At 41.2% G+C, this 72,089-nt stretch overlaps 1 non-coding gene and 1 pseudogene across 1 annotated transcript; one reads left to right on the forward strand and one right to left on the reverse strand.

Moving 5' to 3' along the window:
• The first annotated feature begins 1,356 nt into the window (after positions 1–1,356).
• LOC114118786 (U6 spliceosomal RNA) lies at positions 1,357–1,463 on the forward strand. The gene has a single exon (XR_003591949.1). It is a non-coding gene; the product is annotated as a U6 spliceosomal RNA (small nuclear RNA).
• Positions 1,464–13,417: 11,954 nt separating this feature from the next.
• Positions 13,418–41,736, reverse strand: LOC101109598 (F-box only protein 16-like; annotated as a pseudogene).
• Positions 41,737–72,089: the final 30,353 nt, after the last annotated feature.

A 72,089-nucleotide genomic window follows, 5' to 3' on the forward strand; every position in this document is an offset into this window, starting at 1 on the left:
TGACTGCAGCCATGAAATTAAAAGACGCTTACTCCTTGGAAGAAAAGTTGTGACCAACCTAGATAGCATACTGAAAAGCAGAGACATTACTTTGCCAACTAAGGTCTGTCTAGTCAAGGCTGTGGTTTTTCCAGTGGTCATGTATGGATGTGAGAGTTGGACTGTGAAGAAAGCTGAGCACTGAAGAATTGATGCTTTTGAACTGTGGTGTTAGAGAAGACTTCTGAGAGTCCCTTGGACTGCAAGGAGATTCAACCAGTCCATTTTGAAGGAGATCAGCCCTGGGTGTTCTTTGGAAGGAATGATGCTAAAGCTGAAACTCCAGTACTTTGGCCACCTCATGTGAGGAGTTGACTCATTGGAAAAGACCCTAATTCTGGGAGGGATTATGGGCAGGAGGAAAAGGGGATGACAGAGAATGAGATGGCTGGATGGCATCACCGACTGGATGGATGTGAGCTTGAGTGAACTCCAGGAGTTGGTGGTGGACAGGGAGGCCTGGCGTGCTGCAATTCATGGGGTCGCAAAGAGTTGGACACGACTGAGCGACTGAACTGAACTGAACTGAACTAAAAGGCGATGGCACCCCACTCCAGTACTCTTGCCTGGAAAAATCTCATGGATGGAGCAGCCTGATGGGCTGCAGTCCATGTTTTCGCGAAGAGTTGGGCACGACTGAAAGACTTCACTTTCACTTTTCACTTTCATGCATTGGAGAAGGAAATGGCAACCCTCTCCAGTGTTCTTGCCTGGAGAATCCCAGGGACAGGGGAACCTCGTGGGCTGCCGTCTATGGGGTCGCACAGATTCGGACGCGACTGAAGCGACTTAGCAGCAGCAACAGCATAGCCAAAAAATAATTTAAAATATCAAAAAAAAGAACAGTGGGGCAAATAAAGGTCAAGAAAGAGAAGGATGGAGCCTCCTCCTGTCCACCTTGCTGACCCCTTGTCAGCAACTCAGCAGCCACTCAGCATCAACACTCTCTCAGCATCCCTGCTGTCTCCATGGTGATTTAATGTGATTCTGATGGATGTGACTAGTTCATGAATGCTTCCTGGAGCTGGTCACTGTTGTTGCTAACTCCATTTCCCAGATAAGAAAACAGTGCTTCTGAGATTGTTAACAACTTGTCCCAAATCACTCAGTTGCTTAAACTGTGGGATCAGGCCATTGAACCTAGGCTGCTTCAGGCCCAAGAGTGTGCTCTTGGTGAGCAAAGTAAAAAATTAGATGGTGTTTAATGGAGGAGAACGTGAACGTGTATTGAGTACTTAATATCTGGCATGTGATCCTCACAACAGTCCTGCAAGGGAGGTATCATTCCCATTTCATAGATGAAGAAATTGAGGCTCAGTGCTCACTTTGGCAGCACATATACTTAAATTGGAATGATACAAAGAAGATTAGCATGGCCCCTGCTCAAGGATGACATGCAAATTGGTGAAGCATTTCATGTTTTTATGGCAGAAACCATCACAACATTGTAAAGCGATTTGCCTCCAATTAAAACATAAAGTTAAAAAAGTATGAATAAAACAGGGAAATTTCTTTAAAAATTGAGGCTCAGAGAGGTTAAGTAACTTATCTAAAGTTGCACTGCAAAGGCCCGGTCTGGGGAACTTCACCTCCTCTGTGTCTATGCTGAGAGTTTTGTACTTTCTCTCTGAAATAAATCCTGTTTGCTTGCTACCATGAAAAAGAAAAAGGCCAGGTCTCTCAGACTACAAAGCCCATATTCCATTTTTTAAAATATATATATTGTTGTTTTGCTCCTAAATTTTATTTATTTATTTATTTGGCTTCTTCAGGTCTTCACTGTGGCATGTGGAATCTAGTTTCCTGACCACGGATCAAACCCAGGCCCCCTACATTGGGACTAGTGTCTAAGCCACTGGACCACCAGGGAAGTCCCCCATATTCTTTCCTATTCTTTCTTCCAGATGGAATTCTCAGGAATTGCATGGATTGAACTAAGTAATTTAAAATCTCTCTTTTAGATATTTTTAGTTCTGCATATCCGAACCAAACACCTAGTATATTTGTCAGAATTTGAAAGAAGTCTATTAAAGACTGCTTGCAAGAAAACCATTGTATAAACTATGTTTTATAAGTTCTTCTGTTTTAATTAATTAGGTTTTCTAAAGTTCACAGGAAAAAAAAAAAGGAGACAGAAACCAGTTTTTAATGATTTAGAATTAGGATTCATGAATACCCTGGATTCTTTCTTGGTACTGGGGGAAAGCAGAGAGTAAATGTGGTGGGAAACTATGAGGGACCAGAGATTCAGACTTTAGCCTGGAAGAGATATTAAAGAGGTATTTCAGGGACTTCCCTGGTGGTCCAGCAGCTAAGACTCTGTGCTTCCAATGCAGTGAGTGTGGGTTCGATCCCTAGTCAGGGAACTAGATCCCACATGCCACAAGGAAGATTGAAGATCTTATGTGCTGCAACTAAGATCCAGTGCAGTGAAATAAATACTTAATAAATAAAATAAATATTTAAAAGAAACCTCAATTATTTAAAAAAAAAAAAAAGATGCAATTCTAATTTATTTTAGAAATAGCTTGAGTGACTGCTAGTCAACAGTAGAGCTAAGGCCAGAATCTGGGGTTTCCCAATTCTTAAACCATTGTTTTTCTTAGACATGAACCATGAATCACTTTAGAGAATACTCCTTTCTCCTCCTCTCTTAATCCAGATAGGGGGGAAAAAGTGAGAAAGCTTAAAGACTATTAAAAAACAATCAGGACATTAAGAATCAAGTTATCCTGGAAAGAGGTCAAGATGGTAACCACAGAGGCTGGAGTTAAGGGGAGGAGCACCAGGCAAGATAGGTCTTATCTAAGCAATTAGAGTAAGCAGGCAAGCTTTTGTTACTTGTATTTAGCTGAACGCTGTGAACAGAAAGCTTTTTGAAATCTTTGGCTAAATCAAAACCTGGAAAGTGAGGACTTCTAACCTTCAAGAAAAAAAAGCTGAGCATGAGACAAAAAGGTTTTTGTTCTTATACTTAATTTGGTAGGGAAAAGGAAAGAAAAAACAAGATGTCAGTTCAGCTGGGTCCCAATTCCAGCCCTGGGAAGCCCAAAGCCCACCCCTCTTGGTTTTATTTTTAAGGATAGCATTTTTTCCCTCCCTTGGCCAAGTTCAGTGTGTAGAATCTTAGTTCCTTTACCAAGGATCAAACCTTCACCCCCTGGAAGCGTGAAGTCTTAACCACTGGACTGCCAGGGAAGCCCCACCCTCCCCACCTTGGTTTTTGTAAATAGTCCTGAAGGGCTTTCTTGGTTTCTAGACTACTGAGATCTTGCTTCCATGTGTAAATTGAGTACAATTTCCTCAAGAGATGGAAGGCAGGCTTTACATCCCAGTCATAGGGAACGAATTTGATTGGGAATGGCTGGGTTACCATCTAACACTGACATGTCATTTTCCCCTGCCTGGGCTCAGCTTCCCTCCATCCGGCTGGCTTCTCTTTCATAGTCTTATTTCTTTCCCTTCTGCCCTCTGCCCCCCCTCCCCTCTCCTTGCAGGAGCAGAAACAAGAAACTCTTCCTCTAATCTCCAGCCGGGCAGGTTTTCCCTCCCCTGGAGTCCAGGTGCCTGTAGCCTTTGCTCCTCAGTGGCTTTCCCCCAAGGAGACAGCTCCCTCCTTCCTCTTCCCAAAAAGGAATCATGGGGCCAGCTGTTAAGATTTTTTTTAATTATTTTTTTCACGTCTTTACTCAAGATGGGAAAATCTCTGAAGTTTAAGGTGGCACCTGGCTGTCCTGTAGTGCTTGTATTTTTTCAAGGCTTTGTTCTGTCTAGAATTTTATTATAACTAATGATGGGACTTCCTTAATGGTCCAGTGGTTAAGATTCTGAGCTTCCAATGCAGGGGGTCACAGGTTCAATTCCTGGTAAGGGAATTGAGATCCCACATGCCACATGGTGTGGCCAAAAAGCAAAACAAACAAACAACTGCCACAACAAAACCTAATGGGAATGAACATACCTTGATGTTTACATAATTTTAATAAATCATCTTCAAAATGATAAAGCATTAGTAATCAAATAGAGATTCACTCAGTCATGTCCAACTCTTTGGAACCCCACAGACTGTAGCCCATGAGGCTCCTCTGTCCATAGGATTTTCCCAGGCAAGAATATTGGAATGGGTTGTCATTTCCTGTCCCAGGAGAATCTTCCCGACCCAGGGATCAAACCCGTGTCTCCAGTATTGGCAGGTGGATTCTTTACCACTGAGCCACATGGGAAGGCTAGCTTCTATCAATGGTTCACACCAAAAGGTGGTTCAATGAAGCAGCTGTGATGAGGCAGTGCTAGTATTCAAAGGGGAATGAGGTACCCTTGAAACTCAAACCTAATAATAGTAGAAAACATCACCCATTCACAGCAATATACACAGATTTGAAACTGTTTCTTTGAGAATGTTTCTGTTTGGAGGGATAATTCTATTATTTGAAGCCTCTAAGTAATGACAGGCAAACAGAGAAGATACCTCAGTGACCTGATAGCCATGCCCTGGAGCGAGAGCTGAGAGAGGGGTCCCCAGCCTCCGGGATCTAATACCTGATGATCTGAGGTGGGGCTGATGTAATAATAATAGAAATAAAGTACACAATACATGTCATGCACTTGAATCATCCTGAAACCATCCCGCCTTCTCCAATTCATGGGGAAAATTCTCTTTCATAAAACTGGTCCCTGGTGCCAAAAAGTTTGGGGATATTCAAAGGAATGTTCTTTGTCCTTCACACCTGCACTGTTTTTCTTCTAAGTGCCCCATCTCACAAAGCTTGAACCTCTCCTAGCGTGACACGCCTCTTCCCACTTTGAGGGGCAGGGTGCATGCCAGCGCTCAGGCCTCAGGTCCTCCCTGGGTGCTGGTGATCTGTCCTTCTCATCCTGGCTTTGTAAGGCGCTCCCCTAAGCTTTTCCTGCTCCCCTGTTTCTCTAGTTCCTCCTGAATCCTCCTAGATAAACCTGTCTAAATGATGCAAGAACTTTCTCTCTAATGAATCTGTGATTTTCTCCACTTTAATCACACTTGGGATGTGTCGACCACACTCTCTCCACAGCTGCACTCGTCGTTTCTGTTTCGTTTTCAGCTTTCTATTTTACACTGGAGTACAGCTGATTGACAATGTTTTGATGGCTTCAGGTGGACAACAAAGGGACTCAGACATACGTATTCATGTGTCCATTCTCCCCCAAACCCCTCTCTCACCCAGGCTGCCGCATAACATTCAGCAGAGTTCCCTGTGCTGTCCAGTAGGTCCTTCAGTATCCATTTTATTGTCAGATTTTATTTACTCCTTACTTTCTTTATATCCCCTAAATGAATTTCCTCAAAACCCAGTTCCTCTTGTCTCAGGCCCCATAGCTAGTATTTCATTTTCACAATCACTTTGCCTCATGTAGGGGTGTGGTGGGGTGGGAGGGGGGGGGCAAACTGGCACAGGGGAGGGAGGGGGCCTTAGCCACCTGCAGCCTGCGGCCTGAACAGCCACAAGGCTCCCCCAGGGGCAGAGTGGTACAGGCTCTGCCTGCCAAGGCAGGCGATGCAGTAGACTCAAGTTCGATCCCTGGGTCTGAAAGATCTCCTGGAGTAGGAAATGGCAACCCACTGCAGTATTCTTGCCTGGAAAATTCCATGGAAAGGAGGAGCCTGGCAGGCTACAGTCCGTGGGGTTGCAAAGAGTCAGACAAGACTGAGCATGCACGCACATCACAGACACCAATGTGGAGTCAAAGGTCCCAGCTCACTTTCGGAGGGTTTAATTATGCCTTAATGCTCCTTATTATAATTAAGCAGAAATAGTGATTCTAATTAGCATATTTGCAGAAACCACACAAGTATGCTTCCCTGGTGGCTTAGATGGTAAAGAACCCACCTGCAATGCAGGAGAACCACGTTCAATCCCTGGGTTGGAAGATCCCCTGGAGGAGGAAATGGCAACCCACTCCAGTATTCTTGCCTGGAGGATTCCATGGACAGAGAGGCCTGGCTGGCTACAGTCCACAGGGTCGCAAAGAGTCAGACATGACTGAGCAAACAATACACACAAGTAGATCCATATAATCGCACATTCACCTACTCGTAGCTTAATGGTGTTCCATCCTTGTTTACTTTGCTCTGGTTTCCCTTTCAACTTGAATGAGCACAACTTTTGAAGTCTTTAATTTATGACTGTTTTAACTTAAGCAAGCCCTGCTAGAGGGTGACAGATACTGAATGTCAAAAACCCAGAGAGAGGGTTTCTGTTTAGCCTTTGATTTTTGTTTTGTTTTTTAAGTCAGAGAAATGTCCGATTGTGCTCATAGTTTGTTGGAGAAGGCAATGGCAACCCACTCCAGTGTCCTTGCCTGGAGAATCCTAGGGACGGGGGAGCCTGGTGGGCTGCCGTCTATGGGGTTGCACAGAGTCGGACACGACTGAAGCAACTTAGCAGCAGCAGAAGGAGAAAATTATTTCTGCTCTCAAAACGCTATAATAATAACAAAAGTAAAACAAAGAACATGGACTTCCTGGTGGTCTAGTGATTAAGAGTCTGCCTGCCAATGCAGGGGACACTGGTTGAATCCCTGGTCCAGGAAGATTCCACATGCCCGTGTGCCATAGCCACTGAGCCCTCTGGACTCTGTGCTCTGCAAGAAGAGAAGCCATCGTAATAAGACTCCTGAGCACGGAAGGTGAAGAACAGCCCCTGTTCACTGCAACTAGAGAATGCCCAAGGGCAGTAACGAAGACCCTCTGCAACCAAAAATGAATAAATAAATAAATCCTTTAAAAACATCATTATCATCATCACCATGATGGCACTGATAGTGGTGGCAGTGATCACAGCAGCCACCAGCCCAGAGGCACCTGCATGTGCCAGGCTCTGTCTCAGGAAGTATTCCTGCGTTATTATTTTTTGAGGGGGGTTATACAGTGAGGCATGTGGGATCTTAGTTCCCCCTACCAGGGATCGAACCTGCACCCCTTACATTGGAAGCACAGAGTCTTATCCATTGGACCATCAGGAAAGTCCCGTTCTTACATTACTTTATTTAACCTTCATAATAACTTTAAAAGGTAATCGTAACTGCTTCCATTTTACAGAAGAGAAAACTGAAGGTAGGATAAACTGATAAATTTTTCCACTGCTACTATGAAGACATAAGCAGTAAGACCCAGGGTCAGAGTTTGAATCCAGGACTCTCCAGCTTCAGGCCACACAGTGAACTTCTCTGTCCTGTGTCGCCACCTCTCCTGCCATATCATCATACAGTTATTCCACAACTGCAGTTAGTGTGTTCATAAAAATATACGTTCTTAAAAACAGTACCCTGTTCTACCTATCTAAAACACAGAGACAATTTCCATTATGTAGGGGTAAACTACAGATTTTATCAATTATCAAAACTTCAGCCATTTCTAAAGAATTGGGAGATTCTTTTTTTTTTTTTTTTTTGAAAGTCTATTTTCTAATTGCCCAAAATGAAAGTCTGGTTTCTTGTATATAAAATTCATACGGGTTTTTATGTGGTTGTAGCCTAAGGGAAGCAGAGAAGGCAATGGCACCCCACTCCAGGACTCTTTTTTTTTTTTTAAGTTTCAATAAAGATTTTATTTTCCTTTTTAAAATTTTTCAAAATTACAAAAGTATGACAGCACACTTATATGAGGCTTTCAAAATAGTTACAGACAATTCCACTATATATTACAATTTCTTAAGTAGACAAATTAAGATTTTTGGTTGGAATTTCAATATTAAACTCTCAAAAATTAATAGAATGGACAGGAAAGTAGGATATACTAGACCTGAAAAGAATTGTGAACCAATTCAACATAATTAAGACTTATACAATTTTCACACAAGAGCAGGATACAAATTTTATTCAAGTTCCCATAAACTATAACCAGGAGACACTGGAACATGACGTAAAACAAGGTGCAAAAGTTTCATGGCCTAAATGAAGAATATTGAAATCATACAGGGCCTGCTCTCTTATTACTGTGAAACTATGTGAGAACTCAATACCAAAAGGCATTTGAAAATAACCCACAGTTTCAAGTGCAATAAATTAATAAATACATGTTTTTGTCAGCAGGTCCTTGCCTGTCCTGCTCCTGGCAATTCAGGGGTTGGGAACATGGGTCCCCGAAGAGTTCCTGTAGGGCAGCAATTGGATGCAGAACATTTCCTGCCATTAGAATAATTTAACCATCTTAAGAAATTTTTCTGGATTTCTCTCTATACTGCAGACTAAAATAAGAAATACAAAACTATCCCTGGGGAAAACGTGCCATTTTACAATGACATCCTGTATAAATTTTCCTCTTTCCACATGGCTCAGTTCCAGAGACACAAGGTCAAAACCTACAGTGTGAGACTGCAGGACTAAGGTATGTGATGGGAACTTCCATCAGTATCTTTCTTTTTTAATTCTGAAATTGACAAAGTTTACTAACCATTGCTTTATTTATTTATTTTTTTAATTTACAATACTGTATTGGTTTTGCCATATATTGACATGAATCAACCACGGGTGTACATGCGTTCCCAAACATGAACCCCCACCTACCTCCCTCCCCATAACGTCTCTCTGGGTCATCACCATGCACCAGCCCCAAGCATGCTGTATCCTGCGTCGGACATAGACTGGCGATTCGACTCTTACATGATAGTATACATGTTACAATGCCATTCTCCCAAATCATCCCACCCTCTCCCTCTCCCTCTGAGTCCAAAAGTCCGTTATACACATCTGTGTCTTTTTTCCTGTCTTGTATACAGGGTCGTCATTGCCATCTTTCTAAATTCCATATATATGTCTTAGTATACTGTATTGGTGTTTTTCTTTCTGGCTTACTGCACTCTGTATAATCAGCTCCAGTTTCATCCATCTCATTAGAACTGATTCAAATGTATTCTTTTTAACAGCTGAGTAATACTCCATTGTGTATATGTACCACAGCTTTCTTATCCATTCATCTGCTGATGGACATCTAGGTTGTCTCCATGTCCTGGCTATTATAAACAGTGCTGTGATGAACATTGGGGTACATGTGTCTCTTTCAATTCTGGTTTCCTCAGTGTGTATGCCCAGCAGGGGGATTGCTGGGTCATAAGGTAGTTCTATTTGCAATTTTTTAAGGACTCTCCACACTGTTCTCCAAAGTGGCTGTACTAGTTTGCATTCCCACCAACAGTGTAGGAGGGTTCCCTTTTCTCCACACCCTCTCCAGCATTTATTGCTTGCAGATTTTTGGATCGCAGACATTCTGACTGGTGTGAAGTGGTACCTCATTGTGGTTTTGATTTGCATTTCTCTAATAATGAGTGATGTTGAGCATCTTTTCATGTGTTTGTTAGCCATCCATATGTCTTCTTTGGAGAATGTCTATTTAGTTCTTTGGCCCATTTTTTGATTGGGTCGTTTATTTTTCTGGAATTGAGCTGCATAAGTTGCTTGTATATTTTTGAGATTAGTTGTTTGTCAGTTGCTTCATTTGCTATGATTTTCTCCCATTCAGAAGGCTGTCTTTTCACTTTGCTTATAGTTTCCTTTGTTGTGCAGAAGCTTTTAATTTTAATTAGATCCCATTTGTTTATTTTTGCTTTTATTTCCAGTATTCTGGGAGGTGGATCATAGAGGATCCTGCTGTGATTTATGTCGGAGAGTGTTTTGCCTATATTCTCCTCTAGGAGTTTTATAGTTTCTGGTCTTACATTTAGATCTTTAATCCATTTTGAGTTTATTTTTGTGTGCAGTGTTAGAAAGTGATCTAGTTTCATTCTTTTACAAGTGGTTGACCAGTTTTCCCAGCACCACTTGTTAAAGAGATTGTCTTTACTCCATTGTATATTCTTGCCTCCTTTGTCAAAGATAAGGTGTCCATATGTGTGTGGATGTATCTCTGGGCTTTCTATTTTGTTCCATTGATCTATATGTCTGTCTTTGTGCCAGTACCATACTGTCTTGATGACTGTGGCTTTGTAGTAGAGCCTGAAGTCAGGCAAGTTGATTCCTCCAGTTCCATTCTTCTTTCTCAAGATTGCTTTGGCTATTCGAGGTTTTTTGTATTTCCATACAAATCTTGAAATTATTTGTTCTAGTTCTGTGAAAATATGGCTGGTAGCTTAATAGGGATTGCGTTGAATCTGTAAATTGCTTTGGGTAGTATACTCATTTTCACTATATTGATTCTTCCAATCCATGACCATGGTATATTTCTCCATCTATTATTGTCCTCTTTGATTTCTTTCACCAGTGTTTTATAGTTTTCTATGTATAGGTCTTTAGTTTCTTTAGGTAGATATATTCCTAAGTATTTTATTCTTTTCATTGCAATGGTGACTGGAATTGTTTCCTTAATTTCTTTTTCTACTTTCTCATTATTCCCACTCCAGAACTCTTGCCTGGAAAATCCCATGGACAGAGGAGCCTGGTAGGCTGCAGTCCATGGGGTCGTGAAGAGTCGGACACAACTGAGCGACTTCCCTTTCACTTTTCACTTTCATGCATTGGAGAAGGAAATGGCAACCCACTCCAGTGTTCTTGCCTGGAGAATCCCAGGGATGGGGGAGCCTGGTGGGCTGCCATCTATGGGGTCACACAGAGTCGGACATGACTGAAGTGACTTAGCAGCAGCTGCAGCCTAAGGGAAGAGGTACTGCTATGTTGAGAAGCCATTAAAAGCTTAATTTTTGTTCTTTAAGAGATTAGGGAAGTTTTGCTCAGTAAATTGGTTTGCTTAAATTGTTTGTGAAAATTTAAAAATTCCCCAAGTTCCTCCAAGCAGAATCAGTTAGTTTCTTATCCTTGTTTCAACTGCTCTTTGTTTGTACATATTTCTCTTACAGGATAGTACTTCGTATTCAGTGTGGTAACTATCTGTTTGTCTGTGTCCTGGGCCGTAGACTAGGCTCCCAGAAAGTGAAGTTAAGACCACTGTACCCTTTGCACCTAGCACATAACAGTATTTAATACATATTTACTGATTTAGTGAGTGATTGTAAGGAGTAGAGTAAGAACACATTTTACTTTTATATGATTGATGGCTCATTACTAGATTAGTATTCAGTGTTTTGTGTGAATCTTGGAGGGAAGCATGGCAACCCACTCCAGTACTCTTGCCTGGAGAATCCCCATGGACAGAGGAGCCTGGTGAGCTACAGGCCATGGTGTTGTAAAGAGTTGGACACGACTGAGCAACTAAGCACAGCATAGTGTGGATCTCACTTAAAATGGACATTCAAGGAATCTCCTGGGGGTCCAGCGGTTAGGACTCCACACTTCCACTGCCGAGAGCAGGAGTTCAGTCTCTGGTCAGGGAGCTAAGAGCCCAAGTCACACGGGGTGGCCAAAAAAAATAAAGTAAATGAAATAAGATGGACATTCATTTCATTTTTCTGAGTTTATATCGAATGAAATCTATTTTTGCTGGAAGAGGTCTTGTTTAACACTACTGGTAATAAAGAATACATGATAATAAAAAAGCAATTTCAGGGGAGAAAATTTAGGCATGAATGCTAGTAACTATATACATAAATAAACATCATTAATTCTGAAAAGTACAAAATATTTGACCATTAACAGAATAGATAATAATGAGAACTGATGACTTTTCTGTTAAGTAAACAAAAACTTTGTTCCTTTTACCCAAAGCCGTTTGAGACTTTTTAAAATGGCAAATGTTGAAAAAATATTAAATGCTTTTGTTTGCATATATTGAAATAACCAGACATCTTTCCTCTTTTATTCTATGAATTAGATGGACTGATTTTTTAATATTATGCCAACCTTACTCTCCTTGGATACATCCCACTTGGTCATCATGTATTATTCTTTTTTTATATCTTACTGGGTTTAATTTGCCAGTTTTTTTCTTTAATAGAAAAACTGAAATTTACTATAACAAACTGCTCCCTAAAGAAATGAAATACTAAGCAACAATGTGGCAATTTTCTTGTATCAGAACTATTCATCATCTCAAAATATGTGTGCGTTAGTTGCTCAGTCATGTCTGACTCTTTATGATCCTAGGGACTGTAGCCCACCAGGCTCCTCCAACCATGGGGATTCTCCCGGCAAGAATGCTGGAGTGGGTGGCCATTCTCTTCTCCAGGGGATCCTCCCAACCCCGGGATCAAACCCACATCTCCTGCATTGCAGGTGGATGCCTTACCGTCTGAGCCACCAGGGAAGTGCATAAATAGTTTCTGGAAAAAGAGTTATTGTTGAAGACCAACTATTAAAATCAGTATTACATACAATACTCAAAACCTTTTTTTCATTCTGCAACCTGGTTAATCACTTTTCTCTCCTCTGCCCCAGAACAGCCCACGCTTCAGCTATTGAAGCCTTTCCCTGGCTAGGAGTGACTTTGAATGAGAGTTAAGAAAAGCCTTGTGATAAAAGGAGTCATAGCTATTGTAATTTTTAAAATAACTCTTCCACCACTGCACTTTGCATTTTTCTTTTAAAAAGAAATTCTCCTGAAGAACAGCCATCATTGAAACCAGAAAGACTGCTTTTATCATTGTAATTATACCAATATTAATTATGCAGTTTATTACTATATTAAATGTAGAGGGTTTCTACATCATGTAAACACAATAAAATGAAATGTAAATGAATATGTTAAGAGCCAACTATTCATATTTCAAAAGGATTCTTCAATTCAAAAAGGACTCACTGCAGCTTTTCTATAAAAATAAAAATCCCCGTGGTTTTAAAAATAATTTAAAATTTTTAATTTACACATAATTTTCAGGAACTCTTCTATTATACAAAACAATGCACAACTCTGCATGTATATAGATCATGCCATAAAGAAAAAGCTCATAAAAATTTCCCATAAGTTATCTAATTAACTGTGACTATAAAAATGAACATAAACATTGGTTACAATGCATAGAAAACCACTAGAAAAATTTATGCTCATACTATTTACTGTTTATAATTCTATGTAAGGACTTTACATTGTTAGTTTCTAAAGTGAAAGGAACTTTAATATGCCCATTATGCCCTTTCCTAATTACTAATTTTTTGCAAACTTTTCTTTATTAATGATAGAAACATAAACTTCAGTTTGCCTGGTAGAATCACAGAAAATTTGAATTAGTTAAGTAAAATTTGATGACCCATAGGTAATAAATACTGCACATTACCCACAGAATCCCAGTGTCAGAATTGTGCACTGTAGGTGTCAGAGACACAGAAATCCAGGAATCTGGAGAGAATGAGGAGCTCCAAGTCATAACCTGGGTGGAACTGTGGTTTGTGAGTGTCAGATGACTTTCAACTAACATAGATATCTTGAAAAGAGCTGTTAAGTTCTTAGAACAAGAGAATTTTGAAGTCATGGTATATTTCTTTTGAACCAATGGCCTTCTCCAACTTAGTTCTAGAATTCCTAAGTAGCTGATGTTAGAAATTCTTCTCTTCCCAAATTTACCTTGGGCTTGCTAACATGGAGTTCTTTCACCATTTGAATATAATGCTTCTTCCATACACCCTGCTCATAGGGAGTTGGGGAGATATTGATGTACCAGTTAAACCGTAAACATTTTAGCATCCAGAGCTGATCCAGTTCAGTTAAATTCTTCCAATGCCAGCTCACCTGGAAAAACAATGTTAAAAAAACTATTCAGTTTACATGTCCACTTTCTCTAGGTTTTGAGCTGTCACCCTGGTACTGAAAGAACTTCTTTTTTTTTTTTTTTCCCCCCCTGGAGTGGGTTGCCACGCCCTTCTCCAAGGCATCTTCCTGACCCAGGGATTGAACACACTTCTCTGCACTGCAGGCGGGTTCTTTACCACTGAGCCACTGGGGAAGTGGATTCATGGATTCATTCATGAATGAATCAGAGCAAACATAATTTTAACTAGATAAACCATGCCTGGAATTCACAAGTAGTTTCTTTTTGGTCCTTTTCCTCCAAATCACAACCAAGTTATTCTTACCTGAAGTGCTTCCTAACCAGGCAGGAAGATTTTTTTTTATTTTAATTGGAGGATAATTACAACATTATGACGGTTTTTCCATACATTGGCCATAGGTATACATGTGTCCCCTCCAACCTGAACACCACTTCCACCTCCGTCCTCATCCCATCCCTCCAGGTTCTCACAAAGCACTGGCTTTGGGTACCCCTTTTTCTTTTCTTTCTTTTTTTTTTAATGTTAATTCAGCCAGAATCCAAGTCAACTAATATTTATTGAGCACCTATTAACCATCCTCATCACAACCTGAAGTATAATTAATATACTCCCCTTGTAAATGGGGAAACCAAGCTTTAGATAAGACTTTGGAACTTCCTAAAGATCTCTGGCTATGCCAACGCCTTTAACTGTGTGGATCACAATCAACTGTGGAAAATTCTGAAAGAGATGGGAACACCAGACCACCTGACCTGCCTCTTCAGAAATCTGTATGCAGGTCAGGAAGAAACAGTTAGAACTGGACATGGAACAACAGACTGGTTCCAAATCGGAAAAGGAGTATACCAAGGCTGTATATTGTCACCCTGCTTATTTAGCTTCTATGCAGAGTACATCATGAGAAATGCTGGGCTGGAGAAAGCACAAACTGGAATCAAGAGTGCTGGGAGAAATATCAATAACTTCAGATATGCAGACGACACCACCCTTATGGCAGAAAGTAAAGAACTAAAGAGCCTCTTGATGAAAAAGGAGAGTGAAAAAGTTGGCTTAAAGCTCAAAATTCAGAAAACGAAGATCATGGCATCTGGTCCCGTCACTTCATGGCAAAATAGATAGAGAAACAGTGGAAACAGTGGCTGACTTTATTTTTCTGGGCTCCAAAATCACTGCAGATGATGATTGCAGCCATGAAATTAAAAGATGCTTACTCCTTCAAATGAAAGTTATGACCAACTTAGACAGCATATTAAAAAGCAGAGATGTTACTTTGCCAACAAAGGTCCATCTAGTTAAGGCTATGGTTTTTCCAGTAGTCATGTATGGATGTGAGAGTTGGACTATAAAGAAAGCTGAGTGCCAAAGAATTGATGCTTTTGAACTGTGGTGTTGGAGAAGACTCTTAAAAAGTCCCTTGCATGGCAAGGAGATCCAGCCAGTCCATCCTAAAGGAGATCAGTCCTGGGTGTTTATTGGAGGGACTGAAGTTGAAGCAGAAACTCCAGTACTTTGGCCACCTGATGTGAAGAGCCGACCCATTTGAAAAGACCCTGATGTTAGGAAAGATTGAAGGCAGGAGGAGAAGGGGACAACAGAGGATGAGATGGTTGGATGGCATCACCAACTCAATGGACGCGAGTTTGGGTAAACTCCGGGAGTTGGTGATGGACAGGGAGGCCTGCTATGCTGTGATTCATGGGGTCACAAAGAGTCAGACACAACTGAGTGACTGAACTGAACTGAACTGAAGGATCTCTGGGAGCCTGTGTATGAAAGTTGTATGAAGGCTACAGAAACTCCAGTTGGCACATTGCTTATGTTTTCCATGATATGCTTCTGTTTTCCCTCCATTCTTATGATTTAACTAAATATATAAAGGGAACACAGTGACTAATACTATATTGGTGTGTCCTAAATAGCCTTTAAGATTCAACAGAGCATTAAGTATTTGTCCTGGGGACTTCCCTGGTGGTCTAGTGGCTAAGATTCTATGCTTTGAGTGCAGGGGGCCAGGGTTTGATCCCCGGCTAGGGAACTGGATTCCACGTGCTGCAGCTGACACCTGGTGCAGCCCGAATGACACATTTTTTAAGAAGTATTCTGTACTCTCCATTTTCACGGCAATATGGCCAATCCTACATATCCAGCAAATGGTGGAGGTGACCCTATTATGTGCAGTAGTTTTCAAAATAATTTATTCCAGGTTTTAAATAAGTCTTAGTAGAAACTAGAGTCAAGTCCATATATACAGTTGAGACTAGGCATTCCATGTCTCTCATCAAGAATTGCAGATATGATAGCTAATCTTCACATTCATTTCAGCCTGGGAAAATTGGCCTCTTTTCCAAGGTTAACTCAATAATAAATAATGTTTGAGGGCCCCCAAAAGGAGCAGAACACTCTGTAATGGAACTCGCTACCCATCCATTTGTTTATCTGTCTGTCTCTCTTCCTCCTTCCTTCCATCCATTGTGTATGGAGTTTCTATTACATCCAGGATTATTTTATGGGCTGAAGATAAGACATGTAGGGGAGAGGGCAGCAGAAGGGGGCACAATTAGGAGAAACAGTAGGTTCAGGATCTAGATGGAGGAAAAGGCTTAGAGGATCTGATACAACACTGCAGGCAGAAACAGTGATCACAACCACTTTGTGCAACCCAGAATGAAACTGCACTGCCCTGAATCCTCATATGGTTAATTAATTCAATCAAGCTGTGGAGTTTGGGAGGGAGGGGATGGGGAGAAAGTTTTTCTTAATTCTCACCCTTTTCATCTTTTGACTTAGATCGGGTTTAGACCTGGGTAGTTAAGTTGGGGTTTCCCCTCCTGCACTGGGGATACATAAAATTTTGCTTTGTTTTTTTATTTTTGCTGCTTTTTGTTTAAAACTAAACAGGAATGAGGAAAGTTGAGGGTGGGTAAGCTCTTTCAAAACTGTAAGACAACCCTCAACACAATTTTAAACAGCGCAAAGCTCATCTTGGTGCAGAGACTTTATTGTTTACTTTAAATCTAGCTAAAGAACAATTGCCTCACAGTCAGTTCTAGGAAATAAAATACGATGCTGAAATCTACCAAGATTGACATATGGCACACATAGATGATCAGTTCAGTTCAGCTCAGTCGCTCAGTCATGTCTGACACTTGGCGACCCCATGAATCGCAGCACGCCAGGCCTCCCTGTCCATCACCAACTCCTGGAGTTCACTCAGACTCACGTCCATTGAGTAGGTGATGCCATCCAGCCATCTCATCCTTGGTCTTCCCCTTCTTCTCCTGCCCCCAATCCCTCCCAGCATCAGAGTCTTTTCCAATGAGTCAACTCTTCGCATGAGGTGGCCAAAGTACTGGAGTTTCAGCTTAGCATCATTCCTTCCAAAGAAATCCCAGGGTTGATCTCCTCCAGAATGGACTGGTTGGATCTCTTTGCAGTCCAAGGGACTCTCAAGAGTCTCCTCCAACACCACACTTCAAAAGCATCAATTCTTCAGTGCTCAGCCTTCTTCACAGTCCAACTCTCACATCCATACATGACTACTGGAAAAACCACAGCCTTGACTAGAGGGACCTTAGTCGGCAAAGTAATGTCTCTGCTTTTGAATATGCTATCTAGGTCGGTTATAACTTTCCTTCCAAGGAGGAAGCATATTTTAATTTCATGGCTGCAATCACCATCTACAGTGATTTTGGAGCCCCCAAAAATAAGGTCTGACACTGTTTCCACTGTTTCTCCATCTATTTCCCATGGAGTGATGGGGCCAGATGCCATGATCTTCATTTTCTAAATGTTGAGCTTTAAGCCCACTTTTTCACTCTCCTCTTTTACTTTCAGCAAGAGGCTTTTAGTTCCTCTTCACTTTCTGCCATAAGGGTGGTGTCATCTGCATATCTGAGGTAATTGATATTTCTCCCGACAATCTTGATTCCAGCTTGTGCTTCTTCCAGCCCAGCGTTTCTCATGATGTACTCTGCATAGAAGTTAAATAAGCAGGGTGACAATATACAGCCTTGACGTACTCCTTTTCCTATTTGGAACCAGTCTGTTGTTCCATGTCCAGTTCTAACTGTTGCTTCCTGGCCTGCATACAGATTTCTGAAGAGGCAGGTCAGGTGGTCTGGTATTCCCATCTCTTTCAGAATTTTCCACAGTTGATTGTGATCCACACAGTCAAAGGCTTTGGCATAGTCAATAAAGCAGAAATAGATGTATTTCTGGAACTCTCTTGCTTTTTCCATGATCCAGCAGATGTTGGCGATTTGATCTCTGGTTCCTCTGCCTTTTCTAAAACCAGCTTGAACATCAAGAAATTCACGGTTCATGTATTGCTGAAGCCTGGCTTGGAGAATTTTGAGCATTACTTTACTAGCATGTGAGATGAGTGCAATTGTGTGGTAGTTTGAGCATTCTTTGGCATTGCCTTTCTTTGGGATTGGAATGAAAACTAACCTTTTCCAGCCCTGTGGCCACTGCTGAGTTTAGCACTTTCACAGCATCATCTTCCAGGATTTGAAATAGCTTTACTGGAATTCCATCACCTCCACTAGCTTTGTTCGTAGTGATGCTTTCTAAGGCCCACTTGACTTCACATTCCAAGATGTCTGGCTCTAGATGAGTGATCACACCATCGTGATTATCCGGGTCATGAAGATCCTTTTTGTACAGTTCTTCTGTGTATTCTTGCCTTCTCTTCTTAATATCTTCTGCTTCTGTTAAGTCCATACCATTTCTGTCCCTTATTAAGCCTATCTTTGCATTAAATGTTCCCTTGATATTTAAGATTATCTATTTCGTATCACATCTCCCTGGAATGGTAACATTCTCATTGTGAAAAACAGGGAAAATTCTGAGCAACCTGAAGAAAAACAATACCCAGAACCTGTCAATCAGAGATGACCAAACATTATCAACAAGCTGGTAGAGTTATTTTCCTTTCTGTTTTTCAGGTATATAGGAAAGTAAAATTGGGGAACTGCATGCAATTTAAAATCATGCTTTCTTCATTTTACACACAATAAGCATCTCTGTTCTTCCAAAACATGTTTTCTAATGACTGCCTAATAATTCATTATATGGCGGAATGATACTCTATTACTGGGCATTTAAAACGCTATGGTTTTTAAAAAAACAAATTGTTTTCAATTTTAGAATAATATGTGTACATCAATACTAAATTCAAAGATACCAAGGGGCACACTGTACAAAAAGTAAAAAAAAAAAAAAAAAGCCTCTCATCCTTGTCATCTAGCCACTCATTTCCCTCCCTGAATGTAACCATTATTCCTGGCTTCTTGTGTGCCATTCCAGAACAGCAACAAATATGGATACATTCTTTTATTCTTCCAAAGTGGTAGGATAATTCTGCACTTTTGTTGTTTTATTGATGATATACTGAGGAGATAGTTGCAACCAGTCTGCTATTAGCAGACATTTCCATTGTTTCCAACATTTTGCTACTACAAACAATGATGCAATATTCTTATATAGACATAAATTTTGCATGTGTTAAAGTGTACCCATCAGACAAATTCCAAGAAGTGAAACTACTGGCCAAAGGTAATCTTATTTTTTTTAATTAAAATTTTTTTTAAGTTTTTAGCCATGTCTCATGGCTTGTAGGATCTCAGTTCCCCGACCAGGGATCAAACTCACACCCTTGGTAGTGAAAGCCACTGGATCACCAGGGAATGTCCAGGAATCTTTATTTAAAAATTGAGTACTACCAAATTGCTCTCCTTGGTGTTTGCATCAATTTATCTATGAAGGCACAACATATGAAGGTGCTTGTTTCCCCACACCCCTAACAATATAAAATGTTATCATTAAAAAAGAAACTCAATCCATCTGAGTCACAAACGATGGCATGAAAATGAGGCTAAGCATTTTATCTGTTTTAGAAACATCTGTTTTTCTTTCTGTGAACTATTTGTTCACTTCCTTTGCTCATTTTTATGCTAGGCTTTGCTTTTTTTTTCTTCTTAATGTAGATTTATAGTCATTCTTTTAAAAATAAGAAAATTACCCCTTTGCTGGCAATATGTTTTCCCCCATTTATTTTAATTTTGGGGGCCACACTGCAGCAGTTTGTGGGTTCGTGGTCTCCCAGCCAGGGGCTGAACCTGAGCCCTCATCAGTGAAAGCACTGAGTCCTAACCACTCCCAGGGAGGTCCCTCCTGTTTACTGTCTGTATTTATTTACAGTTCTCTTCTCTATGGAGAAAATTTTAACTTTTATAATCACAACTTAAAATCTTGCTTTCTTTATTTATAAAGCATATACAATATATATTCAAAATATATAAAATAAATAAAGCAAGATTTTAAGTTATACATTTTCTTTTGAGGCTCTGAATATTATACATTACTCATAAAGTCTTCCTTCCCTAGATTTCCTTTAATTACATTTTTTTTCCCTTTAGTCATGCCTGGTGGCTTACAGGATCTTAGTTCCCCAAACAGGGATTGAACTTCTGCCCTCAGCAGTGAAAGAGCAGAGACTTAACCACTGGACCAGGGATTTCCCTCCTTTGAGTAGGGAATGGTTTCCCATAATTTCATATCAATCTTTTATCCTTCTAGAATTTTTTTCCAGATACTGCCCGATTGTCCCAACACCAATTATTAAATATATCATCTATCTTACTGCATTCATTTTCTTAATTTTAAAAACTAAAGTTACCATGTGAATGCACAATAACAGGTAATTTCTGGTGTTTCTAGACTGAGAAGAAATCAACAAAATGACTATCAGTTTTATATCTTAAAATATATACTTGAATACACCATGAAATTATTTGTAAGGAAATAATGGTCAGATGCTTTTCCTACCTGTGAGCACATTTGCTCACTCTGAACTCCTTTAGTCTCACATGCTTCTGTTCATTTATCACATTAGCACCTTATTTCATGCTTTTCTATTTATGAATGGTCTGCACTCTACACTTTAAGTTTTACTCTGGTCCTCTGCTGTGCAATATAAGACTATTCTGATGATGAACCATTATATACACGTGTATATATTTCCCCTCACTGGCTTGTACTATTTTACGGACACTTAGAGATGGCTTCCTTTTTCTCCCCTTTGAGCACTAAGTGCACAGCCAGACACAAAGAGATGGGGCCAATCCAAACTGTGCAAACGAAACGTGGTGAGCGTCTTGGCAGTGCTCGGGTTTGTATGTGTGCTTTCTTTTTTCCCTCAAGTTTCAGTGTTTTCTAGGCTGTCTTTACAAAACACCAAACCCTGCTTCTTTATCTGTGCCTGTGCACAGCAACAAAGGCTTCGAGGGTCCAGGAAAGAAAAGGTGAATAAAGATAACACCTTTGGGAGCTTGGTAGTAAAATCCAGAGCTTCTGCTGGAATTTTCTCCTGAAGCTTTCAACAGCAGAACTTTTGCTGTGACAGGGAGCAGCGTTCTAACAGGACTGTCAGGAGTCTTCTCCTCTGGTGTCCAGCCATTTGTCAAACTGGAAAAAAAATTTTTTTAAAAAAAAAAAAGCTCCAGGTTTAGTCTGACACCAGTGACGCATTATGAAAGAGATAAAGAACTGCATAGAAAGTGAGTTTAGTAGCTTATTCCTAACGAGTTGCATGCATTTCCTTCCCTAACAAGTACACCCCATGTTTTGCCACCTACCTGTTCTTCCTCACATTTGTGTGTGTGAGCCCAAGCAAGGCCGGTGTGCACATAGACGTGCACTTGACCTCAAAACTTGGAGTTACAGAAAAATTTGGGAGCTGGTCATAGTCATAAACTGAGAATATATACAGACTTGTAAAATGCAGATATTTAACTTCTGATGGGGCTATATCCCAATTAATCCATCATAAGTTGAAAATATCATAAATTAAAAATGCACATAATACACTTAACCTACCAAACATCCTAGCTTAGCCCAGTCTACCTTAACATGCTCAGAACGCTTACATGGACCCTGATGCTTGTTGCTGTTGTTTAGTCGCTCAGTCATGTCCAGCTGTTTTGCGACCCCATAGACTATAGCTCACCAGGCTCCTGTGTCCATGGGATTCTCCAGGCAAGAATACTGGAGTGGGTTGCCGTGCCCTCCTCCGTGAGATCTTCCTGACCCAGGGATCAAACCCGAGTCTCCTGCATTGACAGGGGTATTCTTTATCACTGAGCCACCAGGGAAGCCCTCACATGAACCTACAGTTGGGCAAAATCATCTACCACAAAGCCTATTGTATAATAAAGCGTTGACTAGTTCATGTAATTTATTGACTACTACACCTGGAGAAGGGAATGGCAACCCACTCCAGCATTCTTGCCTGGAGAGTTCCATGGCCAGAGGAGCCTGGTGGGCTACAGTCCATGGGGTTGCACAGAGTTGGACACGACTGATGCAACTTAGCATGTACACAAGCACAGTGAATGTGAAACCAGAATAGCTGTCTGGGTACTAATGGTTTTAAGTGTATTTGGCCTGTACTCTTGTGACCAAGTGGCTGACTGGGAGCTGTGGCTTACTGGCTACCCAGCACCATAAATGAGTATCCTACTGCACACGGCTAGCCACCCCTCCCAAAAAAACCCAAATACAAAATTTTAAATATGGTGTCCACTGAATGTCTATCACTTTTGCATCACTGTAAAGCCAAAAAGTTGCTAAGCCAAAGCATCTCAAGCCACGGACTGTCTGTACAACCTTAAGAGAAGACACCTGGGCAGTCAGTCTCCCCCCACAGTTTCTACATCAGCTCATTAGTGATTAAAACTCCAGGACCAGAAACAAACCTTTGCGTTTACAATTAGAGATAAGGCAATACAAGCAAATATCTCTGAGAAGGGGGAGTATATAGGGTTAAAGTCTTGTGTGTTTGTGTGTTCTCAATCACTCACTCTTGTCTGACTCTTTGGTGAGCCCACTAGGCTCCTCTGTCCATGGAATTTTCCAGGCAAGAATACCAGGATGAGGAGCCATTTCTTATTGCAAGGGGTCTTCCCGATCCAGGGATCGAATTTGTGTCTTTTGGGTCTGTGGCATTGGCAGGTGGATTCTTTACCACTAGCATCACCTGGGAAGCCCCAGTTAAAGTCCTGCTGCTGCTAAGTCACTTCAGTTGTGTCCGACTCTGTGCGACCCCATAGACGGCAGCCCACCAGGCCCCCCCGTCCCTGGGATTCTCCAGGCAAGAACACTGGAGTGGGTTGCCATTTCCGTCTCCAATGCATGAAAGGGAAAAGTGAAAGGGAAGTCACTCGGTTGTGTCCGACTCTTCACGACCCCATGGACTGCAGCCCACCAGGCTCCTGCATCCATGGGATTTTCCAGGCAAGAGTACTGGAGTGGGGTGCCATTGCCTTCTCTGAGTTAAAGTCCTACTAATATGTAAATGATTGATATGATTGGAAAGGAAAAGTTGATAGGAAGACCTGGGGAAAAAAAAAAAAAAAGAGTGCCAGAGACAGGAAGTACATGCCAAAGCAATCTGGGGCATACCAAACAAACGTTTGGGTTACTTCACAATTTTCCCCAGTGATGACCCCAAACCAGTCCCAAGATTAGTGACTGATCAAAGATGAGAGCGTGAGAGCTGGGCAAAATCAAAAGAAAGGTTCTTATGGGAACAGCTAGCAGCGGAAGGAGCTGTTATCAGAGTCTAAATCTCTGTTTTTCTTCTTTAGTCCATTAGAGAAGAGAAAACAGAAAAGTCTGGGGCTACTTGTATTTTATCGGAGAAGGCAATGGCACCCCACTCCAGTACTCTTGCCTGGAAAATCCCATGGATGGAGGAGCCTGGTGGGCTTCAGTCCATGGGGTCGTGAAGAGTCGGACAGGACTGAGCGACTTCCCTTTCACTTTTCCCTTTCATGCATTGGAGAAGGAAATGGCAACCCACTCCAGTATTCTTGCCTAGAGAATCCCAGGGATGGGAGAGCCTGGTGGGCTGCCGTCTATGGGGTCGCACAGAGTCAGACACGACTGAAGCAACTTAGCAGCAGCAGCAGTTATTATAAAGTAATCAGAATTTTATAATACTTTAGTTTTAATCATAAAATACATTGACCACCTTAAAAGGCATGAAAGTGAAAGTGAAAGTGAAGTCGTGTCCAACTCTTTGCAACCCCATGGACTGTAGCCTATGAGGCTCGTCCATCCATGGGATTTTCCAGGCAAGAGAGCTGGAGTGGTTTGCCATTTCCTTCTCCAGGGATCGTCCCAACCCAGGAATCGAACCCGGGTCTCCCCCATTGCAGGCAGATGCTTTTACTGTCTGAGCCACCAGGAAAGCCCTGGAAAAAAAAAAAAGGCATATAAAGTAAAAATGTATTTTTGACAAGCCTTATGACAAGTCAACTTCTTTGTAATCAACTTCTTTGTAATCTATTTTTTTTAATTAGTTGGTGTACTTCTTGATTAAAACCAGTTACTGTGGGACTTCCTTGGAAGTCCAGTGGTTAAGAACCCGCCAGTGCAGTGGACATGGGTTCCATCCCTGGTCTGGGATGATTCCACGTGCTGCAAGGCAAGTAAGCCTGAGGGCTACAACTGCTGAGCCCACACGCCACAGCGACTGGAGCCCAAGCACCCTGGAGCCTGTGCGCTGAACAAGAGAAGCCACTGCAGCAGGAAGACCACGCACTGCAAGAAGAGAGGAGTGGCCCCACGCTCACGGCAACCAGAGAAAGCCCGCACACAGCAGCGAAGACCAGCTCAGCCATGGACAAACCAATAAAAGAATCTGCCTTCCAACGCAAGGGGCTAGGGTTGACACCTGCTCGGGGAACTAAGATCCCACATGCCACACCTAGAGAAAGCCTGTGTGCTGCGACAAAGACCCAGTGCAGCCAAACCAAAGAATTTTAAATAAAACAAAAACTATTCAGTGTTACCAGTGCTCATCAATCTCACTTTGGACACTATTATTCAAGGGGGAGGGGGGACTCTCAAATGAAAAAAAAAAATCAGAAACCTTAACTTACAAATAACTGAATAAAATGTATTCATGTATGAATGTTCCCAGATTTCCTCTCAGCCTGTTTCTGCACAGTCCATATTTCTAACTAACATAATATGAGACTTCTTTCCTTTGGGGATGGGTTATTAGAATCATAGAGAAGCTAAACCAGAGTGGCGAGGGCCAGGGGGGGGGACCAGCCCATGATGCTGCGGTGACCTCTAAAACAAGGGGCCAGTGGGGGGCACATGGAGACAGGAGCGCTGCAGGGGTTTGGCATGTAGGCAGTTTGTGGTGGTTCAGACTGGAACTGCCTTTCCAGCAGTTATAGAGTGTGAGAGAACTGGGGGATGAAGAAAGGGGATCTGGTAAGTAGTGTTATGAGTTCTGAATTGCATCCCCTGTGATTTTTCTTTGAGAGACAACATGAAAATTGGTATTCATCTTTAAAATTACTTTGGGCAGTGCTACGTGCTACTTATAGAAACTGAGCTACGTGGGGACCCAGGATGACTAGGGAAGAAATTTTTATGGGATATAATTATCACTACAGTAAACCAGAAATAACCCCAAATGCCTCATAATAGTGAATCACCTCAGCAACATGATAAGAGAAAATATGGCATTAAGGATGCATGGGGGCTTTGGGAGTGAGGCCATTCAGAGTCTCACTAAGAATCTCTTAATTTCTTCCTTTATACATTGATTGAATAATTATGTCTAAGTTTAGAGTTACTGGAAAGATTAAATAAATGAAAATATGTATAAAATTCCTAAAAGAGTGTATGACTCATTGTACTCATGGTAGCTAATATTATAAACAGTGGTCCCCAAACTTTTTGGCACCAGGGACCAGTTTCATAGGAGAGAATTTTTCCAGGGACTGGGGTACAGGCAGGGAGGGATGGCTTCGGGATGATTCAAGTGCATTGCATTTTGCTGTAGTTCAGTCGCTCAGTCATGTCCGACTCTGCAAGTCCACGGGCTGCAGCACACCAGACTTCCCTGTCCTTCACCATCTCCTGGAGCTGGCTCACACTCACCGCCACTGGGTCAGTGATGTTCTCCTACCCTCTGGCCCTCTGTCGTCCCCTTCTCCTCCTGCCTTTAATCTTTCCCAGCATCAGTCTTTTCTAATGAGTCAGCTCTTCACATCTGGTGGCCCAAGTATGGAGTTTCAGCTTCAGCATCAGTCCTTCCAATGAATATTCAGGACTGACTTCCTTTAGGATGGACTGGTTTGATCTCCTTGCAGTTCAAGGGACTCTCAAGAGTCTGCTCCAACACCACAGTTCAAAAGCATCAATTCTTCATCACTCAGCCTTCTTTATGGTTCAACTCTCGCATCCATACATGACTACTAGAAAACCTACAGCATTACATTTATTGCGCACTTTATTTCTAATGTGATGCCCCTGCTGATCTGATGAGAGAAACCAATGGGCCTGTGGCCCAGAGGTTGGGGACCCCTGTTATAAAATATCATAGTGATGTTAAAAATAAGCATGAGGGGTAAATCGTTAGATATACAATAATTAAATTACAAAGCATACAGTTACCATGTTTGTACATTAACAAGGACAGGAAGCACATTTGCAAGGATTGAGGTCAGCTCAATTATTGTCATGGAGAACATGATAGAAGGAGAGAACAGGCACAGATTGAAGAACAGTGATTCAGAATGACTATAAAAGAACGTTAGTACTGAAAAAATTTATAAAGTACTGAAGAAATTTATAAAAGAACACATTCAATCCTTTTCCTCTAGAGATTAAAGATAATTACATTGGTTTCTCATTTATTTCCCTAATTATAGCAGTCAAAGATAATTTATATTTGGCTTTGATAGGTGTTCTTTGCCTTGGGGGTTTCTCCTTTCTAACTGTGTTTATTTAGTCTAATAGAAAATGAATTTGCATCCCTTGAACTTCTACCAGGTGAAGGTGGGTAGATGACTGAGAAGAATGTTTAACAGCTGGGGAAAATCCCCTTGGAATTTAAAAGGTGCTGGGAATAATCCAAAAAGTAGATAATCCATGGAAGAATTAACTGTACATGAATTTGGTAATCGCCCAGTATCTTTCTCTTTTCAATTTCTTTTTAAATTGAAGCATTGTTATTTTACAGTGTTTTTGATATCTAGCATAGTGATTTGTATATGTATACACACACACACACACACACAAACACACACACACATATATTCTGTTTTAGATTCTTTTCCACTGTGGGTTATAATAAGATATTAGATATAGTTCCTTGTGCTATACAGTAGGTTCCTGGGTTTTTTTTTAAATCTATTACATATATATATATGTGTGTGTATATATATATATATATATAAAATAGTATATATGTATCTGTCCCACATCTCTTGCTTCAGCTCTTCAAGAAAAAAGAGCCATACCATCACAGCCAGGGATCTAATGTGTGAGGCGGGGAGCAGCTAGGACTGTTTTCTTATCCTAGTCCCATGTATGATACCTCATTTTACAGTTAGTTCCTTTTTAATATTAATATCATATAATTAGTATACGACATTGTGCTACATTAATTTATGCTATACTATCTTATATGACCATCACTGGCGACTCAGTGGAAAAGAATATGCCTGCCAAGCAGGACACAGGGGGTCAATCCCTGGGTCAGGAAGATCCCTTGAAGAAGGAAATGGCAACTGGCTCCAGTATTCTTGCTTGGGAAATCACATGGACAGGGGAGCCTGGTGGGTTTACAGTCCACAGGGTTGCAAAAGACTCTGACACGACTTAGTGACTAAACAGCAACAATACTATCTTATATCATATCATAATTATATTTTATAGTTACTTTTAATGCCTTTCAGGATTTCTTGACAATAGGATTGTGAAAATCCCATTTTCAGTAGGATTTTCAATAGGATTGTGAAAATCCCTAGTTGTCCCAAGGATTCTTGCTGCACTTTCAAGATGTGAGGACCATTGCTAGGGCATCAGCGCCACTCACCTCACACCAAATGGCAAGGAAAGGAAAGTTCTCAGGCAGTGAGGTCAAGATGAAGGAAGAGGCTGTTTTTGTTTTTGTTTTGCTTTTTGGCTATATTATCCTGGGCTTCACTGGTGGCTCAGCTGGTAAAGAATCTGTCTGCAATGCAAGAGACCTGGGTTTGATCCCTGGATTGGGAAGATCCCCTGGGGAAGGAAATGGCAACCCACTCCAATATTCTTGCTTGGAAAATCCCATGGACAGAGGAACTTGGCGGGCTACAGTTCATGGGGTCAAAAAGAGTCAGACACGACTGAGCATGCACACATGGCTAAATATAAAATACTTTTTGGATTGTCTATCATTGAATAGGTTTCACATTACATCTTGCCCCTTGCTATCCAGATTGTTTTTAAAAGTGACTTTACTTCTAATATGAGATTGAGCTTTAAAGCCAATACTTGACTCCTACAATGAAAATCCCAAGTAATGCTAAGTTTAAAAATCAGTATCCTTGGGCTTCCCTGGTGGCTCAGTGGTAAAGAATCTACCTGCCAATACAGGTAACATGGGTTTGATCCCTGAATTGGGAAGATCCTACATGCAGCGGAGCAACTAAGCCCATGTGCCACAACTACTGAGCCTGTGTTGATCCCATGCACCACAACTTAAATGAGAAGGCTCTAGAGCCCAGTCTCTGCAACAAGAGAAGCCATGGCCATGAGAAGCTTGCACACCACAACTAGAGAAAAGCCTGTGCAGCGAGGAAGACTCAGCACAGCCATGAATAAAGGAAAATTTTTTTAAAATCTGTATGCTTACTTCTCTCCTTTCTTTTTTTTATTGAAAATGCATTCCTTATGCTATCAATCTGTTATGTTGTTCATAAAACACACAGACAAATAAAGCCTAAAACCTAAAATGGAGAGAGAAAACTGAATAAAAATAAACTGGAAATATCCCCTTCAAACTTAATTCCTGTGGCTTTCATGGAGGTATAAAGATTACCATATGATCTACTGAATTTATGGAATAAGTTTGTTGTTGGGCAAAAGAGAAAAACCAGAGAGTATCATTTATTCATTTAGAAAATATTTATTAAATGCCTGATAGCATCAAGCAATGCACAACACAGAGAATGGTAAAACCATGCCTGACCCTATAGTTTGGCTGACTGGAGTAGAGAGATAATTAGTGATCTTTGCAAATATCAGTGACCTTTGAAATATATGCTTCTATTAGTTATGATAAAAGAAAAGAATTAACAAGATCTTTTTAAAAGTTTGAAGACCTTGAATTTTATCCAGGGTGATATTAAAAATGTTTAACAACTGGCAATGCTACCAACCAATCAAAATAGGCAGAGGCTGGTCAGCCATACCAATGAATTCTGCCTGAATATTAGCCCTGGTTATATTAACTTAGGGATTTCCATTCATAGTAAGTAGAATGAAAATGCAAATGTAGTCATTTTAAATATGTCCCTTTTCATTTTATCTATTTGCTTTTTTTATAAGTCTCTTTTTTAAGTTGTTGGTAACAAAGTTAGTTTAAAAACAAATACAATATGAGAAAAACTTAGCTAGATTTTAAATTTCAGGTATTTCTCATTTTGCCATTTTTAGTGAATTTATTTTATAAAATTTTACTATTATTTTGAATAGATATTACCTTCACATGATTAAAAACATTCACATGATTAAAAATTGAAAAGACACAAAAGGCTCTCCAGGTAAGAGTCTCTTCCACCCTTTAGACAGTTTTCCTGTCTGAAGGGAATCAATATTGCCCCTTTTCTTATAAAAGTAAAAGTAAAGTGAAGTCGATCAGTCATGTCCAACTCTTTGCGACCCCACGACTGTAACCTGCCAGGCTCCTCTGTCCATGGGGTTTTCCAGGCAAGAATACTGGAATGGGTTGCCATTTCTTTCTCCAGGGGATATGTAAAGTCTTCCAGAAACATTGTGTACATGACTTATTTTTCCTTCTTTAGGTTAGTAAATATCTTTAGACTGGAGCTTGTAGACCAGCACAGAAAAGAAGTGGTGACTAAATCAGACAAACAAGAACAGCAAGATACAGAGCTTTATGATGGATTGAATGTTTATGTCACCCCTAATTCCTAAATTGAAACCCTAACCCTGTGGTAATGACCCAGGGAGGTGGGTGGGGCCTTTGAGAGGATTAGGTCATGAGGAAGAGCATTCATATATGGGATTGCAAGCATCCATGCTCAGTCACTCAGTTGTGTCCGACTCTTTGCAACCCCATGGATTGTAGGGATTTTCCAGGCAAGGATACTGGAGTGGGTTGCCACTTCCTACTGCAGGGATCTTCCCTGACCCAGAGAGCAAACCAGCGTTTCCTGATAGGCAGGCAGATTCTTCACCACTGAGCCACCAGGGAAGCCCTCCTGAATGAGTTTAGTGTCCTTTATTAAAGAGACTACAGAATGACCTGTTAGCCCTTTTGTCAAGTGAAGACACACGGAGAGTCTCTGAGCCAGAAAGCAGGTTCCCACCAGACACTGAGTCTGCTAGCACCTTGATCTTGGACTTTCCAGCCTCTAAAACTATGAGAATAAATTTTCTGCTGTTTATAAGCCCCGGCCCCGACCAGTGTTTCGTTATAGCACCTGGGATGGACTAAGACATACGGGAAAATGAATCTCAGTAACTCACAGGGTAGGATATTCTGTCTCCGGCCATACTCTGGGGCAAAGATGCTCCCTTAAAAGGGAAGAAGGCTTTGACTGTATGCTTTAAAGATGGACAATTTCAAGTTCATTATATACATCTAGAGTTAAAGAAATCAAAGCATATTTTTTAAAGGGATCCTGATTTGTTTTTTTTAATTAAGGTACAATTCATACACCACACCACCCAGCATTTTCGTATATTCACAAGGCTATAAAGCCAGCACTGCTGTCTAATTTCAGAATGTTTTCATTACCTCCCAAAATAAATTCCATACCCATTACAGTCAGTCACTCCTCATCTGCTCCCTGGCCCCTAGAAACCAGTCATCTATTTTCTGTCTGTATGGATCTGTCTATTTTGAATATTTCATATCAGTTCAGTTCAGTCGCTCAGTCGTGTCCGACTCTTTGCGACCCCATGAATCGCAGCACGCCAGGCCTCCCTGTCCATCACCACCTCCCGGAGTTCACTCAGACTCGCGTCCATCGAGTCAGTGATGCCATCCAGCCATCTCATGGAATCATATACTAGATGGCCTCGGTGTCTGGTTTCGTTTACTTAGCATGCTGTGTTCAAAGTTTATCTATGTGCCAGTACCATACTGTCTTGATGACTGTGGCTTTGTAGTAGAGCCTGAAGTCAGGCAAGTTGATTCCTCCAGTTCCATTCTTCTTTCTCAAGATTGCTTTGGCTATTCGAGGTTTTTTGTATTTCCATACAAATCTTGAAATTATTTGTTCTAGTTCTGTGAAAAATGTGCCTGGTAGCTTGATAGGGATTGCATTGAATTTGTAAATTGCTTTGGGTAGTATACTCATTTAGTCATCAAGACAGTATGGTACTGGCACAAAGACAGACATATAGATCAATGGAACAAAATAGAAAGCCCAGAGATAAATCCACACACATATGAACACCTTATCTTTGACAAAGGAGGCAAGAATATACAATGGAGTAAAGACAATCTCTTTAACAAGTGGTGCTGGGAAAACTGGTCAACCACTTGTAAAAGAATGAAACTAGATCACTTTCTAACACCGCACACAAAAATAAACTCAAAATGGATTAAAGATCTAAATGTAAGATCAGAAACTATAAAAATCCTAGAGGAGAACATAGGCAAAACACTCTCAGACATAAATCACAGCAGGATCCTCTATGATCCACCTCCCAGAATACTGGAAATAAAAGCAAAAATAAACAAATGGGATCTAATTAAAATTAAAAGCTTCTGCACAACAAAGGAAACTATAAGCAAGGTGAAAAGACAGCCTTCTGAATGGGAGAAAATAATAGCAAATGAAGCAACTGACAAACAACTAATCTCAAAAATATGCAAGCAACTTATGCAGCTCAACTCCAGAAAAATAAACGACCCAATCAAAAAATGGGCCAAAGAACTAAATAGACATTTCTCCAAAGAAGACATATGGATGGCTAACAAACACATGAAAAGATGCTCAACATCACTCATTATTAGAGAAATGCAAATCAAAACCACAATGAGGTACCACTTCACACCAGTCAGAATGGCTGCGATCCAAAAATCTGCAAGCAATAAATGCTGGAGAGGGTGTGGAGAAAAGGGAACCCTCCTACACTGTTGGTGGGAATGCAAACTAGTACAGCCACTATGGAGAACGGTGTGGAGATTCCTTAAAAATTGCAAATAGAACTACCTTATGACCCAGCAATCCCACTTCTGGGCATACACACCGAGGAAACCAGAATTGAAAGAGACACATGTACCCCAATGTTCATCGCAGCACTGTTTATAATAGCCAGGACATGGAAACAACCTAGATGTCCATCAGCAGATGAATGGATAAGAAAGCTGTGGTACATATACACAATGGAGTATTACTCAGCCGTTAAAAAGAATTCATTTGAATCAGTTCTGATGAGATGGATGAAACTGGAGCCGATTATACAGAGTGAAGTAAGCCAGAAAGAAAAACACCAATACAGTATACTAACACATATATATGGAATTTAGGAAGATGGCAATGACGACCCTGTATGCAAGACAGGGAAAGAGACACAGATGTGTATAACGGACTTTTGGACTCAGAGGGAGAGGGAGAGGGTGGGATGATTTGGGAGAATGCCATTCTAACATGTATACTATCATGTGAATTGAATCGCCAGTCTATGTCTGACGCAGGATGCAGCATGCTTGGGGCTGGTGCATGGGGATGACCCGGAAAGTTGTTATGGGGAGGGAGGTGGGAGGGGGGTTCATGTTTGGGAATGCATGTAAGAATTAAAGATTTTAAAATTTAAAAAATAAAAAACTAAAATTAAAAAAAAAAAGAAAAAGAAAAAAAAAACAAAAAAAAAAAAACAAAGTTTATCTATGTTGTAGCATATATCAGCACTTCATTCTTTTTTCTTGCCCGTGCTTTTTAAAATTTAACCATTTTTAAGTGTACAATCCAGTGACACGATGCACTCACATTGTTGTGCAACATGCCCACCATGCATCTGCAGAACTGTTTTTAAAACTCAAGCTGAAACTCTACCCACTAAATAACGTCCCTATTTCTTCGTAACCTCTATTTTACTTTCTTTCTCTGTGAATTTGCCTATTCTAAGAACTTCATAAAAGTGGAATCAAACCATATTGGTCCTTTTGTGTGTGGTTTCTTTCACATAGCACAATGTCTTCAAAGTTCATTCATGTGAGTAGCTTGAAACAGAACTGCCTTTCATTTTAAGCCTGAATACTATTCCATTGTTTGGCTAGACCCCATTTTGTTTACCCATTTCTCACCAAATGGACGTTTGGGTGTTTACATTTTTGACAATTATGAATAATGCCACTGTGAACATTAGTGTACACATTTTTGTATGACCACGTTTCCAGTTCTCTTGGGTGGAAGAGACTCTCAATGAGACTGCAGAAGAATTTGATGAGTAATACACATCAGCCAGAGATGGATAGAGTAAGTCCCCTCATACAAACATTTGAGTTTCGAACTTTCAAAGATGCGAATGTGTGTTCGCATGTCCAATCACATTAGTTCATGTGTCTGGCATGCACGGTCACGTGTGTCCATCCTCTACAGGTGGCTGTGCTTTTGTGTACTTTACAGTACAGTAGAGCAGTTTTTTCATTTCAAGCCCAGGATGTCTGGAAGCAAGCTTACAAACAGCGGGGTGTAGCCAGTTGTGTTAGTTGGGTACCGAGGCTGACTGTGTTGGATTTATGATCAAATTGGACCTATGGATTCGCTTTTGGAACAGAACTCATTCATAAAGAGTGGACTTACTGTACTTTGATCATGGACAACGGTCATTGAGACTGTTTCCTTTGAGAAAGTGTGAAAGTAATTTAAATATGGATATATAGATTTATATACATTCCTTTGTTACTGTTCTTTTTCATTATGATTTATTCCAGGATACTAGATATAGTTCCCTGTACTATACAGTAGGACCTTGTTGCTTAGCCATTCTAAATGTAACAGCTTGCATCTACCAACCCCAAACTCCCGGTCTGTCCTGATCCCTCCTCTCCTCCCGCTTGGCAACCACAAGTCTGATCTCTACGTCTGTGAGTCTGTTTCTGTTTTGAGGGTAGGTTCACTGGTGCCACAGTTTAGATTCCACATATAAGTGATATTCATATGGTGTTTGTCTTTCTCTTTCTGACTTAGAATCAAGTATACTTTAAATAGTTACCCATTTTCAAGCAGAGCTCTTCTTTCTTCAAATACCTATCAGTTCAGTTCAGTTCAGTTCAGTCTCTCAGTCGTGTCCGACTCTTTGTGACCCCATGAATCGCAGCATGCCAGGCCTCCCTGTTCATTACCATCTCCCGGAGTTCACTCAGACTCACGTCCATCGAGTCCGTGATACCATCCAGCCATCTCATCCTCGGTCGTCCCCTTCTCCTCCTGCCCCCAATCCCTCCCAGCATCAGAGTCTTTTCCAATGAGTCAATTCTTCGCATGAGGTGGCCAAAGTACTGGAGCTTCAGCTTCAGCATCATTCCCTCCAAAGAAATCCCAGGGCTGATCTCTTTCTGAATGGACTGGTTGGATCTCCTTGCAGTCCAAGGGACTCTCAAGAGTCTTCTCCAACACCGCAGTTCAAAAGCATCAATTCTTCGGCACTCAGCCTTCCTCACAGTCCAACTCTCACATCCATACATGACCACAGGAAAAACCATAGCCTTAACTAGACGGACCTTAGTCGGCAAAGTAATGTCCCTGCTTTTGAATATGCTACCTATAATTTTAAAAAAAAGATTGAATGATTTCATATTTTGTGGTTCAAAATACCCATTAAAAAGACATCATTAGGACTTCCCCAATGGGCCAGTGGTTAAGTATCTGCCTGCCAATGCAGGGGACATTGGCTCAATCCTTGGTTCCAAACGATTCCACATGCCTAGGTGCAACTAAGCACAAGTGCTACAAGTACTGAAGCCTGCCTGCCCTGGAGCCCCTGCTCCCCAACAAGAGAAGCCACCGTAATGAGAAGCCTGCTCACTGCAGCCGGAGAGTGGCCCCTGCTTGCCAAAACCAAAGCCAGCCTGTGCACAGCAATGAAAACCGAGCACAGTCAAAAATAAAATAAATAAATTTTTAAAAAGACATCATTAAAGAATCAATCACTAAATATTGCCAGTCTTTTCCGTTTTATCAACTGAGTAAAAGAGACAGATTTTGTACCTGAAAGGGTAGCTTTATTTATAACTTGGGCAAACTTTCCTTTTTCTCAGTTTCTCCATGTGAGACCATTCATCTTAGAGAATAAATAATTTTTAAAGGCAAGAAATAAGAAAAGAATGGAACTATAAAGTGAAATCATTTTTGGAATATGAAAGGCGATGACAAAACTGACAAAGGAAAAATAGGAAAATGGACAACCTCCCTCCAAATATTTCAGCATTACTAGTATTAGAACTTGTGAAATTTATGAGTGAGTAGCTCTGTTTTTTTATTTCATGAGTTCACATACCAGTGGGTGTACATTACATATATGTTTGCATATGTGCGCCTCTGGGCTTATAGTTCAGTGTTTATCTGTATAGGTTTGTTGTTATATACCACTGAGGACAGAAACTATATCTTATTCACCTTGACTTCTCCACTGCAGAGTGCTGTATGTGGCATATTACAGGTGCTCAAGCTTGCTGGAAGGAACAAATATGCTTGTGACAAATGAATATCCTTTGGATGTATCGCTACCATGTGAGTGTATTTACATATTAGTGGAGAGGTGTTTTCCTGAGCTTCAGTCATTTGTGTATCTATCTGAATGGGTGAGGAAGGGACCACTTGAGTGAGAGGGTTTGGCAGAGGAGGGCAAGCTGGAGCCAGGAAGCAAGAGACAGCAGGTAACAGGTGTGACTGTCTCTCTGGCGCCCACCCTGCGCTCTATCGGCTTTCAAAACCGGGCTCCATGTTTTCCCGTCCTCCTGGCACTTTCTAAATTCTCTCGCACTGTCAGAACATTCCTATTTAGAAACTAGCTCAGGGCTATTTCTTCCTTTTTGTGGAGGAGGATGAGGAGCTGGTTTCATGCTTCCAACAGATCTGTTTTCCTTCCTTTTTTTAGACTCTCAAGTTCTGCTATCAAAGAGCAGGCAAAATGGAGACTGAAATAATTGATTCAACAACAACCTCAAGGCCTGTAATATGCCATCTTTGCTACTAACCAGGGAATATCATATATCACAAGTAGACACTTTTTATACTTTAGAGAAGAAGAAAAAGAATACTATTTTCTCCTCCCTCCTAATTAACTGCCCCCTGGGCCACTAAGACCCTCAAATAACAGTGACAGATAATCTCAGAATTTTTAGATGACAATAGAAGGGGATTTCCCTGGTGGTCCAGTGGTTAAGACTCTGTGTTTCCACTGCAGAAAGCAAGGGTTCAATCCCTGGTTGGGCAATTAAGGTCCCACAAGCCAATGGAGTGGTCAAAACAAGCAAACAAAGAAAAAGAAAACAGAAGAGAGCCTATAAAATAAAATTTAAAACCTATAGAATTTTTCAGAAAACTGAAAAATTAGGATTCAGGGCTTTCATGGTGGTCCAGGGGTTAAGAATCTGCCTGCCAATGCAGGACATACAGGTTCCATTCCTGGTCGGAGAAGATTCCACATGCCTCAGGACAGCTAAGCCAGTGATCCACAACTATTGATCCCGCACGGCCTAGAGTCCATGTACTGCAGCTAGAGAGTAGCCCCCACTCGCTGCAACCAAAGAAAGCCCTCATGCACCAGCGAAGACTCAGTGCAGCCAAGGAAAAATAAAGAATAACAAAACAAAGAGAAAAATCAGGATTCACACATTTCCTGAACCCTTCTCTTGTGTCTAACAAAGTCCTATCAAGCATCTAATTCCCCTCCTAAGTCTCGGGCACCAGCAATTCTCTGGCTCCCACTGGTCTCACTCTTCCCAATTCCTCCTCCACTTGCAGCCCATGCTCCACCTGGCCTTTCTGGGAGTTGCTATTGCCCACCAGGTGATTCTGTTCATTTTCTCTTCCCAGGTAGATTACAGCTACTTCCCCTTATATGATCCACAGGTTCCAGGGGAAGCTCTCAACAAAACACCTGCTGACTGAACAACAACAAGAGATTCAGGTGTCATAGGATTTTAGGGCTAAAAGGAATCTTAGGATCTTTTTGTTCACTTTTTCTGTTTTAGAGAGGATAAGCAGAGGCCCAAAGGGTTACCTTTATAGATTTTAAAGAAAAATCACTGGTTCCAGACTATGTTTAACTGAATAATATAATTGGTTCCTCACTAAAAAGCCATGTGGTACAAGCATGCTTAGTCATGTCCAAGTCTTGGAGACCCCCTGGACTGTAGCCTGCCAGGCTCCTCTATCCATAGGATTTCTCAGGCAAGAATACTGGACTGGGTTGCCATTTCCTACTCTACAGGAATCTTCCTGGCCCAGGGATCAAACCCACGTCTCTTGCATGTCCTGCATTGACAGGCAGATTTTTCATCACTACACCTTGGAAACCCTGCTAGAACCATGGTCTTTCTATTCTGACCCCCAACCTTGATCTTCCCTATTCTGACCTCAAGCCCTACATTCTCGATGAATTGCTGCCCATGGTTTGACCTGACAGTGGGAAAAAAAACAATTAAGTCCCAGGATGACAAACTCCTTTGAAAAGGAGGTTGGGAGGACCATCGTGATGTCCAATGACAACAGAAGGCATCAGAAAGAAAAGGGCACTGACCTGAAGGGCTGTGGAGAGTCAGTGAGAAAGTGGCAGGGGGACTTCCCTGGTGGTCTAGTGGCTGAGACTCCACACTCCCTATGTACGGGGCCCGAGTTCCATCTCTGGTCAGGGAACTGGATTCCACACGCTGCAGCTAAAAAGATCCCACACGCCGCATCTAGAGACCCTGCATGCTGTAACGAAGACCCAGTGCAGCCAAATAGATAAAGAAAATAAATATTTAAATAAATAAATGATAAATAAAGTCAGTCATTGATAATAAAATAAAATGAAGAAGGTAGGAGATAGGGTCTTTAGAGGGCCAATGACCAAGTCTAAGCAGAGTCCAAGCAAATCCAGTTCTTCACCAAAAGGCGATTAGAGTCAGGTAGGAACTGATAGGCATGAGGGGCAGAAAGAGAAACACTAGATAAACTCAGATCTGGTTCTGACTCTACCCTTGACAAGAAGTATAATTTGGAACAAATTATTTAACTGTCAGGCCCTTAGGCAGACTCAGAATCTTATAGTCTCTGGTTGGGAGCAAGTCTTCATTCCAAGGATTTGCAATCAGATTTTTGATCTTAAAAAGCTGGAAGAGGATAAATTGGGAGTTTGGGATTAACATATACACACTGTTATATATAAAGTAAATAACCAACAAGGACCTACTTATAGTACATACGCTACTCAGTATTGTGTAATCACCCATAAGGGAAAGACTCTGAAAAGGAATAGACATGTATAACTGAACCCCTCTGCTGTACACTTGAAACTAACACAACATTGTAAATCGGCCATACTTCAGTTAAACTTAAAAAAGAGCCGGAAACGGTATCACTTCAAGTGGAAAACATCAGAGAGAATCGTCTTTCCTTGCAGAATGCTGCCGTTTGTTTACATCACAGTTTACTCAGAGCCTGCTGTTAAGTCAAAATCCCATGGTCGTTATTTTAGTCTGTTGACACTGTGGTTGCATATTTCACCAGGTGACATCATTACCATGGAGGAGTAAGACATTTTGGGGCTCCTAAATGATGACCGATGGATGGTGGTTAGGTGCTTTTTCTCAGAACACCCCTTTAACTACATGTGTACTGAACTACATGTGTGAACCATAGTTAAAAAAAAAGAAAAGAAAAGAAATGTTGATCACTTTCAATTAAAACACTAGATGGGGAAAAAACCCTACACTAGACAGCAAAGAAATACATACTTACAAAACATTCCTCCTCTCAACATTTTCACAAGGCCTGAATTATCTTGTAATCTGAGGATGCTATAATTTTGGTATCTACATTTGAATTCAATCTCTGCTTAAAGCCTCTTGTGAAGTTAAACTCCTATGAGGTTTATTTTAGACTGAAACAGTTTCATATTTTTCATTTTACTACAGAATAGAAAAAAGGCAAAATTTAAAAAAAAAAAAAAAAACAAAAAACAGGGACTTCCCTAGTGGTACAGTGTTTAAGACTCTGCGCTTGCAATGCAGGGTGCCTGGGTTCTATCCCTGGCCAGCAAACTAAAATCCCATATGCTGTGCAGTGTGGCCAAAACAAAAAAAGAGGACCTCAAAATTATGCTGATCATTGGCAAATGCTCTGTTGTAGAAGTGTAGAAAAGCCCTTGAAGTTATCGTATGGACACGGTCAGCCCAGCTCTAAACTTAGGTATCTATTTTGAACCCCTTTCACAGTGTCAGAATGTTAGACCTGGAAGGGGCCTTTGAGGTCATCTGATCCAAGCCACTCAATTTCCAAAGGCAGGTAGCAAAGATCAGAGGCATAAGAGACTCACTGATGTCAAGCAGGAGATTATTTAGTATAGCTGATCTGGAACCTGTGTTTTTCAATTCTCAGCATTATTGTTCTTTGGTCGCTTTTACTTATATTTGTTTTTTAAATTCTTAGATATCATTGCACTGTATATGGTAAAAAACAAAAACTCTCTCTTCCAACAGACTTCCCTCCCACTCTTCCATGTCGCCCAACTTTTCAGGGGAAACCACTATTGACAGTTGGGCTTCTCTGGTGGCTCAACCGGTAAAGAACCCACCTGCCAATGCAGGAGACATAAAGAGACGTGGGTTTAATCCCTGGGATGGGAAGATTCCCTGGAGGACGGCATGGCAACCCACTCTAATATTCTTGCCTGGAAAATTCCATGGACAGAGGAGCCTGGAGGGCTACAGTCTGTGGAGCTGCAAAGAGTCGGACCAGACAGAGCACATGTGCACACACTATTAACAGTTTGCTGTATGCATATGCAAATTCCATGTGTGTGTCCAAGCACTGATACATTCATTCACATACATATGGGTATATACACGGGCCAAGATTTTTTTAATTTGTATTATATTTAATTTTTATTGAATTATAATTGATATATAATATAATGTTAGTTTCAGGTGTACAACATGGTGATTTGACAGTTTTTTAATTTTAATTATCTTTTTATTGAAGGATTTTGCTTTACAGAATTTTGTTTTTCTGTCAAACCTCAACATGAATCAGCCATAGGTATGCATATATCCCCTCCCTTTTGAACCTCCCTCCCCTCTCCCTCCCCACCCCACCCCTCTAGGTTGATACAGTGCCCCTGTGTGAGTTTCCTGAGCCATGCAGCAAATTCCCATTGCCTATCTATTTTACATATGGCAGGCTAAGATTTTTGAAAATACTTTTACTCCAAACTAGAACCTAACTAAATCAAAATAAAAATGGGGGGGGGGATAAAATGGGAGTTCTGAGCAACAAAATAAATATCATTCCTAATAGAAATTGTTGTTTCTCTTATCATTGCTCATCTAGAAAGTACATGAAATTTTAAAGCATTTGTATTGATTTGACTGCACTGGGTCTTAGTTGTGCCCTGTGGGCTCTTTAGCTACAGCATGCAAACTCTTGCCGCATGTAGGATCTAGTTTCCTGAACACAGAGGGAACCCAGGCCCCCTGCATTGGGAGCACAGACCCTGAGCCACTGGGCCACCAGGGAATTCCCTAGAAATTCTCATAAAATTTGACAAAAGCTATTCAGGCTTCCCAGGTGGAGCCAGTGTTAAAGAACTCACCTGCTAGGACTTCCCTGGTGGTCCAGGGCTAAGACTCCATGCTCCCAATGCAGGGGGCCTGGGTTTGATTTCTGGGCAGGGAACTAGATCCCACATGCTGCAACTAAGGGTTCACATGCTTCAACAAAAATTGCAACCAAATAAATTTAAAAAAGAAAACTCACCTGCTAATGCAGATGATATAAAGGACACTGGGTTTGATCCGTGGGTCATGAAGATCCCTTGGAGGAGGTCACGGCCACCTACTCCAGTATTCTTGCCTGGAGAATCCCACAGACAGAGGAGCCTGGCCGGCTATAGTCCATAAGTCTGACACGACTCAGTGACTAACACACATGAAGGGTCCTCAGTGCTCCGCACGGTGGGTAGGGTGGAATTTATCCTTTGGAGCAGTCTGTTATCGCTTTTGCTTCATAGGATTACCTTGGTATTTTACAAAGATCGTTCTGGGACCAGAATAGAGGACGGATTAGAGACAGTGAAACCAGCTGAGGGGTTACTGCAATGTACCAGGTGAAGGGGGTTGAGTGTGTGAACTGAGAATGTGGAGCCGATGTGCACAAGTCAAAGGAGAAGAGGGGTCTGGATGAAGAGACCTCGGAGGAAGACTCACAGAGCCTGAAAACCAGTTGGATATAGAGGTGAAGGGGAGCTGGTAGACAGTCTGCCTTCTCATCTCCTAAATCTTTTTAAAAATATTTATTAATTTATTTGGCTGTGCTGGGTCTTAGTTGCAGCACACAAGGTCTTCAGTTGCAGTATGTGGGACTGAATTCCCTGGCCAGTGATAGAACCTGGGCCCCAGCCCTGGGAGCCAAAAGTCTTAGCACTGAACCACCAGGGAAGTCCCTAAGATCTTTCTTTCTAAGCAGGTACTCTGTATCTCTTGCCAACTCTGGCCATGTAACTGGGGCTCAATTAAAGTTTTCTTTATTTTTGTTCTAAATTTATTTCAGTTTTTTTCAACTAAAATTTTTGAAGAAATCCTTCATTTTGTTTTTTTTTTATCCACTATACAGTCCTAAGCAATTCCTGTTCATGTTTTGATTACCAAAATTTTAATGCTTTTTTTTCCTTTAAAGCATGATTTCAACTAATAAAATAGTTCTTATTACTCACCTGGTCATTCAAAAGCTGATGGTTTAGGGGTGTCCAGGTACTCATCTTTGTCTGCATTTTGGGACCATTTGTGTTTTTTGGAGGTGCAAATTCCATCATGAAATAACTGGATATTCTTCTGTAAGAAAAACTATACCTGCAGAAGAAATGAAGCATACAATCTTCAGAATACTAAAAACACTCATTCCATACAATCCTCTTTAGTACACTGGGGCAGGGACTAGGGGGAGAGTAACATTTACTGGGAGTGTTTTATATGTCAGGCACTTAACAGGTTTGCTCAATTAAAATTCATAACAATATGGTAAGGTGGTGGGTTTTAGCTTATTTTACAGATGAAGGAAATGAGGCTCACTGAAGTTACATGCTTTGCCCAGAGTTATACAGACAGTAGGTGGTGCAAGAGGGAATCAGACCCAGGTCTGTTTAACTCTGTTTGATTTTCACTGGACCAAGGGGAAAAAAATCAGAATCCCTCTTAGCTAAGAACATACCATATTGGTCAGAAAGAAGTATTTATAAAATCACCGTGCAATCTGAACTACTCCATTTTGTCCCTTGTGACCTCCTTCTTCCTCTGTTAACTTTCTGACATCTAGCTAACAAGGGCTCTAGCTTGCTACCGTATTTAAGAAGTAGAAGAGTACAATGGACAAGGCCAAGAATTTACATATGGATAGATTTGGGTTTATTGGGAAAAATACACTGGGGAAAATATACAATACACCCAGTAGTGTATATGTCTGCCTTCATTTTTGTGGCCTCATGGCATGTGGGATCTCAATTCTCCCACCAGAGACGGAACTCGCATCCCTTGTATTGGAAATGTTGAGTCCTAACCATGACTGCTCTTGTTCAGTCACTAAGTTGTGTCCAACTCTTTGCAACTCCATGGGCTGAAGTACACCAGGCTTCCCTGTCCTTCACTATCTCCCAGAGTTTGCTCAGACTCATGTCCATTGAGCTGGTGATGCCATCCAACCATCTCATCCTCTCTTGCCTCCCTTCTCCTCCTGCCTCCAATCTTTCCCAGCATCAGGGTCTTTCCCAAGGAGTTGGCTCTTTGTATCAGGTGGCCAGAGTTTTGGAGCTTCAGCTGCAGCATCAGTCCTTCCAGTGAATATTCAGGGTTGATTTCCTTTAGGATTGACTCATTTGATCTCCTTGCTGTGCAAGGGAGTCTCAAAGGTCTTCTCCAGTACCACAATTAAAAAGCATCAATTCTTCAATGCTCGACCTTCTTTATGATCCAATTCTAACCATTTGACAGTCAGGGAAGTCCCTATGTCTGCCTTCATTGGATTAGAGCACTCTAATTTCCATGAGGGATTACTTTTCCCTCAGTGTGTAGGGTCTGCTGGGTTAATCAAGGTGGCCTCCCCTTGCCCAGTCATGAGACTAAGCTAGGCCAGGTAACTGATGCTGGCTTATTCTTGCTTTACAGCCAAGGTGATCATTCAAAGGACCGTAGATGCTCTGAGTAGATTGTTAAGCTGTTTTTAGACTCTTCTTGTAGGGGCTTCCTAGGTGGTGCTAGTGGTAAAGAATCTGCCTGCCAATGCTGGAGACATAAGAGATGTGGGTTTGATCCCTGGGTCGGGAAGATCCCCTGGAGGAGACCATGGCAACCCACTCCAGTATTCTTGCCTGGAGAATCCCTTGGACAGAGGACCCTGGTGGGCTATGGTCCACAGGGTCACAAAGAATAAGACACGACTGAAGCAACTTAGCATGCATGCATGTCCTTTCTTATCCATTTTGTGAGCCACCTGATAGCCTTCAATAAATTTCACCTACATTAGCTAGAAGACCCTTCTTGTAGGAGCATCCCTAGTGGCTCAGATGGTAAGGAATCTGCCTGCAATGCAGGAGACCTGGATTCGATCCCTGGGTTGGGAAGATTCCCTGGAGGAGGGCATGGCAACTCACTCCAGTATTCTTGGCTGGAGAATCCCCATGGACAGAGGAGCCTAGTGGGCTACAAAGAGTTAGACACAAGTGAGCGACTAAGCACACAGCACGCACACATTAGCTAGAATCTATTTCTGTTGTTTGCAACCAAAACTTTTAACATTGCACAGTTTGGATCCTGGCTCTAAAACTTACTAGCTTTGAAACTTTTTGCAAGAAGTCACTCAGTCATGTCCGACTAACCTCATGGACGGCAGCACGCCAGGCTTCCCTGTCCTTTACCATCTTCTGGAGGTTACTCAAACTCATGTCCATTGAGTCAGTTATGCCATCCAACCATCTCGTCCTCTGGCATCCCCTTCTCCTCCTGCCTTCAATCTTTCCCAACATCAGGGTCTTTTCTAATGCGTGGGCTCTTCGCATCAAGTGGCCAAAGAATTGGAGCTTCAGCTTCAGCATCAGTCCTTCCAATGAATATTCAGGACTGATTTCCTTTAGGATTGACTTGGACAGGTACACATTGCTATATTTAAAATGGATAACCAACAGGGACCCACGATATAGCACAAGGAACTGTGCTAAATGGCAGCCTGGCTGGGGGAGAATGGATACATGTATATGTGTGGGTAAAACCCTTCATTGTTCATGTGAAACTACCACAACACTGTTAATTGATTATACTCTAATACAAAATAAAAAGTTTTAAAAAATAAAATAAATAGTATCATCACAGACTTTCTTAGAACTTCCTGTTATTTACAGAGTTCTTCAAAGCCTGTCCTTGAAGGGAGCACAACAAAATATTTTAAGGTAAAAAATGTTTAAAGCAGATTGATGGCATTTTCAGTATATATCCTCAGTGTTTCTGTTTGTTTGTGCCTTCTTCCTCTCTGAAGGTATGTTTCACATCCAAAGCAGTGGTGCTGAGTTGGGGACTGCATAGGATTTGCCTGCCTGACCCAGGGCTCCAAAAATTATAGCGACAAATATAAGACAATTTTAAAAAATATTTATTTTTACTTATTTATCTGGCTGAGCCAGGTCTTCATTAGGGCATGTGGGATGTAGTTCCCTGACCAGGGATAGAACCCAGGTACCCTGGACCACCAGGGAGTTGACCTGGACAATTTTTTGATCCACATGCCACAACTAAGACCTGGCACAGCCAAATAAAAATAAATATTTTTTTAAATTAAAAAACCATTAGTTTTTGACTTACAGAGGATTCCCCCAAATGCTAGATCTGAAATTTTGTGACTCTCACTTGACATGTAATATTCCCTCTCAGGTTGAAATTAGAGCTGAAGAGAAAGCCAATGTTTTAAAACCTCAGGGTTTTAAATCATAGATAATATCTTCCTGCAGTTGCCTGCTGATACCACTCCACTGGAATAAGGGGGAATTAAGGAGGTTCAGATGAGCCCTCACATTCTTAGCTCCTAACAGCTAAGTTGAAAAGGTGTAAGAAATGATTTCATTACAGTATTATTCAGTTCAGTTCAGTTCAGTCGCTCAGTCGTGTCCGACTCTTTGCGACCCCATGAATCACAGCACGCCAGGCCTCCCTGTCCATCACCAACTCCCGGAGTTCATTCAGACTCACGTCCATCGAGTCAGTGATCCCATCCAGCCATCTCATCCTCGGTCGTCCCTTCTTCTCCTGCCCTCAATCCCTTCCAGCATCAAAGTCTTTTCCAATGAGTCAACTCTTCGCATGAGGTGGCCAAAGTACTGGAGTTTCAGCTTTAGCACCATTCGTTCCAAAGAAATCCCAGGGCTGATCTCCTTGCAGTCCAAGGGACTCTCAAGAGTTTTCTCCAACACCACAGTTGAAAAGCATCAATTCGTCGGCACTCAGCCTTCTTCACAGTCCAACTCTCACATCCATACATGACCACTGGAAAAACCATAGCCTTGACTAGACGGACCTTAGTCAGCAAAGTAATGTCTCTGCTTTTGAATATGCAATCTAGGTTGGTCATAACTTTTCTTCCAAGGAGTAAGCATCTTTTAATTTCATGGCTGCAGTCACCATCTGCAGTGATTTTGAGCCCCCAAAAATAAAGTCTGATACTTTTTCCACTGTTTCCCCATCTACTTCCCATGAAGTGATGGGACCGGATGCCATGTGTTATTAATTGGCTGCTATAAAAATACACATGAGCAGGCAAATATATAAAGCACGGTCACTGAGTCTAGATCTGCTCAGTTAAAAATCACATATTTCCTTTTTTATAGCTATTTATTCATGTTTGATGTTTCTTCTATTTAAACTGATTGAAGTTTTGTGTGTGTGTGTGTGTGTGTGTGTGTGTGTGTGTATTTTAATTTTTATTTATCTGTTTAGGCCAAGCCACTCGGCTTGCAGAATCTTAGTCCCCAACCAGGGATTGACCCTGGCCCTTGGCAATGAAAGTACAGAGTCCTAACCTCTGGATCGCCAGGGAATTCCTTAAACCAACTGTTTTCAATCTTTTTATTGTTTTCAGGGCTATAAAACTCTTTGAGGATATGATGAAAACTATGAATCTTCTCCCTAGAAAAATGCATATTAATATTACATTTTGCTTATACCAGGTTAAAAACTTCTGTTGTAAGCTCAGAAACTCTCTTTTCCCAGTTTGAGTAGAAAACAATCTGACTGATTCTAAGCACGATTTCTGATTAGGACAAAGTAGCTTTTCCAGGGCCTCCCTAAGGTTTTGCTTTTTTTTTTTTTTTTTCTTCCTGGTTCTTCAGAGCTAGAAATTATTTGAATTAGGCTTTTTTTTTTTTTTTTCAAATCAACTTGAATAAAGTTTGGTTTTCAGGAGATGGGCCTGGCTGAGAAAAAGAGCCCTCTTGGTAATAGTCTTCCTGAAGCAGGCAAATGGAGGTATCCTGCCCTGGTTTTTGTCATTATCCTTTTACAGTTTTTTCCTCTGTCCACTCTAGAAGACGGGCAGTGTGCATATCTGCATGCCCACACTGGTTCACAGTATAGACCACTCAGACGCTTTCATACAACATACAAAACAATTACAAGACAAAGCAAGTTGCCTTCCCTCCTTCTACATACAAACTTGCTGTTGTTTTTTCATGACTTCTTTCCCCTTAATGTCTGTCCTTGCATGTTCCCCTTTAATTTTTCTTTGGATAAACGGGAAGGAAAAGGGCTTGTGGCCCTTACCCCCGGTGTGTGCTTCTAGTGTCATGTTTGCTGCTGCTGCTGCTAAGTCGCTTCAGTCGTGTCCGACTCTGTGTGACCCCATAGACGGCAGCCCACCAGGCTCCCCCGTCCCTGGGATTCTCCAGGCAAGAACACTGGAGTGGGGTGCCATTTCCTTCTCCAGTGCATGAAAGTGAAAAGTGAAAGGGAAGTCACTCAGTCGTGTCCGACTCTTCACGACCCCATGGACTGCAGCCTACCAGGCTCCTCTGCCCATGGGAGTTTCCAGGCAAGAGGACTGGATTGGGTTGCCATTGCCTTCTCCGGGTGTCATGTTTAAAGGCAAGGATAGGTCCTCTGGTAAAGTTCCAGTGGTTGCACACCTCCAGTCCCATCTTCAAAGCCATTCTTCACACTGTCACCGTTGCACAGCTTCACTAAAGACTTATTAGGTCTCTATCACAGGTATAAAGACAAGTCTTGACTATAATGGAGATTACAGTCTACTACAAGAGGGTTTTAACAAATAAAAATGTATATATTTAAGGTGATGTTTTAGCATATGTACACATTGTGGTATGCTTACCACAATCAAACTATGTAACATATCCATCACCTCCCATAGTTACTGTGTGTGTGTGCCTGTGTGCGTGTGTGTGCATGTCTGCACTTCTGTGTGTGTGATTACCCTTGAGATCTACCTTCTAGCAAATTTCAAGTATATATTATTATTAACGATAGTCGCCATGATCCCTGGGCAGGAAGATCCCCTGAAGAAGTAAATGGCAACCCACTCCAGTATTCCTGCCTGGAGAATCCCATGGACAGAGGAACCTCGTGGGCTACAGTCCATGGGGTTGCAAGAGTGGGACACAACTAGCGACTAAACTACCGCCACCATCACCACATAGTCACCATGCTGTGCATAAGGTCTCTAGAACTTATTCACTTTATAACTGAAGGTTTGTACCCTTTGATCAGTATCTCCACACTTCCCTACTCCCCAGCTTTGGCTAACCACTACTCTATACAGGGAAGTATTTTTAAAAGGTCTGTTAGTCATTTTTCAGCTCAAAACCCTTCAGAGACTCGCTAATGGCTACCGAATCCTTAGCATGCTGATCTAGGTACACCATGAATCTACCTTTTGGTTCATCCTCCTTCCTCTCCCTTCATGCACTATCTGCACAGACACACTGCACTTCAGATCAGAGAATGGGGTACAACACTGGTGCCTTAATGTGGTTTTCTGAATGTACTCACCTGAATCCTAAACTCAGTAGTACACAGTAGGTGCTCAATAAAAACTTGTCTAAATCAGCAGAATGAATGAACACAATAGTGGAGGTGAGATGGTTTAAGGATTAAAGCTAGTGGCAAAGAAGGTAAAACTCAACATTAGGAACCGAGCATTGGGGTTAGACTCAGGATAATCGGGTTTTTATTTGGCGTTTACAGAGCAGAACACGGTTGAGTTTCTCCACTAACACACAGCTCACCCATTGTACACTGCAGTATCATCAGAGAAGGAGAGATTACCAGGAAATGATCAGGAAATAGGGTACGGTTAGATTTAAATATGAATTCAACTTATATTCAACTGGGTGGAAACAAAGAGAAATTATAAGACGGTGCAAAGATCCAGTGCTTTGATAAGCATAGAAGTAATTATTTGTTGGTTGTTAATTTCGTATATTTGATGCACCTGGTAATTTAACTGCTAACACAGAGCAAAATGTAATTCCCGGGGCCACTGCCAAGGCTCGTGAGAAGCCCAGGAGGACCTGAGAGAAGCGCTTTCAAAAACAGTCCAGATCCTTCTCATGCAGTGATCACTGCTCTCACCTCTAGCGCTGGTGTTGCCATAGCTCCTGTTTCTGTGACTCCGTCTAGCCCCACCCCTTCCAATAGGCCAATCACTACCTATAAATCTTTTCGCTGGCATCCGGGGTCTCTTAGGCAACAATGTGTGGTCTCTTGATTGGCCGGGAGATCCTAAAGGGCTGGCTCCAAAATTGGGCACACCGACAAAATGGAAAAGTGGGAGCGCCCAGAGGGTGGGAAAGGGTGCCGTCTCTCAATATAATGCTAGGACGAATATGCAGCCAATCCTGAAACAAACAGCAGTAAATGCCCCCATCCAAGCCGTAAGTATGTTCCAAATCAAGCCAACCTACTGAGCATGCCCAGTTATATCGTTCTGGTCACTCCAGGGTTCTGAAACGTTTCTCCGGGTTTTTAGAGTGGCCAACAGGTAAAAGAAGGTTGCAGGGAAAACAATTCTGGAGAGGTTCAATGAAAGAATAGCACTTGCACACAGGAAGTGGAAGAACGTGGGAAAATTGCCCAACACACAAACTCAGCAGCGCTTCAACATGAATTTTAAGTTATTGTATTAAGGAATTCAGGCCGACTAACAGATACACCAGGGAACCAGCAGATGGCATGCCTGAATAAGGATAACTCCAAATTTGGGAAATTTTACTATCTGGTCTAATTTAATTAATGAAATTTATGAAGCATCTACCATGTAATGAGAGGCAGAGTGAGAATGCAAGAATAAAAAAAGAAATCTAATGAGGAGGATTTGAAAATGCAATGTAGAAATAACTGCTGGGATAGAACTATAATGCTGGAGAAAAACAACGTTTCAGAAGGGACATCCGGAAAGTGTAAAACAGTTCTTATGGGCAGCAGCTAACAAAATTAAAAAAAGAAGACTTTTCTTACTATCTCACGTTTTCTAAAATAAATAAAAATGTACTTTCTTCCAAGGTAAATAAATGTAAACCCTATGTTTATATTGTTTCATTGTTTTGAAATAGGCAGCATTCGTATATCTCCCATTTAAAAAGAAAATGAAAAGTAAAGCTCATAGAGGTTGCTGCTTTCTTTAGAGTTGACAAAGGATCAGTAAGTGGCCAAATTGAAATGAGAACTTATGTGTCTAAATTACAGCCCAGTGGTTTTAAGTATGGTTGTATGTTTTATGATCAGGTTGTACGTAAAATGAATAAACAAAGACTTTTGCAGGGGTGGAGGCCTGGGGGAGGTAAGTAGATGCAATACTAAATTATCATGTATTACCAGTTAACATGGATGGTTTCAAAATGGGTTTATCCAGAAAGAGACCAGTTTTAACAACTCCCTGGGAGAATGTTGGGTCTCGGTGAAGTTCCTGAGCTACCAGGAAAGCCCTAAAGACTTTCTATTGGTGGTTATAACATTGAATGAAAGAAAGATGGGGTTAAAGAGAGCCCGACACTTTATCCCTGTTAGATCTGAATATTTTTATCCCTGAAAATAAGGTCCCTTTCATTGATCCTCTCAGCTAGCATCCTCTGGACCTCTCCTTGTTCAGCCCTTCATCAGTGTGACTGCTGATCCCCCAATGAACACCACCATTCACACTGTGTTCATGGTGAGCACATTGGCTCAATGTCCTTGAAAATTTAACATTACTTTCATTTAAATGTTTTAAAAATTCCTTTAAAAAAATATTTATTTGGCTGCACTGGATCTTAGTTGCAGCACACAAGATCTTGGATCTTTAGTTGCAGTTTGTGGGATCTAGTTCCCAGTTGTTCTTCAGTCGGTAAGTCGTGTTTGACTCTGAAACCCCATCAACTGCACCACTCCAGGCTTCCCTGTCTTTCACTAGTTCCCAGACCAGGGATTAAACCTAGGTCCTCTGCATTGGGAGGGTGGAATCTTAGTTACTGGACCACCAGGGAAGCCCCTTAACATTATTTTTAAAGGAAACATTTCAACCATAAAGAAAAGTTTACAGACTTGCCTAAGAAACACCCTTTTCTCCCTGCAGAGATTTTTTAAAATGTTAACATTTTGCTTTGTGTGTGTGATTAACAATTGAAGCCTCTTTTACATGCGGCCCAGATCTCATTTTCCACCCTGCCTGCCTAGAGGCATCCACTGTCATGAAATTTAGTGTGCTGCCTACTTGTCCACTTTTTATGCTTATTACATATACACGTTTGGCCTTGTAAACAATGTGACTGTTTTAAAGAGCTATCATAATCTACATACTTTGTTGTTCACTTCTTTTACTCAGTGGTCTATTTCTGAGATGTGATCATGTTGATACATTCAATGATAATCTATACATCATTCCCACCTCCCACTAGGAGCCAAGATATGTTCTATGCCTGACAGTTTTCACAAGACCATGTGTAAATTGCATAAAAATGTGAGAGCAGCACATCTCTAGAGGATCTGAAGGTACAAGGGATCTAGAAGTACCTGAAGCAGGTCCACACTGATTTTCATAAATGCTCTTAGCCGCTTCACTCACCCTCAGTAGAGGCAGTGTTGGCTCCATAAGACACAATGACTTGATAAGAATCAGCCTAAGGATCAACATTACTTTTTCAAAAAAAAGTATGACTGCATTAGTATTTATTAATGAAATTGAAAATGTCATTTCAGATCCCTTTTATGATGCAATTCCCATAGCTCATCTTCTGACATTAAACTATATTTATGACGGTCTAAGCTCAGTATTTATTATCATTTAGGGAGCACCTTTAAAAAAGATTGTTTCATCTTGAGAAAGAAGAATGGAACTGGAGGAATCAACTTGCCTGACTTCAGGCTCTACTACAAAGCCACAGTCATCAAGACAGTATGGTACTGGCACAAAGACAGACATATAGATCAATGGAACAAAATAGAAAGCCCAGAGATAAATCCACACGCATATGGACAACTTATCTTTGACAAAGGAGGCAAGAATATACAATGGAGTAAAGACAATCTCTTTAACAAGTGGTGCTGGGAAAATTGGTCAACCACTTGTAAAAGAATGAAACTAGATCACTTTCTAACACCATACACAAAAATAAACTCAAAATGGATTAAAGATCTAAATGTAAGACCAGAAACTATAAAACTCCTAGAGGAGAATATAGGCAAAACACTCTCAGACATAAATCACAGCAGGATCCTCTATGATCCACCTCCCAGAATACTGGAAATAAAAGCAAAAATAAACAAATGGGATCTAATTAAAATTAAAAGCTTCTGCACAACAAAGGAAACTATAAGCAAGGTGAAAAGATGGCCTTCTGAATGGGAGAAAATAATAGCAAATGAAGCAACTGACAAACAACTAATCTCAAAAATATACAAGCAACTTATGCAGCTCAATTCCAGAAAAATAAACGACCCAATCAAAAAATGGGCCAAAGAACTAAATAGACATTTCTCCAAAGAAGACATATGGATGGCTAACAAACACATGAAAAGATGCTCAACATCACTCATTATTAGAGAAATGCAAATCAAAACCACAGTGAGGTACCACTTCACACCAGTCAGAATGTCTGCGATCCAAAAATCTGCAAGCAATAAATGCTGAAGAGGGTGTGGAGAAAAGGGAACCCTCCTACACTGTTGGTGGGAATGCAAACTAGTACAGCCACTTTGGAGAACAGTGTGGAGAGTCCTTAAAAAATTGCAAATAGAACTACCTTATGACCCAGCAATCCCCCTGCTGGGCATACACACCGAGGAAACCAGAATTGAAAGAGACACATGTACCCCAATGTTCATCGCAGCACTCTTTATAATAGCTAGGACATGGAAACAACCTAGATGTCCATCAGCAGATGAATGGATAAGAAAGCTGTGGTACATATACACAATGGAGTATTACTCAGCCGTTAAAAAGAATACATTTGAATCAGTTCTGATGAGACGGATGAAACTGGAGCTGATTATACAGAGTGCAGTAAGCCAGAAAGAAAAACACCAATACAGTATACTAACACATATATATGGAATTTAGAAAGATGGCAATGACGACCTTGTATGCAAGACAGCAAAAAAGATACAGATATGTATAACAGACTTTTGGACTCTGAGGGAGAGGGTGGGATGATTTGGGAGAATGGCATTGTAACATGTATACTATCATGTAAGAATCGAATCACCAGTCTATGTCCGACACAGGATACAGCATGCTTGGGGCTGGTACACGGTGATGACCCAGAGAGATGTTATGGGGAGGGAGGTGGGAGGGGGGTTCATGTTTGGGAACGCATATACACCCGTGGTGGATTCATGTCCACCACGGCATGAACCTATACAGTATGGCAAAACCTATACAGTGTTGTAAAGTAAAATAAAGTTAAAAAAAAAAAATAAAAAATTTAAAAAAAAGATTGTTTCACTGGTGGCTCAAACAGTAAAGAATCTGGCAGCAATGCAGGAGACCTGGGTTCCATACCTGGGTCGGGAAGGTGCCCTGTAGAAGGGAACGGCAATCCACTCCAGTATTCTTGCCTGGAGAAGTCCATGGACAGAGGAGTCTGGTGGGCTACAGTCCATTGGATCACAAAGAATCGGACACGACTGAGGGACTAACACTTCCACTTTTCTTTGTATAAAATAGTTGCCTATAATTAAAGATGCCACAGAGATGTGTCCCAAGGGTTTGGACAAACCGAAGATTATATAGCTGCTTTTGGTCAGTCTCCTAACATGGGGTGGCAAAGATTCAGACAGAAGATTATATTAAAATACACCATTTTAACCAAGTGTACAGTTGAATAACAGTCATACTATGTACAGTCATACTATGCTACAAGTTAAGTACAGTCATACTGTGCTACAAGATCAAAGTATTTCTTTAAGTCCTGCGTGCTACCATAGAACAAAATGATGCCTGTGAAGTCTAGTTTGAAAAGGGAGGAAAAGGAAGAGAAAGGAAGGTAGGTAAAATGATGGAGGCAAACGGAACAGCTTTGGCTTGAAATGAGTGAATCCAGACTCAGCCCTTAAAATGCTGCCTGGCTTTGGCTAAGTCTTTTTAACCTTTCTGGACCGTTCTTTTCCGCGTCTGAATAATGAAAGGTTAGCTTTAGATGATTTCTAAGGAATCTTTAAGTTCTGAAGTGGCTTATGTAGAAAAAAGTAAAATCACTTACGAAGAAAAAGAGAGGCGAAACATTTGCCAAAGAACAGAAGATGGGGAATGCCACCAATAACCTCAAGCCCCACCTGCTCGCTAAAGTGGGTGTTGGTGAAGAGGGTATCTGCTCTGCTGCTTCAGCCTGGAGCTCTGCCATATGAAAGCTGACTACCTCCATCTGCACCCAGTACCACCCTCAGCACCCGCCTCTTAACCAATTCCAATCCCCGCGTCCCCAGGGGCCACGCTGGTTCTCGAAACAGGTTTTGGTGGTCTCGCAGTAATAGCGTTCCAGGCTTGAGTGATGAAGAGTCGCTGCACTGTCTCAGCAGGGAAGGGAGGGAGAGCTTTGCAAAGGAGACTGAGGACATTTAAGATAAGCTTCCAGAGCTCGGAACGACTCCGCCGGAGCAGGACAGGGCCGAGCATCAGCCTCAGCGCGAGGTCAAGAACAAGGAAACCTGCAGAGCCGTATACAGAAGTTGGGCTCAAAATAGGAGCGCGAGGCAAAGAACAAGGAAACCTGCAGACCCGTATACGGAAGCTGGGCTCAAAATAGCGCTCGGGCGAGCGTGCGCCGCGCGCCTGCACCGTACGTGCGCGCGCACGCGCCCGGGCCGTCGCGAAAGCGCGCGGGCGCTCCGAAGCGCGCGCCGGCGGTCCTCGCTGGCCGCGTTTACCTGAGGGACCTGCGGCCGCCCCGGCCGGCGCCGTAGTCCCCCCCCGGGAGCCCGGGCAAGAGGTGTGAGGTGAGCCCCGGGCCGTGCAGGCCCCTTCCCGTCCGGCTCAGCGGGAAAAGGCCTCGGGAGTGGGGACTGAGGAGGTGCCGGCGGCTGCCCGCTCCTCGGTCTAACCCTGCGCCGGAGAGCCACGAGCAGCCGCGCACCTCCTCCTCAGGGATCGTTATGCTCGCCGCCAAAACACAAGCCTTGGGCGCCGCGCTTGGAGGGGGGTCTCGGGGCTTTCTCGGGGTGGGCGGCGGGCCGGCGGGGGAGCCCGCGTTTGGGGCTGGGCGGGCCGGGCGCGCGGGCTGGATTAACCCTCTCGGTCCCGAGCCCGCGCCGAGCGACCTGCTGGAGTGTGGCCCGCGCTCCCTGCGCGCCGCCCTCGGCCCAGCCCTGGGGCTCGGTCGGCGCCGCGGGGCCGTGTGGCGCTCCCGGGCCGCTGCGGGCTGTGGATGGAGCGCGCGGCCGCTGGCCGGGAGGACGGTGGACCGAGCGCTGGGTGCGGGGCGCGGGCCGCGTCGCAGCATCTGGGCTGCTTCCCGTTTCTAGTCCTGAAAGTTGTCTCCTCTCCTCCCTCCCGTCACTTTTGCAAAGTCCGCATATTCCTCTTCGAGGCTTCCCCCTCTGCCTCCTTGGACGCTCCGTGTGTTTGCCCTGGGGTACTGCGGGGAGGTTCATCCATAGCTTCTGAAATAAGGTGCTGCTAAACATTTCAAGACATTTTAACATCTTCCTAGAGGCCTTTTTCAGAATTAGGTGCCTTTTAAGAGAAAAAAGGGGTGGTTTTTTCTTTCTTTCTTTCTTAAAAGAACAAAAGCATATAAAAATATCTAGGAAGGACAAAAAGGTCTGGTTTTTGGCCCAGAATAAATGAAATTTTGAATTTTGGTTCCCTTCTGAATGTAGGCAGACAGAGCAGCAGAGCAGACCAGCAGCTATAGAAATAAATGAGTGCTCTATAAGGTTGGTCAAACAATATCTTGTTTTATAGAAGTAGTTTGGAGAGACCTGTAATGATTATGTACGGGAATTGGGTTACTTGGCAAAGCCAATACCGCAGGAGCAAGGAAACAAGGACTTGACAAGGGGGATGTTACCTCCCTCTTGAGCCTTTTTAGCCTTTAGTGGTGTGCTGTCAGTCAAAGGGATAGATAAATCCGTAGTTCTGTTATTAAGAACCATTTACTCCTCAAGATAATGCTTTCCATCCGTCCTTTTTTTTCCCCCATCCGTACTTTTAAGCAAATCAATACCATCTTTTTCCTCCATAAGAAGAGGGGGAAAAAAAGTGTTTGTTTGAAGTACCAACCCGCAACATAGAGGTAATAAGATCGGAAAGTGATGTGAAAGTTTAAGTGGGCAGGCTTGCAAGGATAGAGCTGAAAATAAAAGATAATTGAGATGCAATTCTTCTGACAGTGTTGCCTTTTATTTAGTGAAATAACAGGTTCCTCCTCTACTCCCCTCCCCCCCAAATGCTTTGAAACTGTCAGGAAAATAAGGTAATTAGTTGTCAGGAAGCATTTAACAGGAGGCTTCCTGTGTGCTGTTTTGGATCTGTCAGGAATTCTCTGTTCTTTATTAATTTATTAAGAGGAATAAATAAGCCTCTCCCCGGGGCTGAGGAATCCCTGCATTTCCTTCATTAGTTTTTCTATACGGAGATAAGTACCCTCTTCCTTCTTGTGAACCATACAGTAAAAGTGATTGTTTACAGCTCTCTCTCTCTTTAATATGGATTGCCTATGTTTTGTAAGCCTGGAATTTTAATCTTTATCTTTGCTGAGAATAACTACCTTGTAAGACAGCATATATGCCCACACCATGTTAATTAAAACACCTTTGCTCCATCAGAGCTCTGGTCCCCGTGTCTGTCTTTCTCTCTATCAGGCTATTTCTTTGGAGCGCAGAGGTCCTCTGAGTTCAGTTTCTTGCCCGGCCTTCTAAGACCCTCTCGAGAAGGCTCTGTGCGATTCACCCCATCAAGAGGGCGCCTGAGGCCTCCGTGAACAGAGCGAGCCCCGTGCCAGGGGCTTTATTGGCTTTCTTCGTAAACCAAGGAATATCAGCCTCTTTCTCTCCTTTACTTTCTTATCCTCAACTCCGGACCACCAGGTTCCGGTCCATTAAAGGACCTCAACAATTAGTAAAACCTATCATCTTACCTTCTCTTTCCTCCTCCTCCTTTTTTTTTTTTTTTCTCATCCACTAATATTCCCTGCCTCTACATCTCTCCTAAACCTACCAGTGCCCTATTAATAGAGGAAGAAAGGACATTAGGTTCTTTCATCCCTTTTTTCATCTTAGGTACTGTATTCCTCTAAGCTTTATTTTGTGCTTTGAACATTTAGGTGGATTTTTCTAGAGAGATCCCCAGCCATGATTGAGATATTTGAAGTAGGGAGGCTTGAGGGGAAGATAAATAGTAAAGTGCACGTTTTTTCTTTGTATAGCACAGTGTTGTGAGCACGTCATCATTGGGCAAAGAGAGGGGGTTTTAAATTCACTGTAAGTCCTCTGTTGCTCACTTGACAGGCAAAAAATCTCTCTCCCCGACTTAAACGTCCTGTGTGTTAGTAAAACTATGAGATTTCATACTGAAAACGTATTCTGAGCATGTTAGTTTGTTGATGTTAGACTGCTGTTGACTTTATTTTCTTCAGGAGACATGTGATAGGAAACAGTTCTTACTGCATCTTTACCTTCTTTCACAGGGAAGAGCAGTGTTGACCTCAAGTGTTTTTTAACCCCTAAATCTGTAGAATTAGAGACGTTTACAGCTGCAGCTGCCCACAAAAAGAGCAGTAGTGCAAATGAAAAGCAAGACTTTGAAATACGTATGAGAGGAATTGTTCAGTATAGATTTGGGAGAAGAAGGGTCACAGCGTCTTGAGGAAAGAAGTGAAGGTTTTTAATAGTTGCATTTCCAGGTTAGGAATGAATGTTTGAAGAGTAACAACTCCTCTTTGACTAGAAATTAGTTTTAACTGACTGTTGCATCAGGAATAATGAATCTATCTTTGAGTTACAGTTTGTTATGCTGAGAACAGTTTTGGGGGATGCAAGGAATGCACTATGAATGAAGTTTAAGAAAAAACAACTAGGCTGCTGCTGCTGCTAAGTCACTACAGTCGTGTCTGACTCTGTGTGACCCCATGGACTCCATGCAGCCTACCAGGCTCCTCCATCCACGGGATTTTCCAGGCAAGGGTACTGGAGTGGGGTGCCATTGCCTTCTCCAAACAACTAGGCTAGTAGGCCTAAAAAAAAAATCCTGGTACCCAAAGTTTATCTTTAAACTAATTTTACAGTCAAAACATGCAACCATGCTAAAGGGGGAAAAAAAAAAACCCAGGAGCTTGATATTAGAGCATTTTCTGAACACATTTTAATGGAAAAGGGAAACCGGGCTGGAATTTCAACCTGATTTTTTTTTTTTTTTTTTAAGTCCAGACTCTGGCCATCTTTTACCTTTCCAGTTTTGTTTTTAGCTTTAAAAGATTTTCTGCTTCTGCTTTCTCTACTATTAAAAGTAATGTATAATTTGTAAGATGGACTGAATTTTAATACCTACTATTCATTTAAGTTTTGAACTTGATTTGTTTTTCGTGTATTTTTTTGAGCCCCATCACTCAGCACACTGGAAGATTGGATTATCTTTTGTGACCAGTAGATGACTAGATGGACATTAAAACTTAAAGTAGCAAAGTTTAGCAAAGATACCTTGAGATTAGTAAGAATCTAGGCCCTATGAATTAAATATTCTGATGCTAAGTCGCTTCAGTCGTGTCCAACTCTGTGCGACCCCATAGACAGCAGCCCACCAGGCTCCCCCGTCCCTGGGATTCTCCAGGCAAGAACACTGGAGTGGGTTGCCATTTCCTTCTCCAATGCATGAAGGTGAAAAGTGAAAGTGAAGTCCCTCAATCATGTCCCACTGCGACCTCATGGACTGCAGCCTACCAGGCTCCTCCGCCCATGGGATTTTCCAGGCAAGGGTACTGGAGTAGGTTGCCATTGCCTTCTCCAATGTATTGAATATGGAGCTATATACACTTTAGCAACCAGAAAACAGTATCCTGAGAATAAATTTATTTTTAAAATAAGATATGGAAATCAAAAGGCCAAAACCCACATGAGTTTTAGGAAAAGGAACCTAGCACTTTGAGCAGTGATATGCTCTCAGTGTGTACTTTGCTCTCTAAGAAGATGATAATTTCCTTGAGAGAAGACACTTCAGAGGTAGTGATTGCTAATCTTTATAATGCAGTCTTGGAAAACTCTGAAAGAAGACAAAAGAATATCCTCTTGTTCCCATTGTAGCCAGTGTGTTTGAGACAACCTTTAATTTCTGAATTGGAAATGCAAAATGTTACGTACATGTATAGTGTGTCCAGATAAGTAAATCTAAGTTGAGAAAGATGAAAGGAATCACTTTCTGTATAGAAAGTGTGAATTGGAATAGAATTGCTAACATCTTTTGTTGCAGGGCCTTGCTGACAAGCCCCCAAGGCCCACTTTTGTCATTGTCTCTTCTGGGATTCTGCCTGCTTTCTTTCCTCTTCACAGTTCCATCTCCTGCTTTTCCCACCTGAGTTCTTTGGGTCTGGCTTTGTAGCCAGCCTCTGAAGACAGTCTTCCAAGATTGTATCTCCTTTATTGCTGCTCTTCAGGACAAATACTCAACTTATTTTAGGGACTTTTACTTTTTAACATCAAAAGAGAACTGGTAAATTGGGGAATATCAGATTCCTGATGTTGCACATTGATAAAAATTAAACAGAACTGGACATGGAACAACAGACTGCTTCCAAATAGGAAAAGGAGTACGTCAAGGCTGTATATTGTCACCCTGCTTATTTAACTTATATGCAGAGTACATCATGAGAAACGCTGGGCTGGAAGAAGCACAAGCTGCAATCAAGATTGCTGGGAGAAATATCAATAACCTCAGATATGCAGATGACACCACGCTTATGGCAGAAAGTGAAGAAGAATTAAAGAGCCTCTTGATGATCGTGAAAGAGGTGAGTGAAAAAGTTGGCTTAAAGCTCAATATGCAGAAAACTAAGATCATGGCATCTGGTCCCATCACTTCATGGGAAATAGATGGGGAAACAGTGGAAACAGTGTCAGACTTTATTTTTTGGGGCTCCAAAATCACTGTGGATGGTGATTTTAGCCATGAAATTAAAAGACGCTTACTCCTTGGAAGAAAAGTTATGACCAACCTAGATACCATAGTAAAAACCAGATATTACTTTGCCAACAAAGGTCCGTCTATTCAAGGCTATGGTTTTCCAGTGGTCATGTATGGATGTGAGAGTTGGACTGTGAAGAAAGCTGAGCGCCAAAGAATTGATGCTTTCGAACTGTGGTGTTGGTGAAGATTCTTCTGAGTCCATTGGACTGCAAGGAGATCCAACCAGTCCATCCTAAAGCAGGTCAGTCCTGGGTGTTCATTGGAAGGACTGATGCTGAAGCTGAAACTCCAATACTTTGACCACCTCATGCGAAGAGTTGACTCATTGGAAAAGACTCTGATTCTGGGAGGGATTGGGGTCAGGAGGAGAAGGGGATGACAGAGGATGAGATGGCTGGATGGCATCACCGACTCAATGGATATGAGTTTGGGTAAACTCTGGGAGATGGTGATGGACAGGGAGGCCTGGCGTGCTGTGATTTATGGGGTCGCAGAGAGTCGGACACGAATGAGCGACTGAACTGAACTTTTTATCATCAAAAGAGAACTGGTGGAGGGAGGGAAAGATGGCGGAGGAATAGGACGGGAAGACCACTTTCTCCCTCACAAATTCCTCAAAAGAACATTTCAACGCCAAGCAAACTCCACAAAACAACTTCTGTAGGCTGGCAGAGGACATCAGGCAACCAGAAAAGCAGACCATTGTCTTCAAAAACAGGTAGGAAAAAAATATAAAAGACGAAAAAGGAGACAAAGGAGGTGGGGAGGGAGCTCCGTCCCGGGAAGGGAAGCCTGTCCCGGGAAGGGAATTTTAAGAAGAGAGGTTTCCAAACACCAGGAAACACTCTCCCTGCCGAGTCTGTGGCGAGCCTTGGAAACACAGAGGGCAACATAACAGGAAGGAAAAATAGATAAATAATTAAAACCAAGAGATTACAAGCCCACCAGTAACTCCCCCAGCGGAAAAGCAGCACAGACGCCTGCATCCGCCATTGGGAAGTGGGGGCAGGGCAGGGACGCGCGGGAGGCGCGGGCTGCAGAGGTTTGTAAGAATCGGGCAGGAACGCCCCACACGCAACCAGAACGATCTAACTTGGGCTAGCAAACCAGACTGTGGGATAGCTACCACGCGAAAAGCTCGAACATAAGACACCGCCAGGACCGAGCACAGAACAAAGGACGGAGCGGAAAAAGCCGGCTGCAGACCATTCCCCACCGGGGACAGGCAGCCAGAGCCGTAAGGACTGGAAAGGGGCAATTGCAGACCCGGAGAGACTTTACTTACCTAACTGCAAGCAGGCTCCTTTGCTAAGACTTCTGGGGGTGCTGGACAGTCACAGTCTGCCTCACGGGGTGCGCCAGCGGTCCACCCAGAGAGCTGAGCGGCAGCAGCGGAAAAGGTGACAAGCCGCGGCGATCGCGCTCGCCAAACTCCTGAGCTACTCGGACCTGGGAAGGGCACAAAGCGCAGTCCCAGCCGCATTTGTGCCTCTGAGGGCTGCCTGAGGGCCGAACCTGAGCGGCCTGGACCGGGGAAGTGCACGCAGCCTAGGGCCGGCCCCAGACGGTTCCCGGCTGAGCATCGTAGAGCCGAGCGGTTTGTGCGCCGTGAGAAAGGACAGGTCAAGCGGGGCAGAAATACTGTGTGCACACGACCGTGCTATTTGTTTGCAGCATCCCCCCTCCCCACAGCGCGACTGAACTAGTGAGCCTAAAAACCAGCAAACAGAAGAAGTTAAACAGGGGGAACCACCTTGGAAGTGAGCCCACACGGCCCATAACATCAGAGAAGAGCCAGATATATTTTTAATTTTTTAATATTTTTAAAATCATTCTTTTTTTTTTTTGCTTTTTGCTTTTTTTTTTTCATTTTTTTCCGAGCTTTTTTTAATTGTTAAGTCTTCTATTTCTCCTCTAATTTTTATTTCTATAACCTAGTATTACTATTTTAAAAAAAAAAAAGACTTTTTTTTTTTTTTTTAAGGCAAACACCATATATACTCTTTGGATGGTTGTTGGTGTTTTGTTTTTTTTTTTTAATTTGTTTATTTGTTTTTTAATAATTCTTTTTTTCTCTTTCTTCCTTTTTCCTTCTGCTTTTCTTAATAATGTATCTTTGAAAATCCAACCTCTACTCCAGATTTTTAATCTTTGCTCTTAGGTTTTTGTTGTCAATTTTGTACATTTAAAAACCCAAACTTCACTACCCAAGTTTACCTGAGAGCGAGATTACTGGCTTGACCACTCTCTCCTCCTCTGGACTGTCCTTTTTCTCCACCAGGTGGCCTCTGTCTCTTTTCTCCCCATCTCTTCTCTATCCAACTCTGTGAATCTCTGTGTGTTCCAGACGGTAGAGAACACCTAAGGAACTGGTTACTGGCAGGATTTGTCTCTCTCCTACTCATTCCTCTCTCTTATCCTCCTGGTCACCTCTGTCTACTTCCTCCCTCTCCTCTTCCCCGTATAACTCTGTAAATACCTCTGAGCGGTCCAGACTATAGAGCACACATAAGGAAGTGACTACTGGCTAGCTTGCTCTCTCCTCTCTTGATCTCACTGCATCTCATTCCAGTTACCTCTAACTACCCCCTCCATCTTCTCTTCTCCTTGTAACTCAGTGAACCTCTCTGAGTGTCCCTCAATGTGGAGAAACTTTCATCTTTAACCTAGATGTTTTATCATCAGTGCTGTATAGATGGAGAAGTCTAGAGGCTACTGTAAAAATAAAACTGAAAACCAGAAGCAGGAAGCTTAAACCCAAAGCCTGAAAACATTAGAGAACTCTTGAATTCGGGGAACATTAAGCAATAGGAGCTCATCAAATGCCTTCATACCTACACTGAAACCAAGCTCCACCCAAGGGCCAACAAGTTCCAAAACAAGACATACCACCCAAATTCTCCAGCAACACAGGAACACTCCCTGAGCCTCAATATACAGGCAGCTCAAAATTATCCCAAAACCTTTGATGTCTCATAACCCATTACGGGTCACTCCACTGCACTCCAGAGAGAAGAAACCCAGCTCCACCCACCAAAACTCCAACACAAGCCTCCCTAACCAGGAAACCTTGACAAGCCACTGATAGAACCCCACCCAAAGTGAGGAAGCTCCATAATAAAGAGAACTCCACAAATTATCAGAATATAAAAAGGCCACCCCAAACGCAGCAATATAACCAAGATGAAGAGACAGAGGAATACTCAGCAGGTAAAGGAACAGGAGAGTTGCTCACCAAACCAAACAAAAGAGGAAGAAGTAGGGAATCTACCGGAGAAGGAATTCCGAATATTGATAGTGAAAATGATCCAAAATCTTGAAATCAAAATGGAAACACAGATAAATAGCCTAGAGACAAGGATTGAGAAGATGCAAGAAAGGTTTAACAAGGACCTAGAAGAAATAAAAAAGAGTCAAAATATAATGAATAACACAATAAATGAGATCAGAAACACTCTGGAGGCAACAAATAGTAGAATAACGGAGGCAGAAGATAGGATTAGTGAAATAGAAGATAGAATGGTAGAAATAAATGAATCAGAGAGGAAACAAGAAAAACGAATTAAAAGAAACGAGGACAATCTCAGAGACCTCCAGGACAATATGAAACGCTCCAACATTCGAATTATAGGAGTCCCAGAAGAAGAAGACAGAAAGAAAGATCATGAGAAAATCCTTGAGGAGATAATAGTTGAAAACTTCCCCAAAATGGGGAAGGAAATAATCACCCAAGTCCAAGAAACACAGAGAGTCCCAAATAGGATAAACCCAAGGCGAAACACCCCAAGACACATATTAATCAAATTAACAAAGATCAAACACAACGAACAAATATTAAAAGCAGCAAGGGAAAAACAACAAATAACACACAAGGGGATTCCCATAAGGATAACAGCTGATCTGTCAATAGAAACTCTTCAGGCCAGGAGGGAATGGCAAGACATACTTAAAGTGATGAAAGACAATAACCTACAGCCCAGATTACTGTACCCAGCAAGGATCTCATTCAAATACGAAGGAGAAATCAAAAGCTTTACAGACAAGCAAAAGCTGAGAGAATTCAGCACCACCAAACCAGCTCTCCAACAAATTCTAAAGGATATCCTCTAGACAGGAAACACGAAAAGGGTGTATAAACCCGAACCCAAAACAATAAAGTAAATGGCAACAGGATCATACTTATCAATAATTACCTTAAACATAAATGGGTTGAATGCCCCAACCAAAAGACAAAGACTGGCAGAATGGATACAAAAACAAGACCCCTCTATATGCTGCTTACAAGAGACCCACCTCAAAACAAGGGACACATACAGACTGAAAGTGAAGGGCTGGAAAAAGATATACCACGCGAATAGAGACCAAAAGAAAGCAGGAGTGGCAATACTCATGTCCGATAAAATAGACTTTAAAACAAAGGCTGTGAAAAGAGACAAAGAAGGCCACTACATAATGATCAAAGGAACAATCCAAGAAGAAGATATAACAATTATAAATATATATGCACCCAATATAGGAGCACCACAATATGTAAGACAAATGCTAACAAGTATGAAAGGGGAAATCAACACAATAATAGTGGGAGACTTTAATACCCCACTCACACCTATGGACAGATCAACTAAACAGAAAATTAACAAAGAAACGCAAACTTTAAATGATACATTAGATCAGTTAGACCTAATTGATATCTATAGGACATTTCACCCCAAAACAACGAATTTCACCTTTTTTTCAAGTGCTCATGGAACCTTCTCCAGGATAGATCACATCCTGGGCCATAAATCTAAACTTGATAAATTCAAAAAAATCGAAATCATTCCAAGCATCTTTTCTGACCATAATGCATTAAGATTAGATCTCAATTACAGGAGAAAAACTATTAAAAATTCCAACATATGGAGGTTGAACAACACACTTCTGAATAACCAACAAATCACAGAAGAAATCAAAAAAGAAATCAAAATATGCATAGAAACTAATGAAAACACAACAACCCAAAACCTGGGGGACACTATAAAAGCAGTGCTAAGAGGAAAGTTCATAGCAATACAGGCATACCTCAAGAAACAAGAAAAAGTCAAATAAATAACCTAACTCTACAACTAAAGCAACTAGAAAAGGAAGAGTTGGAGAACCCCAGAGTGAGTAGAAGGAAAGAAATCTTAAAAATTAGGGCAGAAATAAATGCAAAAGAAACAAAAGAGACCATAGCAAAAATCAACAAAGCCAAAAGCTGGTTCTTTGAAAGGATAAATAAAATTGACAAACCATTAGCCAGACTCATCAAGAAGCAAAGAGAGAAAAATCAAATCAATAAAATTAGAAATGAAAATGGAGAGATCACAACAGACAACACAGAAATACAAAGGATCATAAGAGACTACTATCAGCAGTTGTATGCCAATAAAATGGACAACGTGGAAGAAATGGACAAATTCTTAGAAAAGTACAATTTTCCAAAACTGAACCAGGAAGAAATCGAAAATCTTAACAGACCCATCACAAGCACGGAAATTGATACTGTAATCAGAAATCTTCCAGCAAACAAAAGCCCAGGTCCAGATGGCTTCACAGCTGAATTCTACCAAAAATTTCGAGAAGAGCTAACACCTATCCTCCTCAAACTCTTCCAGAAAATTGCAGAGGAAGGTAAACTTCCAAACTCATTCTATGAGGCCACCGTCACCCTAATACCAAAACCTGACAAAGATGTCACAAAAAAGAAAACTACAGGCCAATATCTCTGATGAACATAGATGCAAAAATCCTCAACAAAATTCTAGCAATCAGAATCCAACAACACATTAAAAAGATCATACACCATGACCAAGTGGGCTTTATCCCAGGGATGCAAGGATTCTTCAATATCCGCAAATCAATCAATGTAATTCACCACATTAACAAATTGAAAAATAAAAACCATATGATTATCTCAATAGATGCAGAGAAGGCCTTTGACAAAATTCAACATCCATTTATGATAAAAACTCTCCAGAAAGCAGGAATAGAAGGAACATACCTCAACATAATAAAAGCTATCTATGACAAACCCACAGCAAACATTATCCTCAATGGTGAAAAATTGAAAGCATTTCCCTAAAGTCAGGAACAAGACAAGGGTGTCCACTTTCACCGCTACTATTCAACATAGTTCTGGAAGTTTTGGCCACAGCAATCAGAGCAGAAAAAGAAATAAAAGGAATCCAAATTGCAAAAGAAGAAGTAAAACTCTCACTGTTTGCAGATGACATGATCCTCTACATGGAAAACCCTAAAGACTCCACCAGAAAATTACTAGAGCTCATCAATGAATATAGTAAAGTTGCAGGATATAAAATCAACACACAGAAATCCCTTGCATTCCTATACACGAATAATGAGAAAGTAGAAAAAGAAATTAAGGAAACAATTCCATTCACCATTGCAACGAAAAGAATAAAATACTTAGGAATATATCTACCTAAAGAAACTAAAGACCTATATATAGAAAACTATAAAACACTGATGAAAGAAATCAAAGAGGACACTAATAGATGGAGAAATATACCATGTTCATGGATTGGAAGAATCAATATAGTGAAAATGAGTATACTACCCAAAGCAATTTACAAATTCAATGCAATCCCTATCAAGCTACCAGCCACATTTTCACAGAACTAGAACAAATAATTTCAAGATTTGTATGGAAATACAAAAACCTCGAATAGCCAAAGCAATCTTGAGAAAGAAGAATGGAACTGGAGGAATCAACTTGCCTGACTTCAGGCTCTACTACAAAGCCACAGTCATCAAGACAGTATGGTACTGGCACAAAGACAGACATATAGATCAATGGAACAAAATAGAAAGCCCAGAGATAAATCCACACACATATGGACACCTTATCTTTGACAAAGGAGGCAAGAATATACAATGGAGTAAAGACAATCTCTTTAACAAGTGGTGCTGGGAAAACTGGTCAACCACTTGTAAAAGAATGAAACTAGATCACTTTCTAACACCGCACACAAAAATAAACTCAAAATGGGGTAAAGATCTAAATGTAAGATCAGAAACTATAAAACTCCTAGAGGAGAACATAGGCAAAACACTCTCAGACATAAATCACAGCAGGATCCTCTATGATCCACCTCCCAGAATGCTGGAAATAAAAGCAAAAATAAACAAATGGGATCTAATTAAAATTAAAAGCTTCTGCACAACAAAGGAAAATATAAGCAAGGTGAAAAGACAGCCTTCTGAATGGGAGAAAATAATAGCAAATGAAGCAAATGACAAACAACTAATCTCAAAAATATACAAGCAACTTATGCAGCTCAACTCCAGAAAAATAAACGACCCAATCAAAAAATGGGCCAAAGAACTAAATAGACATTTCTCCAAAGAAGACATATGGATGGCTAACAAACACATGAAAAGATGCTCAACATCACTCATTATTAGAGAAATGCAAATCAAAACCACAATGAGGTACCACTTCACACCAGTCAGAATGTCTGCGATCCAAAAATCTGCAAGCAATAAATGCTGGAGAGGGTGTGGAGAAAAGGGAACCCTCCTACACTGTTGGTGGGAATGCAAACTAGTACAGCCACTATGGAGAACAGTGTGGAGAGTCCTTAAAAATTGCAAATAGAACTACCTTATGACCCAGCAATCCCACTTCTGGGCATACACACCGAGGAAACCAGAATTGAAAGAGACACATGTACCCCAGTGTTCATCGCAGCACTGTTTATAATAGCCAGGACATGGAAACAACCTAGATGTCCATCAGCAGATGAATGGATAAGAAAGCTGTGGTACATATACACAATGGAGTATTACTCAGCTGTTAAAAAGAATTCATTTGAATCAGTTCTGTTGAGATGGATGAAACTGGAGCCGATTATACAGAGTGAAGTAAGCCAGAAAGAAAAACACCAATACAGTATACTAACACATATATATGGAATTTAGGAAGATGGCAATGACGACCCTGTATGCAAGACAGGGAAAGAGACACAGATGTGTATAACGGACTTTTGGACTCAGAGGGAGAGGGAGAGGGTGGGATGATTTGGGAGAATGCCATTCTAACATGTATACTATCATGTGAATTGAATCGCCAGTCTATGTCTGACGCAGGATGCAGCATGCTTGGGGCTGGTGCATGGGGATGACCCAGAGAGATGTTATGGGGAGGGAGGTGGGAGGGGGGTTCATGTTTGGGAATGCATGTAAGAATTAAAGATTTTAAAATTTAAAAAAATAAAATAAAATAAAAAGAGAACTGGTAAATTGGGGAATATCAGATTCCTAATGTTACACATTGATAAAGTGTAGGGTTAAATATATCTAGTCTTTTTTGTTTTCTGATGAAATAGTCATCAGGTCACTTAATTGGAAATTAGTTTTCCACATATCTTATATTGCTCTGTAAAGAAGTGAATGTCTTTTCTCAGGGTTAGGGCATGAAAAACTGTTGCCAGACCCCTCATTTTTTAGTGGTCCTTGATGCCTGAGACTGTTCCCTCTAGTTAATCCAGCAATTTCCTTTATTCAGCTGAGATTCTGCAGATTCCTATAGTAAAAGATAAAATATCAAAAAGAATGCAAAAAATCTTTTAATCTTTATGTGATCAGTTGCTGTATTTTGTCAGTATTTCCTGGTTTCCTCAGTCGTCTGTGTCCTCTCTGAAACTTACAGCTTCAAGGATGGTTCTCTTAGGAAAAAGGACTGTTGCTATCCATACTCACGTGATCCTGATTAGAAGCATTTATTTCATTATGTTATTGAAAAGCAATTTAGAATATATATCAAAAGTTTTCTTTTAACTGTGCATAATATTTGGTTCAGCTGAGAGGTGATCTGATTTTTTTTCAGTATTCAAAATCAGTTTTTGACCCACTCTAAATTTATCATCATTTTTTTTTTTTGCTTTTCTTGCTACCTGTAGTAGGGTATTTTTGTGTCCCTTGGCTTGTTATTTAATCAACAGCCAGTAAATCATTGATTCAAGTAGTAGTATTGTCAGCACACATTCATAGATTTAGCAGACTTAGTTTTCCCATACACAAATAACATGCAACAGACTTTAAAAGAACATTGCAGCGTTTATAATGCTTTAGTACTTTTTCGTTTTGTTTTTTGACCACGCTCTGCAGCTTGTGGGACCTTAATTCCCTGACCAGCGATCAAATTCGAGCTCCCTGACATACAAGTGTAGAATCCTAATCACTGGATTGCCAGGGAAGTCCCTATACTATTGTATTTTTAAACAATTCAGGTAGTTTTATTCTGTTCCATATATGTATATTTTTGATAAAAGTGGGAGACTATATGCTGTTTTGTAAACCATTTAAAATTTTATTTTTCACCTATTGTATTGTTACTGTCTTTTCAAGTCAGTATATACAGATCCTGCTCATCATTTTTAGTGAGTGTGTTATGTGTTGCTTGTACCTTAGTTTAACCAATTCCTTATTGGTAGACTTTCAGATCGTCTCTGGGTTTTTGTACTAACATTTCAGTTATACATCATGTGTACTTGTGTTTACTTTCTTAGCATAAATTGTAGAATAGGTCTGCTGAATCAAATTATATACATTTTAAGGGCTTTTGATGTCCATAGCTAATTTTTTTTGAAATATCAACTACTTTGCTTTTCCTCCAGTAGTATTTGAAAATGGAGAATTTCCTGGCGGTCTAGTGGTTAGACACTGCACTACTCTGGCCCGGGTTCAGTCCTTGTTTGGGGAACTAAGATTCTGCAAGCCGTGTGGGACAGCCAAAAAAAAAAAGAGTATTTCCAAGTGTTGGAATGTTGAATATATTCCTTTTCTGCACCTCTCCTATACTGTGTTTGGTTATTCTTACTTTGCTCATCTGATTGGCAAAAATGTTAAATATCATGTTTGTATGTTTTTATCAGTAAAGTTGAATATCTTTTCATATGTTTATTGGCCATTTGTAAATTTATGTCCTTTTCCATTTTTCTATTAAGGTAGTATTCTTTATCTGCTTTTAAAAAATTCATTTTATGTATTTTGCTAAACATATAATTATGTGCAAATATCCTGTACTGTTTTAAGTTATTCTATTTTAGAATAGCATTTCTTAAAATACGACTTACAGATCACTTGTAACAGTACCAAGATAATCGTTAGAATGCATGTATATCATTCATTTTCCAGAGGTTCGGATTTCTTAGACCCGTGGAGTTTCTATAAATCTGCTGCATATTAAAATTAGGGAACCTCTGATTTGGAAGAAATAGGAATTCCTTAATATTTTTACTGTTCCTATTTTTCTTCTTGTTTCATGGCATTCTACTGTTTTTTCTTGTTTATCTTAATAATCATAAACTGCAGTCTTAATGTATTAAGGTTTTATCCTATCCCAGCCTAACTATAATTTTACAAAAATGTTTTGATATATGAACATTTGAATGTTAAAGTACATAAAGGAAAGCACTTTTGTAAGTCTGTGAGAAGCATTGTTTGTAAACGAGGCAAAAGGAATAACTGAGGAAAAGTAAAATAGAGTAGACAGAAGTATAAGGGAGTTTCTCATCTAGTTAAAAAAACTCAACATTAGTTTGTTTCTTCCTCAAGTTTTGTGTGGTAATCTTTGAACCGTAAATTTGGAACCCATACTGCTAGAAAAATAGTCTAAATGAAAAATTTGAAATTCTCATTGTTACATACATATTCAGTAGGGAGCGATGTTCCCTTTAATTTTTTTAAAGTTGCAAGCAGATGAACATGCTGCATAAGCAGCAAACTACAAAAATGGAGCTTGTATGAATGTTTGATACTGTAGCCAAATAAAGCTTTCAGGGCTCATTTGACACATTTAATGATATGCATAATTGTTACTGTGCTGCATGATAATTAAGCTTAAATATACATGACTGTGTTTAATATCACTTTTCCATAGCCAGACATCACATTTCTGGGCCCAGCTTGAAGGAGGAAAACATATGGCAGGCCAAGAAGCTTTAACAAATATTTCTGATTTAGAGATTTCAGTATTAGAGAGGTGAGACGTTTGGGGCCGAGGTTGCTTGTAACTTTGGTGTTTCTAATTCCAAGGTTGTAGACTTTGCTTTTCCCTTCTTCTACTCAAGACCGTATGCTTGGGGGAGAAATTGGGAAGATTCAGCAATGGCTTTTCTTTCTCCAAGTAGTTTTTTCTGCCCAGTAATGAAAGCTTGGGATGCAGAGGTCCCTGTCATTGGTAGTGCACAAAGGACAGTTTCTTTCTCTGCTTTAGCCAAGCCAGTTCAAGTTCTCTGTCACAGGCCCTAATAGCTATTTGAGTTGTCCTGTTAACCTGGGTCTCTGAGAATTTCTGAACCTGACTTTCTCATGTTTTCCCAGCCGAGGTTGTGTACTTCAAACAGAAATATTTGACATCTGTGAAACAAAAATAAAGTAAAAGCAGACTTAACATCCTTACAAAACCAAGTGGAGGTCTGATAGTTTTAGAATATGCTTTTTTCCTACCAATCCTGCCTTCCACTCTACCTACCCTTCCAGCCCCAAAAGAGATGCATATTTTTGTCCCTAGCAAAAAAGTGAATGTGAAGGTTGCATCCAACTCTCTGCAATCCCACGGACTGTAGCCTGCCAGGCTCCTCTGTCCATGGCATTCTTCCAGGCAAGAAAATTGGAGTGGGTTGCCATTTCCTCCTCCAGGGAATCTTCCCAACCCAGGGATCGAACCCATGTCTCTAGCACTGCAGGCAGATTCTTTACTGTCTGAGCCACCAGGGAATCCCCCAGGAAAGGCAGTGTCAAATCAGACTCTGAAACTTGGTAGAAACTCTTAACTGGAAATGATTCATATTCCACGTGTAACTTTCTAGAGTTGACTCTTCTCTGCAGCCTGACTGTGTGTAATGCAGCATTTGTTGGTCAAACATTTTCTCTATCTATGTGCTAAATTTTTGTACTATCTTAAAGGATGAAGCACTGCTGGGAAAATGTCCTGATACTACTTTTAGAATCTTCGGTTTGCCAGTTCAGCATTGGTTGATAGAAGTAAGTCTTTGTATCCTCTGTCATTCAGTAATAAAACTGCCTGAAGTTTGATGTTGCTTTACCTTTTATAGGGTACATTATTTTATAATTCACTCATACATCTTTGATAGGAAGGTGCAATTTTTAGAAAGGAAAATTCTGAGCTCAGAGAAGTTAAGTGATCCATATAGTTGGGAAGAGGCTTGAATCCATATCTTTTGATTTCTTTATAGTTTACACCTTTCACAGATACCATCTGCTGAATCATGTAATGATTAAAACATATATAATAAAATACAAATGACTTGTTATTAAGTGTGGCAGATATTTAAATAAAATTTAGGACAACAGCATGTAAGTTTTTCAAGATGGATCAATTATGTCTTGTGACAAATGAAAAACTACCATTGAAGATGGGAAATTAAACTGTATGTTATAGAAACAACTGAGGGAGGAAATAGTGCTTTCCTTTAAATGCTATTTATGGATTCTCTGGTATATCTATAGCAAGAATGAGAAGGTAGA

The sequence above is a fragment of the Ovis aries genome, chromosome 16 (genome assembly GCF_016772045.2).
Source record: "Ovis aries strain OAR_USU_Benz2616 breed Rambouillet chromosome 16, ARS-UI_Ramb_v3.0, whole genome shotgun sequence".
Classification (NCBI taxonomy): domain Eukaryota; kingdom Metazoa; phylum Chordata; class Mammalia; order Artiodactyla; family Bovidae; genus Ovis; species Ovis aries.